This window comes from Cibotium barometz, chromosome 21 (assembly GCF_041138505.1).
Source record: "Cibotium barometz isolate CiBa-2024 chromosome 21, ASM4113850v1, whole genome shotgun sequence".
In the NCBI taxonomy this organism is placed as follows: Eukaryota; Viridiplantae; Streptophyta; class Polypodiopsida; order Cyatheales; family Cibotiaceae; genus Cibotium; species Cibotium barometz.
Genome location: NC_141066.1, coordinates 45,490,920 through 45,563,008, shown reverse-complemented (window position 1 = coordinate 45,563,008; position 72,089 = coordinate 45,490,920). Strand labels below are relative to the sequence as shown.

Sequence of the window (72,089 nt, the reverse complement as noted above, 5' to 3'; positions counted from 1 at the left end):
TTTTGCTGAGGGGTGGGGTATACTGCACTGTACATTGGTGTTTTATCCCACGACTAGCTAGAAATGCATCAAACTCTTTAGACATGTACTCTCCCCCTCCGTACATGTACGGAGGGTGCCATTAGTATAATTGGATACATTTTCAGCCATAAGCAAAAATTGTTTGAAGCACAAAAACACTTCGGACTTTTCCTTCAGTGGATATACCCATGCATGCCTTGAGTAATCATCAATGAAAGTCACGAAGTACAAGTGTTTACCAAATGACAGAGTTTGCATAGGCCCACATACATCACTATGTACAAGTTGTAATTTGCGAGTGACCCGCACAGAACCATCCTTTGAAAACGCGGAACGCTGCATTTTGCCCAGCCTTCACAAACATGTTTCAATGGTGCCTCAAGAGGGGGCAATGAAGCAACCATATCAAATTTCTACAAACGCAGCAAACTAGCAAAGTTCAGATGACCAAAACGAGCATGCCATAGTTTTGCATCTGAAACTGCCTTTTCATCAGAAACTGCATTTGCTGAATCTTCCACACACTTGTCATAAGAATTGAGCCTATACAGCCCACGAAACAAGGTGCCAGATACAATAATCGTATCACCAAAAGTCAAATCATGAATAGTACATCTGTCATCCACAAATTTGACTACAAGTCCAAGTCTAGTAAGCGCAGAGACAGACAATAGATTCTTCTTTATCCCTGGCACATACAAAGCATCTGAAAGTGTGAAAGCGCTACCATTTGCAGCAGTAAGAACATATCACGATGCGAGGTAATGTGCTTTGTAGCACCACTGTCAAAATACCATACATCAGAGTCAACAAAAACTATCAAACATGCATCATGTACAAATGGGTCATACTGGCAATACACGCTAAACGCCCATTCTGTATCCTGCACAACATTTGCAAAATCTCCATTTGTAGAAGCATCCGCTATTGTGGTTGCATTTGACTCTTTCTTCTTTGCCTCTTTAGCCTTTAGCTTAGGGCAATTCTTAATGACATGATCAGTTGCCTTACAATAGTTGCACCTAATCTTTTTCTTGCCTTTATCAAGAGCCTTCTCAGACCTATTATTGCTACCTCTGGGGTGGAAGGAGAAGAAGTTGCAGACCTACTAATAGGAGAAGAAACAGTGGAAGGGGCTACCTTACCACTTCTTCTCTGCTGGGGGCAGCAACAAATACCTGATCAACTGCATGCTGCCTAGCCCTATTTTTCCTGGACTGCGCTTCTTGCAAGAGCTTGTTGACTAAAGTATCATACTTGACAACATCACGTCTGTCCTCAGTAAACAAGTCTCCACGTGGAAGCAAAAGTCTGATATGACTCAGGTAAAGCATCAAGAACAGTCTGCACAAGAGAATGATCAGGAATAATCTCACCTGCAGAAATCAATTGTTCCTTGAGATCTTTAATCTCAGCAAGAAAAACATTCATGTCATCATCTTCCTGCATAATCTTCGATTCTAGCTCTTTACGCAAGTAAGAGATTTTTGCCTCGTTACGACCTGCATACAAACCAACTAGAATATCCCAAGCCTGTTTTGTTGTTTTAGCTGAATGAATATGTGGAGTGATGTTACGTTTGACAGAAAGTGTAATCAAGGCATGAGCCTGCGCATCTTTACCATCCCAACGAGCTTGTTCAACAGTGGGTAAAATAGTAGCAATAGTAGAGTTGCTAGAACCTGCAACATCCTCAATAGATCCTACATCCACAGAACCTAAACGTACATCCATACCCTGCACAATGTTCCACACTCCTTTTGCAACCAAAACATGCTGCATCATGTATGCCTAAAGTGGGTAGTTGTTGTCTCCATCCAATTTGTCATCAGCAAGAGCAGACAACATGCAAAATACGTCATTGTTATTATCAGCCATGGCCAGTGACTGAAACTAATGCAAAAGCTATGTGTAATGAAGCAAAGACTGAATAGAAAACAACTCATGCTATGTAGCACGGTCCACAATAGAATATGTATGCCTGTTTTACAAAAAACTGCACTGTCAAAATTTCTGCACAAAATGACGAAAACACCTGTACAAAACTTGTAATGCAAAAACGGAGCCCGAAACGACCTCAGATGCAATTTCTGAGAACACATAGCCCTACGGAAGTTCTGCAGAGTATAGGGACCTGCAAGCGCTCGTGAAAGCTCACCTCAATTAGAGAACGTGAGTCGAAGAGTGCTAGCGGCGTAGCCCTGGGAGCCGATGCCTGCTCTAATACCAAATGTTGGAATTAGGGTTGCAAGAAAGCACACAAAGCTTACAGCAGAAAAAGAAGCAAGAATGCACACAACACACAGTGTATTAGATTGTGTCAATGTACAAAGATAAGTTAGCCCTAGAATGATGGGCATATATACAAGCCAAGGGAAAAAACCTCCTAAGGAGGGAAAAAATACCCCTAAGGAGGGAAAAAATACAAGCCAAGGGAAAAAACCTCCTAAGGAGGGAAAAAATACCCCGGCGGTCCTAAGTGTGTTCACACACATCACTGCCTATATATATGGTAACAACGGTGTGAATGTTTTTTTGAACTTTTGTGTTTATCTTCTCATACGATTCTCTAGGAGCCTACTTAAGGCCATATAAAGCTTTTCTTAACCTTCTACTTTAGACTCATGTCCCTTCTCAACAAAACCACGAGGCTAAAGCTTTTCTTAACCTTCTACTTTAGACTCATGTCCCTTCTCAACAAAACGATACATAAATCTCCTCTTGTAAATCACCATTCAAGAAGGTAGGCTTGATAACCATCTGATGTACGTTCCAACCATGATGCATTGCCAAAGGCCAAAATGTGCCCCAAGTGTAAATCCTTAGCACATTCAGTTGAGTCGCTTGTGTTGGAGAGAAGCATAATTGTCAAGTCAAGTCACTCTTGTGGGATGTGGTGGGCATAAGGGTCAAGTCTCAGTCTAGGCCAAAGGAGTGAAGAAGTCAGTCCCACATCATAGACTACAATTAAGTAAAGCCTCAACTCCAAGAGTCTCTCAAGGTACATTCCTAGCACTAGAGCAAGAAGACAGAGGGAAACCTTCATGTGCTTAGCCTAGAGAATTGAACCCCTCACTTGAGAATTGCATGATAAAATCCTATGCTTGGCTTAGATACTACCCATCGCTTTGTGAGTTCCATGATAAAATCCTCTTTCCTGCTGTGAAAAAATATACAAGGCAAAAACTTTACGCTTAAGCTTATAAACCCACTTCATACCATTGGGCTTTTTACCATAAGCCAAATTTGCTAAATACCAAGTGTTGTTTTTTAGGATTGAGTCATGCTCATCCTGCATGGCCTACACCTAGTGATCATTTTCCTATGCTTCCTCAAAGGAAATAGGTTTCGTTTCATTATAAATATCGGCAATGAGAGCATGATCCATAAAAATATAAGATACGTGATGAGAACCGACATGTGTGTGCTAGGTGAAGGAGTAGCTAATTTGCTATCATGCAATATTTTACTAGCCATTTTGGCATAATCTTGGATGCTATATGGCTTCTCTTTCCTCATTCACTGCAACGTCCATAATTGCCTCATCAATAGGCTGATTTGTGTGGGCTAAAATTTGAGCTACTTTTCAAATAGTATGGGCTAATTGAGCATTCTTTCGCTCCACATATGGCTTCCTGGCATTATATAAAAGTAGGAGTGTATCAAAGATGTCATGTTGTTATGGCTCACCCTAACCCTCCTTGAAACACATCCAAAAAGAGCTTACCTGGTGAACCACAATTGCCGTGAGGATCTTTCCAATGGCCAAGGTTGTAACCCTTGAGGTCTCCAAGCTCTACAACTCCTTGAGAAGCAATTCCACCATGTCTCCCGCGAGCGTTGTCACACCGCCGCATTGCACTACTACGGGTCCTCATCCCTCCTCTCACCTCACTTCACTCACACACTCACTAGCATGCATTAGAGAGAGAGATTAGCAAGAGGATTAGCAAGAGCAAGACTCAATTGCACAATGGGAGAGTCTGTTGTATTATGAGAGAAATTCATTTATATACATGGCCATAAGTGTTCACACTCACTAGCATGCATTAGAGAGAGAGATTAGCAAGAGGATTAGCAAGAGCAAGACTCAATTGCACAATGGGAGAGTCTGTTGTATTATGAGAGAAATTCATTTATATACATGGCCATAAGTGTTCACACTCACTTAAACTATGGCCCACCGACCAGGCACTTTAGGCTCATAAGAGGCCTAATGCTATTACAATGACTACTCTCATAATATATCCATGAAGTATATCACTTATGAGAGAAATTCATTTATATACATGGCCATAAGTGTTCACACCACTTAAACTATGGCCCACCGACCAGGCACTTTAGGCTCATAAGAGGCCTAATGCTATTACAATGACTACTCTCATAATATATCCATGAAGTATATCACTTATGAGAGAAATTCATTTATATACATGGCCATAAGTGTTCACACCACTTAAACTATGGCCCACCGACCAGGCACTTTAGGCTCATAAGAGACCTAATGCTATTACAATGACTACTCTCATAATATATCCATGAAGTACATCACTTAGGACTTCATCCTAGCTTGCTACCACACGCTCTTAAAGCAGGAATCACCATAAATACTCCGTCACAACATTACAAGCGCCCGTCCAAGTTATAGATTTGGACACTATTGCTTCATATCATGAATGTATGACCCTTTGGTGTATCTATCGTGACTCCTTGTTGATGTATGATAATGGTGGTAGCTCTTGTTAATCCTAGAATTGGATTAACATTCCCTCCTTCCTGATGACGATCGTGTCCATGTGATCACGTTAAAAACCTTGGTGTGGGGAGAATGAACAAGCTTTGTCGATGGCTTTGATGTTAAATGACGTTCAATGGTCTTTGTTCCTCCGGAAGGAATAAGAAAAGATAGTTAATGAATGAAGAGGTTAGTGGTATAAGAAATTCCTACGGGGTGGGAGGTTTTTGTAAATGATTACATTTTTTATATTTTGTGAGCTTCTTTTTTTTTAGCTCACTTTGTTTTTGGCAATCATCGGCAAGGTTACATGTAATTTTTATTAGTGGGAACACTAAGAGATGTTAATAATGGGAGAGAAGAGAGACAAGGAATCGGAGGAATGTAGTTTAAATCATCAAAATGAGATGATGATTCTCAGTTCCTCATTTGATTCATTGAAGCGACATTCATTATTTGAAGTATTTGGCTTGTGTGATGATGTCCCTTTGTGTGGTAGGATTCTTGTCAAATTTTGTTGAGTATGTAGGACCTGATCCTATTTTCTTCTGTCCATGTGCTTTTTATGTTTTTATGCATATTTAAGTGCTCTTAGAAGCAGATTTTCATGAAGTACAATAATTGTGTCATATAGACTTTTATTGAACTGCTCTGTGTTGAAGTAGCCACTTGTTGGTGAGGATTGAAATAATTATGTCAACTTGCAAGTGCTCTTACAAGCAGATTTTCATGAAGTACAATAATTGTGTCATATAGACTTTTATTGAATTGCTTTGTGTTGAAGTAGCCACTTGTTAGTGAGGATTGAAAGAATTATGTCGACTTGCAAGGCTAATATAGAGATCATCACTAGATTGAGTTGTGAAGATTGTGGCGTCATTTGGAGAGGTTTGTAATTTGAAGGAAAATTCCAAGCGATGGGTTGTAATTTGAAGGAAAATTCCAAGCGATGGGTTGTACCATTGACCAGGTTTTTGCCCACCATGGCCCCCCCATCTAGAGATGTACTTGGAATTTGTTGATGGTGAGGCTTTGGTACAAATATTCTCCAGTGCATGAGTATGGGTATTTACTGCTAGATTAATTTAGCCAAAAGAATAGTAAGCGATAAGCTTAACAAATATATAGTGTCTATTGTGTGATATGGCTTAATCCATGAGTGATGAGGCTTAAATGTGAAAGTGCAGGTTCTTAAGCTGTGAGATGGAACTCCATGAATTGTAATTCTGTATATGGAATTCCATGAATTTGCAGGTGTTTTTTTTGGGTCTTCTAGATCAAGCAACAGCCTCTTGTGCGCTCATTTCTCACTACCAGAGGGGTGACAAGAGCATTGTCATTTTGTTCTTGATGTGATCCTAAGTCGCCGTATTTGATCTTGAATTTATTGTGAAAATAATGTCGAGGGCAGTAGGGAAAATTGCTGATTGTTTGCTTGAACAGACAAGCTCTTATATTGGTGTGCTGAATGCACGAGAGTGGTGGAGGGATTTGCTTGATGTTGCTTGGGATTCATTCTTGTCGAACTATAGGTGAAGTTGTTGGGGTTGAAGTTGGTCGTGAGGTTTTCTTCACATTGTTCAATTTTGGTAACCATATGATGGAATTACCATCATAGTATCCTTGTTGTTGAAGTACATGCACAGGCACCCATCTTTGATCACTATAATTTGGTTGCCGATGTACTTAGTTTTGAGGCTTTCTTCTTTGTGCAAGCTTAGGGGACTTTGTGATATGCTTGGGGACCCAAGCTTTGGTATTTCTTTGGTAGTACCCTTGTGCTTGAGAAATGTTTTTGGTACCCACACTTGTTGCATTGGTGGAGTTCTTTGAGAAAGGCACCCAAATTTGATTGGCACCTTCATAGTAGCCTTGAGCTACAAGTAGCTACTTATCCACCCACATTTTGATACTATTAAGATATCGTGATTGTGGGAATCTTGGTGGAGTTTTCTTTTGGGTTGGTGTGGAAGGTTTGGGGCCCTCCGTGACTTGGGTTGGCACTGAGGCTATAGGTTTGAGACTCATTGGCATTGTTGATGATGAGGTTAGAGTCTCTTATGGAGTGGCTGTCGATGACTAAGCCTTTGAGCATGTGGTTATCTCCATTGATGAGGTTTGTTGATGAAGATGCATAGGCTCCGAGGTCTTTCCTTTGAGTTCCTTGTTAGAGATAGATGGTTTGTTGGCTATGGGAACTTCTTCAAGAATAGCTGTTGATTGCGAGTTTTGGGTGGCATTGAACTTCGTAGTTGAGGATGGGGTTGAAGGAGTAGTTGAAGGAGTAGAGGCTTTATCCGAGTGAGTCGTTTTGGTACAGATGGTAGGTCATTGTGTAGAGGGACTTTTGTGAAAGAGGCTTGTATCCTTTTGCATTCAGTATCATAGATATCCATTAAAGTTGGATCCTCTTCCTGGAAGTATGGTATTATCAACTTTTTGTCATTGATCGACATGATGACTCTATCGCTAGCAAAGCGACAGTGGTGCTTGGGCAGCAACAGTCCATTTATGCCCCAAGATCAAATCTGCTACCAACACATACTCAACCACAAAAAACTTGCAAGTGAGGGGGTTAGTTTCAAATACATTCTATGTTCAAAGTACCCCAACCATGGCATGTTCAAGTCTTGTGTAAAGGTAATCCTTTCAAGATGTGCCATGAGTGTCAGTTGACCTAATAAATCCCATAGCTCGAGAGTCATGAGTTGGATAAAGCTGTGCTTGAGCTGTGGTGATTTTATTTAAAATTTTCAATCCAACCAAAATCCTAGGGATCTTTTCAATAAGATATATTGGAAGTTCCAGCTCTTGCAAGGTTTCTTCCTCCCATAATAATAACAATTGTACATTACATGCAGGAGTGTTCAAGGTGACTGTTTGCATGGATTCATCTAGTGAATATAATGATTCACTTATCCAAGGTCCACCAATGATGACATCATACTCAAGGGAATCTAGGGTAACATGAAATGTAAATTCCATATCGCCATCGATTGTTCGAGTGGTGTATCTAAAGTAACCTGGAACTTCAATGTTTTGTTCATTGGTTCCTTTTGCAAGCCTATTGCTTGTCGAGGTGAGTTTAGGTTGTCCCAATGACACCCAAGTGTCTATTGTCATGATGTTATGACTTGCTTGAGGGCTAATCAATGCACGTTTACACACTGAACATCACTTCCTGTAGGGAAATCCAACCATATCATGATAGAATCTTCCAAAGGAACCATGGGTGTTTCAGTTATTGTTTCAACTTCAGTCTATTTCATATTCCCATTCACTTTCATCCTCTGCTTGGGTCTCAGCTTTTTCAAGAGTACCCAATGCGTACAATGGCACACTTGGCCCTCTGACAATTCTTAATGAGGGCTGTTTGGAAACTTGCGAATCTTGACATTCCTGTTTTATGTAGTTCGTTATGTCCTTGTATAACTCACGTTGAGCCATTAAAGGTGCAAGTGTTGATGTGATGCTGGTTTATCATGAGAGAAGAGCATTCCTCCAAATGAGGTTTTGAGAGATTGTTTTAGTCTTGTAAGGGAATTATCGAATTCCTCACGTGCTTTCTCAAGCCTATAGTTCGTACAGTCTATTTCAAATGACTCTTCTATAGAGAGTATGTCTTCCTCTTGAAAGGGAAAACGGTACTATTCTAGGCTTTGAATTTTGGTTTCTCTTTTAGGATTGGCTTTATGAGGCTCAATCACAACCGGTGACCCTGTAAGACATTCAACCAGTTTCTCTTTTAGGATTGGCATTATGAGGCTCAATCACAACCGATGACCCTGTAAGACATTTAACCAAGCTAAGCATGCTCTCCTGAGCTTGCTTTTTGCGTTCTGCATACATCATGTGATCATTATTATCCATTTGGGGTGGTTGGGTGGGTTCTAGTTTTTTGCTTGGTCTATGTGGTGCATTGAGCGAAAGAGCAAGAACTTGTTTCATCCTCACTTAGTGATGTACTAGAACTTGTTTCATTCTCTGACTTTCTTTAGTTTCTCAGTTTTTCACTATGTTTACCCATGCAACAACGAGATCGAATTTTCTTTTGGGTTTTTGTACTTGTGTCGTACATATGGGTGTTGAGATTTGTGTGGTGGTCTTTGATGTGGATGCTTCTGCATCTTGTATAGCTTTTGGCTCTTTCGTGTTTATGTCCTCTTTTGGGTTTATGTCTTGTATAGACTCCTTTTTTCTTTCTTTTAACTCAACCTTGGTTTCAATAATTTTTTGTCCCTTGTTTTTCTTGGGTTTAGAAGGTTTTGTTTTCTCTTTTCTAGGTTCTGTTTTTAAAGCATGTTTTTCTACCCATGTTGAGGTATTGTCTTTTACATTCTTTTTGACTGTTTCTTGTGCCTTGGCTTGTAAGCATGTATATTGTAAAACCTTTGACCATGATACTAAAAAGTGTCTTGCTTCATCCACAATGGACTCAAAACCTCCCGTGCACCAAACAGAAATAGTCCAAAGGGTAGCAACTTCTCAGGAAGCACTTAATCAGATACTTCAGTGTTTCTATTGTCGTGGACCTCACAAGGTGGCAGACTGCACAGTTTGGAATACTTCCATGCCCATAGGCACTGACACCTTGCAAGCAACCAATGTGTGAATGATGTGGCATTGATCACATGTTCCGAGATTGCCCAAGACGAGTTTGCTTCAATGCAACTTGTCTTACAAAATACAACTCTTAACATCTTAAGTGTACAAAACGGGCAATTGGCCACAATACCCTTGAATGTGCTTACACGCTTACAAGCCAAGGCACAATACCCTTGAATGTGAGTATGCACCTCCTTGAAGGGACTCCCCTTCCTTACATATGTGTCAAAATGGAATGATTATACCCAAAATATCTCAATTTTTTTAGTAATACTCATAGTTTTTTACACGTGCTTCATTACTATATTGTGGACACCAACATAGACCCAAAGCCCAATAGGTCATGAGAATGACCATTCTTTGAGTGAGAGAGAGAAATTACATAAAAACCATTAAAATTAAGCATAAATAGAAATTTATGTAATTCTTTACTACCATTCATCAATTAACTTCAATAGCATTCAAAAACCATTCCAATTAAGCTTCTCAAGCTTGAGAGGGTTGAGAAGAGAGAAACATTGAGAATTTATAGAAATGATCAAAATTCACCATTTACCTTACAAATTGCTTGATTCTTTGTTCACGGTAGAGGCCCCCAACCAATCAATTGGTTTGGTGTGCTGATGGAGTCACCAATGGAGATTGAAGAAAGAGGAAAGCTCCAATTTCTTCAATTTAAGAGAATTTTAAAGAATAGTAAAAATTAGCATTATTTCAACATAATTTTGGCATAGTATAATTCTCCTATTTTTTTACAGACTCAAGTTCTATTTATAGGAGAGGGAGGCTCTAACCAAGACCAACTGATTTTTAGAATTTTCTAGATTTCAGTTTGGTTGAATTTGGACTAGATTTGGACCTAGTTTTGAAGGATAGGTGCCTTGTATGCACAATGAGGATTGGGATGGTTGTATTGATTGCATTCAACACAAGGCATTTCACTCCTCACTATTAGAGGCATTAAGGATGTTTAGTTTTAAAGGTTTTTATCATGTCTTATAGATTTCTGCTGTAATGTTTTAAGCAAGGCTGCATAAAATTCTGGGAATGTCAATTCCAAGATCGATCTTTCTTTTGCCATTGCTTCACTTGGTTTAGATGAGGAACATCTCGTAGCATGATCATCTTCTAGCATGTTGTCATCTAAACGTATTGCTTCTTTACAACATTGATCGAATGTTTTCGGATTGGATACAATGATCAAGTTGTGTAAGCTGTTATCCTTCAAGCCCATCATGAAACATCTCCTCAATTGAACATCGTTTAATTTTTCCCATGACTCACAACGTGAGTCCAAGAGTTTTATCTGAAGGATAAAATCTCTAATGGATTCATTTGGTTAACGCTCAATTGAATAGAGTTCTGTTACTGCACTCCATCGATCACCTTGTCTGGAAAGCCATGTATAAAGGCTGATTTCAAGGTTTTGAAGTTGGTCTCTTGATCACCCCGGCATTAATGCGATGAACCATTGACTAGCTTTTCCCTCTAAGCATAAGTTCAACGCATGTACCTTAGTGGGGCAGTTCGGATTTCCAAAGGCTTCACATCTCTGTTCAAACATTTGAATAAATTGAACAGGGTTTATTGCTCCGTCGTATTTGCCCATAATTTTGGAAATTTGAAGAGCCGTACGTTTGTATGATTCATTGAGGCCGTATGTAAGTGCTCCCCTTCCTAGACTATTCAGTATGTCCAAGGTGTGGGCATCCAGGAAAGGATTCGTACTTATAGGATTTGTGGGAATGTTAGGTAAGGGACCAAAGCCTGGTGGGATCGAAGTCATAGGGGGTGTAAAACCCGATGACATGCTTGTTATAAGCATGGCCAATGGCATGGGGAGGTGAACTGGTGGCATATATCTCAATGGCTAGAAGATGTCAGCCATTGGGTTGAGTCCTTGTGTGATCCCTGGCAATCCCTCTATCGCGGCCATTTCATAGTGCCTAAATGCTCCTTAATGAGCAATCACAGTTTTTTTTTAATACTTTCTCACAGCCCGTTATTTACAGCCTCAAGAGGCTTGGCGTACTCTTCGTTGGATTAAACGAGTGTCCGTTTGCCCTAATTAGCTTAAGTGCTATACGCACATGAACGACCTGAGATATCTTTCCAGAAAAAGCGTATGCTAGGAACTTCCCAGATGGAAGAGGAGGTCTTAAAACCTATATTCCATCACTGTCTTAAGACCAAAAAAAAAATTTCAAGAATTTTTTCCCTGTATCGCAGCACGTTTTTGAGGGTGTTTCAATAGGAATTTTGAAAACTTTGTATGAAAGAGTTGTTGTATTTTTGGAGTACTACAACTTTGTTTCCTTGAGCCGTCCGTGATTTTGTCGTCTAGACCCTCAAAAGGTAGCCCGCATATGGCTCATCGTCGTTTTCGCGCTAATTTTTATGTTTTTTTGTAGTTTTTGCGCTACTTTTGCCTCGATTTTTCTGGGTCAAATTTTGAGGCTGCTGGTTGGAGGCCAAAATGGTCAATTTTGACTTTGGTAGATTAAGTCCAAAGTCGAAGAGCTCGATGTCAGCTTTTCGATGAGCCCTAGAGCGCCTTCATTAGATATACGGTTTAGGAGATACGGGCCTCCAAACGGGGGTGTTTTCTAGAGTTTTTCTTTTTTTTATGAAATATTAAATTCTTTTTTTTTGTGAACTTTTTCACGTCCCATGCCGTTCACATCTTGCACTTTCACGTGCCAAGCCGTTCACGTGCCAAGCCGTTCACGTCCCAGCCGTTCACATCCTAGCCATTCACGTGCTAGCTGTTCATGTCCTAGCCATTCACGTCCCAATTATTCATGTCCCAAGCCATTCACGTCCTGCACTTTCACGTGTCAAACTGTTCACGTCCCAAGCCCTTCACGTGCCAACCGTTCGCGTCCCAAGCCGTTCACGTCCCAAGCCATTCACGTCCTAAGTCGTTCACGTCTCGGCCGTTCACGTCCTACACTTTCACGTCCTAAGTCGTTCACGTCTCGGCCGTTCACATCCTACACTTTCACGTCCTAAGCCGTTCACGTCTCGGCCGTTCACGTCCTACACTTTCACGTGCCAAGCCGTTCACGTCCCAAGCCGCAAGCCGTTCACGTCCAAGTCGTTCACATCCTACACTTTCACGTCCCATTAGTTCACGTCCATTGAGCTTCCGACAATTATCAGCTCGACTTAGGCACAATAAGTTCCCATCTTTACCAAATGATTATATTTTCAGTTATTTATGAATTGTTTTAAATTCTCTATTTTTCTTAAGTTTTTCATTTTTGTAGTCAATAATACATCAAGGTAAGACTTTCTTACTTTTGCATTCTATTTTACATCGTCAAGTTTTATTTAACATTTGTTATTTAAGTTTATTTTTTTAGCAACTTTTAAAAAGTTTCAAATGCACAGTTATCTATTTTTCATTACCTAGTTTTACATTAAGCTAATAAATAATATATAGATTTATGCATATGTTTGTAGACTTGATTTATTTTGCTAGTACCTTGTGAAAATCAAATTTATATTTCTTCACAATTCATGATACATTTTGAGCTAACTTATTAACATCTTGATCTTAGTGTTGCAATTTATTTTGTAGAAACAAAGTGAAATTTCATATTTATACCATTGGATTTGTGTGTTACTCATTGAACTCTAAGTCAGTCCAATAACCTCTAAGGCATGCCTAATCAGCCCTCTGAGCCATGTTTAAACCTCTATGTTATGAATAATAAAATTGACTATTTATTTTGGGTGACCTAAGTGTGGTATAAGAATCAAGAGCAAATCTAATTAATTCTTTAGAGTGTGACCTAATTTGGTTGTGAGTGAATCCAACCAGTCATGATATGTGTGAAACTTGCATATTAATTGATAAATTGATTGTGAGTGAATCCGGTCAACTCTAAGACACGTGTGACGTGTGTAAAGATTATGTGAGTTTGATTGTGAGTGAATCCGATCAACTCTAAGACACGTGTGACTCATGTAAAGATTGTGTGAGTTTGATTGTGAGTGAATCCGATCAACTCTAAGACACATGTGACTCATGTAAAGATTATGTGAGTTTGATTGTGAGTGAATCCGATCAACTCTAAGACACATGTGACTCATGTAAAGATTGTGTGAGTTTGATTATGAGTGAATCCGATCAACTCTAAGACACATGTGACTCATGTAAAGATTGTGTGAGTTTGATTATGAGTGAATCCGATCAACTCTAAAACACGTGTGATGCGTGTAAAGACTGCGTGAGTTTAATTGTGAGTGAATCCGATCAACTCTAAAACACGTGTGATGCGTGTAAAGACTGCGTGAGTTTAATTGTGAGTGAATCCGATCAACTCTAAGACACGTGTGATGCGTGTAAAGGTTGTGTGAGTTTGATTATGAGTGAATCTGATCAACTCTAAGACACATGTGACACGTGTAAAGGTTGTGTGAGTATGATTGTGAGTGAATCCAATCAACTCTAAGACATGTGAGACGCGTGTTAAGGTTGTGTGAGTTTGATTGTAAGTGAATTCGATCAACTCTAAGACATGTGTGATGTGTGTACAGACATTATGAGTGAATTTAATGCGAGAGTGGATCTGATCAATTATGTGTGATGCCATATGTGAAGTATGTAGATTGGACAAAAGGGTATGTTAGTCATAAGCTCTATCATCAAATAGGGACGCTTATGCGATTATTGCTTACACATGGGAATAGTTAATGTGTTTAATCACTTGTGTGCACTAATATTTACAACCGAGGATAGTTGTCTTCTCAACCGGGAGGACTATCACGGGAGTGAGATTTTTTGAAATTTAATCACCCATTTTTTGTAAAAGAATCTTGTAGAGCAAGCAAGGGCTAAAATAGCCTTGTAATCTATTCTTGTAAGTAATAAAAACTATAAATACTCAAGCAAGGATGCTTTTGGCACATGCTTGGGGGGTAATTTGTACCCAATCTGGGGTTTCTCTCTCACGCCTGTATTTTCTATTTTGCATGCTTCTCGAGGATTGAAGTTTTCCATCACAGGTAGAGTCTATACTCTTTCTAAGATGTATCCCACAAATATACATTTTATTGTCTTATTATCCATCTTATTGCATTGTTACTTAGGCACAAAATCGTAAGCAAGACTGCTAAAAAGACACAAATGAGCCACAAAGGGCTTCCTACCTTTCCAAGCTTCATAAGGGGTAAGTATCTAGAAGGTCTTAGTGGGGCATCTTTTTAGCATATAAGTGGCACACATAACTGTCTCCAACCAAAAAACATGAGGCAAATCTTGGCCTTAACCATATGCAATATGTCATCTCCATGAGAGATCTATTCTTTCTCTACCATATATGCATGAAACTCCTTTGACATATACTCCCCTCCTCAATCTATACAAAGGGTACCAACTTTGCATATAGATACATTTTCAGCCTTAGAGACAAAATGTCTAAAGCATGTAAAAACCTTTGACTTTGCTTTCAGCAGCAATAGATACACCCAGGTGTGCTAGGTTCCTAGAGTAGTCATCAATAAAAGTCAAAAATCATATCCCCCGATCGATGGTGTCCTCATAGGACCACATACATCATTACGTATAAGCTATAATTCCTAAACAACCCTTACTGGTCCATCTTTTGGGAATTATGCCCGTTGCATCTTGCTCCACTAGTTGGTGCTCACTTCTCTTTTGGATCCCTCTCTTTATTGTTGTCACCTCAAGGATTTCCATGTACACCCACAAGGGCAATCACTCCTCTCACTCTTACTCACTCTCACACAATGAATAAGAGACACATACACCAAGAATCATACATACACTCCTCTCACTCTTACTCACTCTCTCACACAATGAATAAGAGACACATACACCAAGAATCATACATACACTCTTAACTCTCTCTCACACCCAAGGCTAGTGCACAAGAAAGCAAGTAGACAAGAAAAACTCAATTGGCATAAAGGGGAATTATCCTTTGATTATGAGAAAAAGCTACTTATATACATATGGCCCTTATTCATACTTGGGTGCTTAAAAACTTATCGTCAGCTTGGCATTTAGTCTACTTTTCTCATAATACAACATTTTATAGTGCCATTCATGACACTTATTATAAGCCATCTCTAATGTCTAGAGAAGAGATGCTTATTTAACTCAAAATGGGGTAAGCCCCCTCCCCCCTACCTGATGTAGATTCTATCCTCACAATCTTTACTTTATAAAGGCATCTGATCTAAGGTAGATTTTGTATCTAGATCTTCGTGTTTGTAGTTTCTATAAGGTTTGACTTAGGTAGTAAAATGGTGTCCAAAATCATGTGTTGATCATGTCTTCAAAGGTTGTATGCATGTAAGATAGTATGCATCAAAGTTTGTGGTAGTAGAACATGCTGACACTCCCCTGTAGACCTTCGTTAAGATCAAGCTCCTTGTTGAATGTGTAGACATAATCATCATGTTTATCAATTAGGACTATGGGTAGCTTGAAAAACCTGATTGTGGCTATACTCCTAGGTATGGGATATTTTTTTATGGTTAGCATGTATTGGCATTGTTGGTTCAAGGTAGAAAATTTATTATGCTCGAAGAAGGGGAAGTTGAAGCAATAATGGGAATCCCTTTCTTTATAAGCTCTTAATTTTGCCTCAATTTCTTAAAGGCCTAAACATTGGGTCTATTCTAAGTACCCGTGGTGGTGATCTTCTTTAAATGGTGGCCAATTTTTAGTCTAGGTACCATCATCATTGGGCTTTATCTCGTTATATCCTCCTCTTTGTTTTGTAGGGTACTTGATCTGCCATCTTTTTGTAACAGTAATTGATCGCGTAGACAATAATTTTGAATTCTAATAGATCCGCTAGGTTTGGATTATCTAACTTTGTGTGCCTAGACATATTTTCCCATAATGTTCCTTCCCCTACCATTGGTATAGCAGACTTTGGAGCTTTGGTCTAGAGTGTTAGTGGGAAATTTAAAAATTGGGAAAGAAGCAGAAGGAGGATTATTGGTTATGGAGAATCGGTCACAATTATTGGTATAACTTCTAGGAAATCGTTAGGGTTTAGAGTGTTAGTGGGAAATTTAAAAATCGAGAAAGAAGGAGAAGGAGAATCAATTCTCGAACCCCTCTTTGGAAGCAGGGTAATAATTGCTCATTTGTTAATCTTTTTCTAAATTCACACCTAGAGTTAAGATTATTAATCGAGAGACATAATCCCTTATCGATTTATGTTCTTCATGTTTTATGTATATAGTTGAGCTATTGGGCTCCATTTGTCACCGCTCCATGCAAAACATTGTATAAACACATTTTAAAGCCTTGTGAAGTTAACTTTGCTTAAGAGATCTATACCATTGGTGCACTTTACCATCCAAAGTGAAGGAAAAGGCATGTACTTGCATTTGGTCACTCATGGGTCCACAAGTTTCACACGTTGATTCAAAAATTTTGAGATGTTGTACGGCATCACCTTCACCTATAAATTTTTGCATGAGTTTTGCCACATGTTCTTGAGGTTTGGCTTGTGAACTCTCGGAGATGGAAAAGTCATACCTAACTCCCTAGCAACCCCCTACCTATTTCTTCAGCCATTCCTTAATAGATCATTAGGTGTTATGACTGCTAAATATGGGGGTGGTCTTACAATTCATCCTTGCAAGATCTCGGACACTGCCCTCATTAAAGATGCCGTACCTCTTCCTCTTACAAGTCCACCATGGGTTGCTTCATGAGGTAACAATGTAGGATTCACAACAATGGGGGTAGCCACTAGCCCCCCGTATTGTCCTCTCTATATGCCTAAGTTCTTGTGATTAGTCGAGGCTTCACCCCCTAGGTTTGTTGTAGCTGTATATCCTCTTGAGATTCTTCAAGAATGGGTTCCAAATGTGGCATCACTTCCTCTATGGATTGAGCCCCAATTCTTGCACATCGAGCCAAGTTGTTTCATCCCTATCCAAACTGGGTCACACCCTTTCTATGTTATCCTATTGAATCAATGTGGCTTATTTTATTTCTTCAGAGGTAAGGAAGAACATCCTTCTCATTCTTTGAGCATTTGTAGTGTCACTCCAAATACAAGGTGTGAGTTCGAAGTTTAATATCAGGCCTCTAGGCTCTTGGGATGTTATCATCGGGGATGGAGGTTCTAGTTGAACACACCCCTGCTACTATAGGTGTCTCCATTTTAATACCCATTTCTTGACCTAAGTCAGTTGAAATAGAATTTATGTGTAATTATGTTGGGAACTTGAGCATACCTCTTGCTATTTTCAAAGAAGTTGCCAGATCTAGTTGGAAATGAGATTCCCCTTTCTCCAAATGGCTCCTTGGGGGGCTCCATGGAATCCTTGCTACTTGATGTTTCAATGGAGCCCTATCTCCTCAAATAGTACACACTCAAATGAGTGCTTGCATGGATGATTGAATAGATCTTGAACTGATGTGAGAGGATTCGTGTGGTGATTGGATGCACTATCGTCTTGGGAGATGTTGTCGCACCACTCGCCCTGATCTTAAGTGCATGTAGTTATATAGCAGGCAACACTCCACACAGATGGAGTCTTATCAAAACTATGGGTTCTCCACATCTTGAGGTGTTTGGACTAACAACAATCTAGATGCAAGTACCACCCCAATTGAAGGTCCAAACTGTCCTTTTATTGGCTCTCTGTAACCAACGTGATTATGTAGAGAAATAATCACAACCATGATTGTAGTAATCACAATTCATATTTTTTATCTAATGATATGTTTGGGTACTCAAAAGTAATAACCCTATCTTTTGATCTCTATTATTACCCACTCAACTAATTTTTTACAAGCATAAATGGTAATCACGAGCATGATCACGTTGTCCAATCATGGGGGGCATGACTTATTATCACAATTGTGCTCGTGGGACATGATTACATCTCCCAATCATGGGGTTCTTTGAATAAGATAATGCGGCCACTTGATTGGCTATTTGTGTCAGAAAATCCAAATGTAATCCTTACATCACTTCGACACACCGTGATTTTCATAAAAAAATCCAACATTGTGATCACGAATTACGAGCATGATTCTGTAGGAAAATAATCACGATCGTGACTATGCAAGTTTTGATTTCTAGCTTGTGGTTTGGGGGTGTAGATCTAAGTGTTTCCTACTTAGATGTTTCAAAATGGACCCCTACACATTGAATACTATGAGGAATGATGCAGTGGGATTCAATGGCTCTTATTTTTTCTAATTTTTTAATTTTTTGGGAAATGCAAAATATGAGGTAGAGCCTACATAATCACGGCGTAATTTTGTAGGTTCAGTAATGCAAAAATGAATGCAAATGAAAATTTTTTATGATTTTTCTTTGCTTTTTTAATGTCTAAAAATTAAAAAAATCAACTAAAAGTACAAAAACAGTGATTTTCCCTTCTTTTTCTCCTCTACTTGTCCGCAACAAGGAGAAGAAAAAGAACCAATTGTCTCCCCGCCAATAGCAGCACCAAAAATGTTATGGCTTGCCCAACCCCTTGCAAGAATGCTCAAATAATGAGTTATGCATACCTTAACTTGTTGTGGGGGACATTCTGATTCCCAAGCTCATATCTCTTGAAGACTCCATGCTCCACTAGTTAGTGCTCGCTTCTTCCCCTCTCCAAACCCCTCTCCTTTTTGTCACTTCAAGGAGGTCCACATACACCCAAAAGATCTCTCACTCTTACTCACTCTCACACAATGAACAAAAGAGGCTTATGCACCAAGAATAATACAAACTACTCTCAACGCTCTTTGTCACCCAAGACTAGTGCACAGTAAATCAAGTAGACAAGCAAGACTCAATTGGCACAAAAGTGGGATTGTCATTAAAAAAGTTACTTATATACAGCTGGCTCTTATTCCTACTTAGGCACCCAAAAACTTATTATAAGCTTGGTCACTAGCCAGCTTTTCTCATAATACAACATTTTATAGTGTTGTTCATGATACTTATTTATAAGCCATTTCTCATGTGTAGAGAAGAGATGCTTAGTTAACTCACAATGGGGTTAACACCCTCACATACATGTTTGATAGAAGCCTTAAGCTTTGGCAACTCTAACACCATCTCTTTCCTTTTTAAGGCGCAACAAACTACCTAAATTCAAGTGACCAAAGCAGGCATGCCATAGCTCCATGTCACTCATAGCTCCATGTCACTCATAGCATGTGTGCCAATTTCTCATACCTATGAAGAATAACTCATAGCATGTGTGGCAATAAACTGAACAAGCATTATGTGCCAACTCTTATACCATCTTTTGCCTTTTAAGGCACAAAAAAAACTACGAAAATTTAAGTGACCAAAGCGGGCATGCCATAGCTCTGCATCACTCACGTAGCACGTGTTGCAATAACTGAACAAAAATTATTTGCCTACCTCTCATACTTGTCCAACTTGTAAAGCACATGGCTTAGAGTATCAGATACCACAATGATGTCTCCATCACTCCGATCATGAACTGTACACATGTCATCAATAAATCTAACCACTAGGCATGTCGTCCTAACAATGGTAGAGACTGACAACAACAAGCCTTTTTAATACCTACCACAAACAAGCCTTTTGAGTGATTGTCCCACCATTTGTAGCAGTGAGAACAACCTTACTAGATCCTTTCACTAGATATGAGGAGTTGTTTGCATATGTGACTATGCCTCCTTGAGGAGTAAACTCAAGGGAGGAAAACAAATCATGCTGAGAGGTAATATGCTTACTAGCACCTCTATCAAAATACCATACATGCTAATCTCACTAACATGTATACATCATGGAAAAAAGGGTCATAATTATAGTGCATAATGAATCATCGTGTGCATAGTTCGCTAACTCCTTCTTTTTAGCACTTTTAGCACTTTTAGCACTTCGCTCACTCGATAGCCATCCGTGACTCTTTCTTCTTCTCCTTCTTTAGCCATTTTCTACATTCATTGATTTAATGGTATGGCTTTCGATAGTAGTTGCATTTGCCTTTCTTCTTAGGATTATCACCCCCCTTCTCGACATCCTTGCTAGAGGACTCGGTTGATTCTAGATTTGGCTTATAGTCGCCCTATTTGCTTTTACCTTTTTGACTGGTAGTGATTCCCCACACATATACTAGTTTTGGTTTTGCCGAGATGGCTCTTCTTGCAAGAGCACTACAACCAACTCTTCAAACTTAAAGGCATTGAGGTTACCCTTCATTATGAGCTGAACTATGGATGGCAAACCTTGGTATGACTCCAGTAAAACTATGAGAATAGTAGACACAAATGAATTGTCTAGATAGGCCTCATCAATGCATGCAATCAGGAAAAAATATTATCAACTACACTGAATTACCTTTAGTGATATTTTCTGTTTTGCAATGAAAACATCTATATATACACATATACATACGTCTGGACCAAATGGTTTTGGATACAGCATGTGAACTGTTGAGAGTTGGCTATGGCGCCGCGATTACCTGTTGTGGACTATGGCTATGGGAATGGCTACTCTGCTATGATGGCCTCCTGTCGCCTTTCAAGCCCAAATCTGCATACGGCTGACCGTCTTTCATTCTGTGGCAGTTTCAGAGACCATCTTCTGGCCTCTCGCCTGTACAAACCCTTGCTGCAGCAGCAGCAGAAGCAGAATGGGAAGGAGACGCCCCCTCTCATCACAGCCATCATCAAGCACAAAAAGGATTTCACTCTCGATGCAGTCATCCAGCGGCAGAAGAAGCTCAAGCTCGTCACCAAAATCAGAGACCTCCTTGTCAAGCACCCAGGTATGGTCATGTCCCTCAAAGAATTGGGGAAATACAGAAGAAATTTAGGGTTAACAGGCAAAAGAAGAGTAGTTGCCCTGCTTCAGAGATACCCTGCCATCTTTGAAGTTTTTGAAGAAGGCGTCAGTGCCTTGTACTTCCGGCTAACCCCAGAAGCAGAAGATCAGTTCCTTGAAGAGCAGGAACTCAAGGCTCAACTGGAGACTGTTCTTGTCTCCAAAATCAGAAAATTGCTCATGATGTCCATAGACAAAACCTTGCTTCTGTATAAGCTGATCCACCTCAAAAAGGACCTTGGCCTCCCTGATGATTTCAAAACCAACATGATAGAGAAGTACCCCCAGTTCTTCAAAGTGGTGGAAACTGAAGGGGGTACTGCCCTTGAGCTCACCTCCTGGGATCCCGAGCTCGCCATCTCTGCTCGGGAAAAGAAACTGCAAAGTGGGGCCCCGGCCAGTGACACCATCAGCGTCCACCACCGGAAGTATCCCAGGATCAACCTTCCAAGAGGCTACAACTTGAAGAGGAAAGACAAAGAGGTCATCAGAAGGTTTCAAGATATGTCATATATATCTCCGTATGCCGACTTTAGCTATCTGAATCCGGCATCCCGTGAAGCAGAGAAGCATTCCTGTGCAGTCGTGCATGAGCTCCTGACACTTACTGTTGAGAAGAGGACACTGATCGACCATCTCACACATTTCAGGAAAGACTACAAGTTCTCACAGAAGGTTCATGGAATGCTTATACGGCACCCAGAACTCTTCTATGTATCTCTGAAGGGAGATCGAGATTCTGTTTTCCTCCGAGAAGCTTACAATGGATCTGAGCTAATCGACAAAGATCCTCTTGTGGTTGTGAAAGAGAAGCTGGGAAAGCTCGTTGCACAAAGTGGACAGATTTCGAAGCAAGGCAGTAATGAAGATGATGGGGATGAAGAGGATGACAGCAATGTTTATAAAGAAGATGAAGGTGATGGTTGGTCTGATGATGAATTGGTGAATGATGCATTAGATGATAGTGATGAAGAACAGGAGGGAAAGGCTCCTCAAAGACAATCCACAAGACAGGCTCCCATTGAAAGAGAAAGGGAGTTACGGAGACCATTAAGCATCATTCAAAAAGAGCAAGCCATGGCTGCACTTGTAAGTGCTCCAAGAGAAAGATGGTAATTTGTACTGGAATAGACTTATTTTGTAGCCTTGATCTTATTCCTTTCAAGAGAGAGCTATGTGTATTTGGAAGTTAAATTTTGTGAAAAATGTCTCAATTTACAACTCAAGTGCAGGCTGTTGCGACCTTCATTCTTAACTCTCTTTATACCATTTCTTTCGTGAGCTTGGTTTCTAGGGATCTTGTTTCATGCCAAAGGTGGTAGCGCCACATCCTCACAAGTTTTGCAAGTATATGCATGTGACATAATGCATGTAACTAGGGGAACCAGTTGACACATGCCAAGGTCCATTCTTATGCCACCTACAAGGAAGATGAGAGGCTAAAATAATGTGATAGCAATACCCTAAGCTGTTCACGGTTGGATGGTCTACATCTCACAGTCAACCCACCAAGCGAAGTCTATGGTGATTGATGAGCTCAGTTGCAGAGGCATGATGGGCTATATTACCTTCCCAAATTGAAGAGGCTCCTACCCCACCATACACTTTTGAAGGGGATGGTATAAAGTGTTGAGAACAGTGTGGAGAGTGTAGCACGACTGGACTATGTCTGGGCTGACCTAGCAGGTGGTCTATGCTAAGGATCTAGTTTGCAAGCTTGTCAAGTCAAAGATGCTTTGAACTCGGTGTTGTATTTGTCAGTGCCTGAGTGTGTGGGGCAACATTCTTCAGCCTGTTTATCATTGTTGTATAATCATTGTTTGTAAACATTGATTCTAAATTCATGTGTCTTGAAATGATTTTGGTTCCTGATTTTTGATGTCAGTAAATCCACAATGTCCTGGGTTTTGTGGTTCCCTGGGCCTGCAGTGAAGGGTTTAGTACCGGCTAGCCTACACCCACTTTTGGATGCACTGTGTGCTCTCAAAAAAAATTCACAGTTGGGCTACATTACCTTCCCAAATTGAAGAGGCTCCTACCCCACCATACGCTTTTGAAGGGGATGGTATAAAGTGTTGAGAACAGTGCAGAGAGTGTAGCACGACTGGACTATGTCTGGGCTGACCTAGCAGGTGGTCTATGCGAAGGATCTAGTTTGCAAGCTTGTCAAGTCAAAGATGCTTTGAACTCGGTGTTGTATTTGTCAGTGCCTGAGTGTGGGGCAACATTCTTCAGCCTGTTTATCATTGTTGTATAATCATTGTTTGTAAACATTGATTCTAAATTCATGTGTCTTGAAATGATTTTGGTTCCTGTTTTTTGATGTCAGTAAATCCACAATGTCCTGGGTTTTGTGGTTCCCTGGGCCTGCGGTGAAGGGTTTAGTACCGGCTAGCCTACACCCACTTTTGGATGCACTGTGTGCTCTCAAAAAAAATTCACAGTTGGTGTGACTACTTGGAACCAAATTAAGTACAGCGTGATTTAGATGTTTGATTCTTATGATGTGGTCATTCCGCTAACCTTAGGTACAATTATACCATCTGTGTGCATAAGATATGCAGTTGATAATGTGAGGGTTTATACATCCTACATACATTGACCATCTCAAAGTTTGGACAAGGGCCAAACTAGAGATGAGCAATAAGTCCTAATGTACACCTTTGGAAGGGAGAGGAGTGAATATATTGAGATTGAGCTTCGGTTTGCACCAGGATAGGCACTTACAGAATCGGGTAGGAGTGGAATCATTCAGCGAATGAAGAGTAGTCGAGAAGGGCGACACTACCATTCAGCAAGTTGCCCTATGTATGGTGCACAGCATTACAGTTTCTAGGTATAGTGTGGCATTACATCTTCTTCTTCTAACAAAATAGTCATTTAGGGCACCCTAATGTGCCAGATACTCACTTGAAGAATATAAGAGTCAATTGTGCCTAAAGTAGGCAAGAATTACTTTATAGTAGAGCACTTGTCATGGGCAAAGTTCGAGCCACTCAATGACGAGCTGGCAAATGCTTACTTGTCACATGCAAAAGATAGGTAAGTATTTAATGGTATGAAGCCTTTCAAAAGAATGCAGGCCAACAAGCATCGAGATGTCCTGCCCAAGTGTGCACTCCTTAGAGAAAATTTCTACCAAAGTTCATATGCTTATGTGGTAACAATAGAAGAATGGGCAAAAGTGCATTCTTCATCCAATATCTTCTTCAAGAATTGTATATCAATAAGGTTAAAGATTTGCCAATGAGTGGGCCAACCAATGCCAAGCAACATGATGCCATTCAACCTCAATTCTTTCCCAAGAACCATTTCAAAATTAGGAACTTGTGGTACTAGCCTACAAAGCTTGGTAGCCTATGATCCACCTTTGGGCTGGATCAAGCCCAAGAATGCATTCAAGACCATTGTTTAGCTCATTATGGTAACTTGGTTCACTTGTTTAGATCTCATACGGCTATTACTAGTCCACATTATATTACTCCACCTACCTTTTTTAAAGACTATATTACTCTCCACAAATTTGACAACTTTAGTTTTTTTGAAGTCAAGTAGCTTTAGCATGACAACATATTTCAATGCTTTGAAAATTTCTATCCAATTCTTCATCCCATTTAAACACACGAGGGTTTGTTCTTTTCACTAACCACTACTTTTTAATCTTTGGCATAGTTCAAGATGTGGAAATCAACCCTTCCGTTGCCTTGCTCTCACCAAGTCTTACCCCTTCAAAGGCCCTTTAAAGGATATTATGTGACCTAGGTAAAGCAACCATTAGGCTTTTCTTAGCATTTAGTTTTTCTTGTCACATAATCTCTTAAGACTATATATAGTTGCTCCTCATGTTCTACCAGTTTCTTCTACCATTGTCTTAATATAGACCAAAAAAAAATCATCCAAGAAGACCTGACATAAACTTTCCCAAATATAGATGAAAATTATTTCTTGTAATTTGTGAAAAGGTTGTTGGCAACATTGATGAGACCAAAAGGCAAAACCAACCTTGCGTTTTTGTCATGTATCCTAATCTAATGATATCTAATTCGTGGATCGATCTTTGTAAAATACTTTTTCCTACAGAGTCTATCAATAAGATCATCCATCTTGTAAAATGGATATTTAGTTCTTTACCATAACGTTTTAAGTCAAGAGCTTACCTTAGCCTTGCCGATGTATATATTGTTGGGCCTTGCCTTAGAGCCACAGTTGCAACTGTCCTCAATCCATTGTTGTATTGGAATGCTCATTTGCCAATAGAATGAAGGAACTCTCTCTATGCCTAAAACAGAGGCAAAAAGAGATAGCCTCCACAATGGTGGAAACCTACAAGCAAACCTATTCAAGTAAGCATACATCTAGCATGCATAAATCTAATAACATACAAGTAAGCAAGAGTAGAAAAGAGAAAAGCTCACAAGTATTCTATTGAAGGGAATGACTGTCTATTTGCAACTTGTAAAAAATGACTTATATACAAGTGACTAGTTTTCACACTAGGTCGACCAAACTTAAAAATGGTACGGCCTCTATCACTAGTCTTAAGCAAGTATGTACACAAAGTCCTTAAACTTTTCTATTTGACATTAAGCACAAGGTTTGGCCACTTTATATGGTCCAGCATTGTCTTACAAAAGGTATGTGCTCGTTTGATTGGGTAAGATGGCAAAGCTCCTTACGATAGGTCTTAACAGTAGGTTGGGTGGGTGAAACTATATTAACCTACAGAGTGGTTAATATACCTCCCTTCCCCTAATGATGATCATGTCCTTGCATCACCAAAGTCGATGTTGAAGCTGCTGCCAAGGTGGAAAGGTGTGGATGGTTCATAATACACCACACGAAGTTGGCATGCGAGGTTAAATGGTATGGTTTGAGACTGATCCTCCCCAGCCAAATGTAAGGTATATTGGTGAGAATATTCGAGTAGCCTTGGTGGTAGGCAGCTTGTCCAAGGTAGCATGAAAGGTATAGGCAATGTAGAAGTTCTTCATATACAAGGCCTCCTTCAATTGTGGAAATGGCTAGGACCCTTCAAAATTAGGTAGTTGGTAGAAGAGCAATCCACACCCTATGATTGGCAAAATGAGTGTGCCAAGAGATCACTATGGAAGGATTTGCATAGGTAGATGGTAATCCACATCTTCTTCGCACGTGATATGGTATTATACCCGAAGCTCATATCGTGATGCCTAGAGATTGGGCTTCTTCATGGGAAAATGTTTCGGCCACAGGGCAAGGTTGTGTTGGCGTTGAATTGAGTCGAAGCAGAGGTTGCATACATTGACGCTCTTTGGAGGTACCTACAAGGTCGAGGGTTCTCATGGCCACACCATGGTTCCCCAATCCTAGAGATGTACTTGGAGGCTTGGTGTTGGTTGGATGATGGTAGTTGTAGCCTATAGTTACATGTGTTTGTGTGCGCAATGAGATGCAAGATATGGAAAAAAAATGTGATGCCTATAGTGAAATATATAGGTGATGTGCATGGGTAATGGGCGAGGTGTGTTCCTGTGTGTGTACTCCTCTAGCGTGAAGATTTCTCCAACTCAACTACTTCCTTTGACACTCTTTGTTGCTGTCTTTGTCATTTTCTTGGGAATTCAAGATTATAAGAAGATCAAACAAGAGGTCTTTCTTTGAGTTTCAAGAATGATATGAGCTCCTTGGGAGGTCTTGGGAGGTATGTTTGTTGGCAAGCTAGATTATTTACATGCACTACAAAAGCTTGTGTATTTTGTGAATACCATGAAACACAAGTTGCAAAAGAAGGTGGTACAACATGATTTCCAACATTATGAGGATGTAGTGAAGTATGCATTAAGGAAGGAGAAGACATGCACTCTAAGGATAGATATAAGAAACGTTGAACAAAAAATGGAAACTACTCAGGTGGTACATACCCCTACTGCTCAAAGAGAGTATTTGAACATGAATACTCATAGTGATAGTGTAGGGGAGGTGGATGAGGATTGATAGTGTGCTAAGCAAGAATGTTTTTCCATTTAGGGATGTTGTATTATCTTTGGATATTCTAGATGATGATGTAAGTGGATGCAAGAAAGAGGTACCTGAAAGTGCTACATGAAAGTGTTAAACTACATATGTTTGAATTAGTAAATGGCCATGTTAAATTGGATGTTTTTGAATTAGTAAATGGCCATGTTAAATTGGATGTTTTTGAATGTGAATATTATATAAAAGATGAATGTGTTGACAATATTGTATGCCTTATAGATGAGGACATAGTTAAGAATGCAGGTTGTCCAAACCTGCATTCCAAACCCAGAAGAGGAAATAGGTTCAGAATGTAGGTTATGCAAACCCAGAAGAGGAAACAAGTTTAGAATGCTGAGGACATAATTAAGAATACAGGTTGTGCAAACCCAAAAGAGAAAACAACAAATGAATGCTTTCCTCCAATGTTGGATCGAATTAGTTCAGGCTTCTTTGATGAGGAAAAATACAACATAGGTGGTAATTCCTAGAGAGTCCCTTGTAGGGCTAAGTCTAGGTGGTAATTCCTAGAGAGTCCCTTGTAGGGCTAAGTCAGGTGGTCCCTTTTGAGCCGCAGAACCTTGTGGTTGTGGAAGGAAATTCCTCAAGTGTACTAAACAATGGATCGTGTTTGAAAGGAGTGCATGTTTGTTTTTCTCTTGGGTCAAAAAGCAGTGTAGGCTCTTGGCTCAGTTTGATCTTGATGATATGGTCTTGGATGAAGTCTTAAATGATTTTAAAGTTTTATGTGCTCATGAGAATTCTTGGAAAGTCTCTAGCTACCTTGATGAGCAAGTACATGTATTACCAAATTTTATCTTGTGCGTGAGGATGCATATAAGAAAGTCATGTCATTAGTAGTAGAATCTGTAAGTGGCCATGTTGTTGTTCTTGACTAATCAAATACGGTCAAGATGGATGAAGATGTTGTAACTCTTTCCAAGGAGGTCGCAATAAGTGATAAGTGTGTGATAGTGTATTGGTAGCACCACAAGTGGATGGGAGTACATAGGTGAATGCCCAAAAAACTTCAAACTAGGGAGATAGATACCTTATATGTAGGTGAATGCCCAAAAACTTACCTTCTTTTATAGCAAAAATTTTGATATTGATGGTAACAATAGTGCACCACAAGTGGATGGAAGTACACAAGTGAATGCCCAAAAACTTCAAAGTAGGGAGGAAGATACCTTCTTTGTTGCAATAAAATTTTTGATATTGATGGTAACGATAGTGCATTGATTTTAAGCTTTATTTATTGTTCATGTGATGCAGTGTAAGGTGCCTAGCAGTGGTGGGGGATGGCATCCATGATGCATTGTGAAAGGTCTACTTACAATATTGACTCAAAGGGATGGGAATGATGGTGGTCAAAGGTTATCCAAGTTTCAAGAGTCAAGGTGCAGTAAAGGAGAACAAAATCTAGATTGATGAGTGCACATAAATGTCAACCCCTCAAAAAAAAATTGGGGGAAGGGATGTGAAATGAAAAAACAATATCTTTCATTTTAAACTTTTATATATATTTTAGTGGTTTTACAATGAAAATAAAGTCGAAGCTTGCTTGTGGCACCTACAAATGATGGCGGGCATAGCTTTGGGCTTTTGCATTTAAATATTTTGTATTTCCTAAGTTTTATTTCATGTACTGATGATGTGCACATTATTATAAATACCACAAGTATGCTGTATAAATAATTTGGTATAGTTGTTTAGTCTAGTGATGTGGGAAGCATAGCAGTTCATTGCTTCTCTTAAAAATAAGTCTACTTTCTCTTAATCACTTTGTGGGATTGCCATTTCCCATGTATCTAATTAATCTTTGACATCTTTCTACCTTCTCTTTATCTAAGATGTTTTGTTCAAATTTCCCATTTCGTAGAGATGAACCATGCTAACACTCATCCTATATCTTTGTTCACATAATCTTGAGTCAGAAGACTTTCTTCCAAACAAAGAATTACCCTCTTATTTGGATTAACCGAAACCCTTGGTTTTATTCTCCCCATCCTTCCATCTTTCCTTGTATGAATTGTAATCTCACCTTTGATGTCTTTATCTTCATCTTACTTTAGAGAGAGGGAGGGAGGTGAGAACGTGGTGTAGTCTCATGATGCGGGTGAAACCCCCAACTTTGCGTCACACCACCTCTTCAATGTTTCCATTGCAAGGGCCCACATCATGTTACCGAGTGTTATCATAAAACCCATCACCAACAAGTACTACAACTCCATCCATTAATCTAGTGCCAAACCCCAATGGCATTCCATGCAGAGGCACGTGTTACAAGTGTGGATTCGAACATGCTTTCAATGATTATCCGAATAGAGTGATAATCACCCTAGTGGCAGGAGCATCAACCACTTTGGCAAGCCTTAACTTGTTAAAGTGTACAAGGAGGACTTATTTATACAATCCCCCTTAGAGAAATTTTTCACACGTACACACACACACATGTACACACAAAAGAGTTACATGTGTCACATGAAAACACAGGTCCATGTTATATGTGGCATGGAGGGTGTGCTACATCATCACCCAAAAAATTACACACATGTGTGACATGGTAGCGGCGTTTGCTCACGTATCATAAAAGATCTTGAAAAAAAGTATGTTTACGTGTGCCACATGGTGAGTAGGTTCACGACTTATAAAAAATCTTGAAAAAAATACATTCATGTGTGCTACATGGTAACATAGATTCACATGTATCATGTGTCACAAAAATCTTTTAAAAAATTTACATTCGCGTGGTGCCAGGTGGCGACATAGGCTCACATGTGCTATGTGTCAAAATAATAAAATCAATCTTGAAAAATTACGTTCATGTGGTGCCAATTGGCAACATAAGCTCACTTGTGCTATGTGTCAAAATAATCAATCTTGAAAAAATAAATTTGCATTCATGTGTGTCACATGGCACACGTGAGCCTACATCGTTCTTTTTTAAAATCGTTCAAGTGTGCCATGTGTGGCAACAGGCTCACATCTTGTGCCACATGTGTCAAAAGATCTTTTTTTAATAATTTATTTTTTTTAAGAGGTGAAAGAGAAAAGGAGAGAGAGATAAAGAGAAAGAGAAGAAGAGGAGAAAGAGTTAGAGAAACACACACACAGAGAGAGAGAGAGAGAGAGAGAGAGAGAGAGAGAGAGAGAGAGAGAGAGAGAGAGAGAGAGAGAGAAGAGAAGAGAAGAAGAGAGAAAGACAAAAAGAGAGAGAGAGAGAGAGAGAGAGAGAGAGAGAGAAAGAGAGAGAGAGAGAGAGAGAGAGAGAGAGAGAGAGAGAGAGAGAGAATAAGAGAAGAAGAGAGAAAGATCAGGAGAGAAAGAGAGCAAGGGAAAATAAGAGAAGAAGAGAGAAATAGCAGGAGAAAGAGAAAGAAAGAGAGAGAGAGAGAGAGAGAGAGAGAGAGAGAGAGAGAGAGAGAGAGAGAGGGGAAAAGAGGGTGCATAAAAACCTCCCTTGAGAAAAGAACCAGGAATAGAACCTAACAAGGGAGAAGAGTTGGCCATGCAATCAAAGCCAACAAAATCCCAAGAAATAACCGTCAGAGGAGGGCACATGAAAATCTCTCCCCCCCAAGAAGAGAACCTAATAGGAGAGAAGAGTTGGCTTCCTAACTAGGGAGAAGAGCCAACTACGCAACTAAACCTGATAGCCCAAAAAATAATTGGGCTTTGCGTCTCCCTATGAAGGTGAAAAACATGCATACAACCATCTTAATTAAACGAGGTAGAGATGTCGAGAGGTCATTGCAAAGATGCATCCCATGGTCTGACATTTTCCGGTAAGCCTACCAACCACTGCTCACAATTTATCATAGATACATTTACCAACATAGATGCCATACTAGATATCCTACATTCTTCCTTTCATAGCTTTTAGTAAGAATCGTCAAGAGCACGAATAACATTTAGAAAAAATGTTCTCACTTCTTCGAGAGAATCAACTCTATATCAATACTGATAAGAGTAAGAATCGTCAAGAGCACGAATAACATTTAGAAAAAATGTTCTCACTTCTTCGAGAGAATCAACTCTATATCAATACTGATAAGAGTAATTTCTTTCAAGGGAAAATTGAATACTTAGGACATATTGTATCTATTGATGACATATTGTATCTATTGATGGTATTTGAGAAGACCCTAAAAAGATTGAAAGCATTGTTAATTAGCCTAAACCTTATGATATTCACAAACTTTGATCTTTTCTCGGCTCGTATAGCTACTATAGGAAGTTCGTTAGAAATTTTACATATATCACACATCCTTTAACTAAACTTCTTAAGAAAGCTAGACACTTTAACTGCACTAGTAGACAAGACCATTCTTTTTCTAAGCTTAAGAAAGCTTTGACTTTTGCACTAGTTCTTACACTACCAGATGTTCAATGACCATTCTTTGTAGTAGTTAACTGATATAAGTGGGCAAAGTTTTAGGATTGTTCTCATGCAAGATGAACATCCCATTGCCTACAAGAGTCGTAAAATCTTAAACTAACAGAAAGAAATTATAGTATATATGACAAGGAATTAGTTGTTGTTGCTCATGCTTTGGGACTTTGGAAACATTATTTAATGGGATTTTAATTTTTAATCAAAACTGGCCAAAATAGAGCATTCGTCATTTGCTGACCCAAACTTTGATTTCTGACCATCATATTAAATGGGATTCATTTATCAAGATTTTCCAACCCCTGATCCATGGAAGGAAAATGTTCTATAGCAGATGCTTTAAGTAGACATCCTAGTGTCTACAATATCTCTGTGATTAAAAGTGAACCCTTGAGTCCTATAAACATGACCCTAATTTCTATGAAGTTTGGATCAAGCTTAGAGACAATAATTGGAACCCTATTGGTGATTACTAGTGTCATGATGTTTACCTCTTCTTTTAGAAGAGATTGTGTTACACAACCTTTCAGACAGTTTGTATTGGAGGAAATGCATCAATCACCATACATGGGCCATCAAGGTGCTTATGCTACCTGACAATTAGTGTCTAGATTATTCTTTTGGCCTCTTAAACAAGATATAGCAATAGTAAAATTTGTGTGGTTGAATGCTCTATTTATCAAAAAATTTAAAGGTATAAAGCGAAGACCTAAGGAATTCTCACACCTTTACCAATCCCTAATGATACTTGGGAACATATATCAATGGACTTCATTATGAGGTTGCCTACTACATCCAGTCATAATGACATGATTTGGACTATAGCGGATCATCTAAGTAAGAAAGCTTATTTCTCACCTTGTAAGAAAACATTGACTTCTTAGCGAGCCGATCAAACAAATCTTTGTGCACCATGTATAAGAATATGGCATAGTGGAAAGAGATAGCAAGACAAAGCACAATAGACAATGCAATAGATACACAATGGAAAGAATTTAAAATTCTGATTATACCAAAGAGGTAAAAGTGATGGTGCTGTCCACCCGTGCACTCTCAAGTAGAGCTTAGATAGATTGTGGATGGAGTATGTACGAGGTATAGAAGGGGGTGGATACTCACAAGCATTGGATGCCTTAGCTCATGGGCAACCATGTCCATATATAGTACTGTAGGCAATGTGGTAGATGCGTATACAACGAGGGTGGTTACACTGCATAGACATGGTCACCACCTGTGCATCAAGAATGAGGCCCACCGACCACCGCCCACTAGTGATGGACCTAGTATTCGAGGAAATATTCTAGGGAATATTCCTCATGCCGTCGCCTTGGGGGCTCCCGCCCTCAAACCGGCACGAGGGGGGCTGACCCCCCCAGCCGAGGCAATGCCCCAGACCCTAGCTAACGCTCGTACCCCTAACCATCTCCTAACCATCATTGAGTGCAAAAAATCAATACGTTTAGATGACAACATGCTAGAAGATGATCATGCTATGAGGTGTTCCTCATCTAAACCAAGTGAAGCAATGGTAAAAGAAAGATCGATCTCGGAATTGACATTCCCCGAATTTTATGCAGCCTTACTTAAAACCTTACAGTAAACATCTCTAAGAGAGGATGAAAACCTTCAAAACCAAACATCCTTAATGCCTCTAAAACCTTCAAAACCAGACATCCTTAATGCTAGGCATGTAAAATGGCATGAGTCAAGTATGGGGTGTCCTAAATTCTTCCATTCTCATGGACAACCCAACCTCATTCACACCCGTCTTATCGGCTAGCCTCGATACATAATATCAAAACTTAATTACCTATCTTAAAGCATGTGTAAAAGGAGTTAAAGAAATTAGACAAATAAATATGGAAGAAAGTAGTGTGTTGGTTTTCATTGGAAGATTCTACACTGGCTTATCTTTCATCCCATGTTAATGCACAACACCTGCAATATCCACACAGGCTCTAACCACCATTAGGAAGGGGAAATATTAACTACTCTATAGGTTAACATGGTTTCACCCACCCACCAACCTACCATAAGGTGCTTTGCCATCTTACCCACTCAAGCAAACACTTATCTTTTGTAAGACGATGCTACAACATATAAAGCGGTTGTACCTTAAGCTTAATGTCAATAGGGAAAGTGTAAAGACTTTGTGTACATACTTGCGTAAGATTAGTTATAAAGGTCATACCATTTTTAAGTTTATAGCCGTGGCCTAGTGTGGAAACTAATCACTTGTAATATAAGTCATTTTTTAATAAGTTTATAGCCATGGCCTAGTGTGGAAACTAATCACTTGCAATATGTCATTTTTTTAAATAAGTAATACACAATCATTACCTTACAATAGAATATTTGTGAGCTCTTCTCTTCCCTCCTTTTGCTTGCATGTATACTATTGAATCTTGCTTGCTTGATAAACCCATGCTAGATAGGCTTTTTTGGGCTTCTTCTTCCTCCACCTTTTGTGAGGGAACCACACAAGGCTAAGGTAAGGTCTTGACATGAATAACCTCCATCTTGGTCCAATGCAAGAGACTCATGATGGTGGACTAAGGTATCTAGGGTCTGCCTTTGCCTCTCTACATAGCTTTATCTATGTGGTAGCATAGTTCAATCAGATGTAGCGGAGTGAGGACACGAGATGGACAAGCTAACGCACCCACATCGAGAAGTTGCAATTAGGCTAAAGGCCCAACCACACATACTTCAGCAAGGCTAAGGTAAGCTCTTGACTTGAAACAACCTCCATCTTGGCAGAATGAAAGAAACTCATGATGGTGGACTAACTAGGATCTGCCTCTACCTCTCTACATAGCTTATCTATGTGGTGGCACAACAGAATCCCCGACATTGCCGGTCTAGGAAATCAATGATCCAATACAATGGCCCAAATCCCTTCCTAAGGAGGCATTACAACCTCACTTGTATCTTAAAGTACACTTGCTATTAACAGAATCGACGGATCATGTTCGTTTTGTGAGCCCTCTGCTTGCTTGGTCTCCACTCTCAGTCAATGTAACTAGACTCTAATATGACCAATTGCAATCCTCGAGACATGTGATGTGTGTCTATGAAGACAACCACGCTTTTGAATGAAGCCATTCTCTACTATAAGCCTCATAAAGTTGTCCTAATAAAACATCATCTTTGTAGGAAGCTGCATAGGATCTAGCCATGTGACATAGATCTCCAATTTGAAGAGGACATCTTGAATAAGTTAGTTAATGTCTTAACAAGTAAGAGATAGCAGTGGCGCATCCAAGCTAGTGGAATGGGGACAAGGGATCCATATGAATCCCATGTGAGAGTAACCACTACACATCTCTCACCTGTGCTAGTCACCTAGATGACTCCATTACCAAACAATGGAGCATTTATCTCCAAGGTGTAGTAAGATAAATGATTCAAATGCTTGGATGAATTTTCATTGAAGTGAGCGCCTTTAAATAGACCCATACAAGATGCTAATGTTGGATGACTTACACATTTAGGGCTAGGGTTTACAACAACAAAGCTTACACAGAGAGCTTACACAGAGAGTGATAGTCTTAGGAGAGAGAGTGAGAAGCATACAACTCAATATAGATTGAATGCACTATAATTGACTGTATATTATCATTTCTAACAATTAGTCTAGATCGGCAAAGGTCACTGGTGCTTCTAGATAAGTTTGACAATGGTTTCACACACGATTTTTTAATTTTATTTTTTTGATGCTACTAGAGTCACATGTCCAGGTTCATGCCTCACGTTTGAAGGCTCACATCTTCAGCCTCTAGACTCACGTTTGAAGGCTAGGTAGGCTCATTTCATACAAGGAAAGTACATGAGACGAGTTAATATAATAAAAGACATGAGCCTATAGACATTAGTCTAGAGGCAAGAACTTACATACACAGCTTCTTGTAACAAACGGGAACCTATAGACATTAGTCTAGAGGCAAGAACTTACATACGTGAACTTGCATACACAGCTTCTTGTAACAAACGAGAACCTATAGACACGAGTCCAAATACATGAACTCGCATACACAGCTTATAAACGTGAAGATGTGAGTCCAAACACATGAACCTATAGACGTGAACCTGCATACGTGAGCCTAGAGACGTGACCCTACATATGTGAACCTAGACACATGAACCTACATATGTGAACCTGCAGACGTCTAGAAATTGAACCTATGACAGGTTTAGTGTGTAATTATTACGTAATTATTAGATAATAAGTGCACTTAATTCCCCAATATATGTGAAGGACAAGAATTTTCCTTGGAATTAGCTAGTATTGATTTATGATGACAAGAAAATCTTCCAAGGATAAGGGTTGGTGTGTCCATACGAGTCTTTATGGCAGTAATAATTGGTCCCTACTACATTAGGTATACCTACCTCTAGACTCATATCTCCAGGCTCATGTCTACAAGTTCATGTGTCCAACAACTCACATCTCTAGCCTCACGTCTGAAGGCTCAAGTGTCTAGACACGTCTTTTTGTGTGGGACTGTGGGCTCACGTCCCCCCCTATAATGTGATTAATGGTCTTGATCTCTGAATTAATGGTTGTGATGAAAGTAATTAAATTTTTTTGATTATTTTTCATGCTTCTAATCCACCAATTCCAACAATGCATGAATAAATTATGAAAATAATAAAATACATAAATAAAAATTGATAATTCAACCCAATAGAGATCAATGCTCATGTTTTTGAGTAAATTCCTCGTTTAATCACAATTGCTAAGCTAATCCTTCGATCAAAGCAATGAAAATCTAAGCCTCTTGGAATCCAATTTTATATAAATCACCAAAGAACCAAGGTTTTGTCGTCTTAGATCAAAATAGATTGCCCTAATACAAAATAAACTTCAAGTCAAAATCAAACACACAAACAAACACATCTAATAACTCCAAAACCGTATGTTTTTAATAGTGTGACATCCTAATCAATACCATGTAATATTGGGTAGTACCAATAGCATGGAATGGACAAAAAAACAAAGCTAAAAGCCCTAGGCTAGTCCCCAGTAGTGGCACCAAATATGTTCAAGTCAACAGTTTACCTTAGCCTTGTTGAAGCATGTCTCATTAGGTCTTGCCTTCGAGTCACAAATGCAACTTCCCATTATGGATGCAGTAGCTTGCCTGTTGCATGTTGGCATCCACAAGATCACCCATGGAGCTATCGAGGATGAAATATCATCATCATAGTGGAGTGTGTGTGTGTGTGTGTGTGTGTGTGAGAGAGAGAGAGAGAGAGAGAGAGAGAGAGGCAATAGAGCTCAAGTATGAGAGAGAGAGATTACACAACTTGAATGGTACTCATTGTGAGAATGAAAGACCCAAGTATACTTTTTTAGGCACCAAGACCTTATCTTTTGACCCTAAATAAGAGGGTGTTCACACCTAGTGTGTTTACACCACGAAGTAAACTTGAATAGACTCTAGAATAACTTCGAAATATCCAACAGACCCCCTTTCGAAGTGATGGTGGAGTTGCATGCATTACCTTTTTTAATAGGCCCACACCAACACAAGCAAAGGCACAAGATGTGTTCCCTGCTTGATACCCAGAGGCCAGTATAAGCATGACTGAGAGGCCAGTGTGAGCATAGCACAAAAGGCTCAAAGGCTCAACAAGAATGGCTCAAAGACTCAACAAGCATAGCTCAGAGGCTTCACAAGCATGGTCTTGGGAAAGACGCAGAGGCCAGGTCCTACCCGGGGGACAAAGACAGCCTACATACCAAAACAACCCCTCACCTAAAGCAAGAGAAAAAAGGATATAATGGAGAGGAGTCTTTTATAGATACAAGGCATTACAAAATCCCAAAGGATCCAAAATAAATAACTCCAATTTTGAGGGACAACCCAGGCAGAGAACCCTTGACTCATCCATAAAACTGAAATGAACTTAGAAATAGAGAGAATCCCCCCTCAATGACCAAAATGCTGATAAAGACCTTATTGATGTCGATTTAGTCTTTGATCTTCTTCATGTCGATGTAGATCTTGATATAGATGTAGCTCTTGGTCTTTTTCATCCTTGCTTTCATTGTGTAATGAAATCCATGTGGGCAAAGATGGACCATATTCTCAATGTGTTCATGAAGCCTGACATAATGATGATGTATATCTCTTTCAAATGATAATGCGTTAAATCTTCTTAAGGGAGTCTTAGCCTAATCATTGTCTTGCCCTTGTACAATTGATTTATGAGCATGATAGATGAGTTACATAAAGCATTCAAGCTCAAAAATCCCATCGTCCAAACAATGCTAATATAGATTTATACCCAATTTTGGATTAACAAACTGACTAGTCAAATCAAGAGGCAAATCTAATTTGATACTTTGCAGAGGTTTAGCAACAATTTAATGTGATATATACACCACTATTTGCCCTAAAAACCTCACATGATTAGCACTAACCAAGATATTAGTGAAAGTAATTTTTCTAATAACTATGCAGAGGATGCCCTAATTTGTAGAGCACCGTCGGAGGGGCAAATCAAGGGGCTTTTTCAAGATGAAGCTTTGGCAAGCTGTAGCAAGTCCCCAACGGTAGGGTTGAACTTAATCATTGAGAGAAAAAAATGTTTATAGTGCAGAAGAAGAGGTCGACTTGGAGCTTTCAATTGGAAGCCTTCCACATGTTTTCTTCAAGAAAGGCACTTGCAGTGCTAGGCCTAGAGGTATTTCAAGCCCATATAAATAAGATTAATACTTATAATCATGTATTAATATTACAATTGCCAAAAGCATTCTTTCTGAAGTGCACAGTGACATTGGCTATTATATGCTTTTTTTTTTGAATTCTTACATTGCAGGTAGATTTGCAATGCTCAAAAACCCTTAAAGCATAATGGAATTAGGCCGATTTATCTTTGTTGAAGCACTTCATCAAATTTTTCAAAAAACACAAGCGTCTTTTAATCGGCCTGTTGTTGTGGCGATGTCATGGCGATGTCATGCATGGTTCATTTGATTGAAACACCTGGCGTCTACACCCTCGAGCTGGGAAGAGGCCCTAATACTTGGCTTGCTCAATGGTTAGGTGTATGAAGTGAGATCAGCCCTCCAATGGTGGTTGTGGGTAGTGAGGGAGATGATGAAAAAGTGATTAGTCACTAATCATGCTGAATTTAATTGATAAGCTAAATCTAATCAAACTGAAGGAGAGTGGAGTAGATAATAAGCAAAGCATAAACACTGAGAATCATGGCTTCGATACCATGTTGACATCCACATGATCACACATGGAGTTATGGAGGATGAAATATCATCATAGTGGAGAGAGAGAGAGAGAGAGAGAGAGAGAGAGAGAGAGAGAGAGAGAGAGAAGCAATAGAGCTCAAGCATGAGAGAGATTGCACAACTTGAATGGTACTCATTGTGAGAATGAACATGGTGCTTTTATAGGCACCATGGCCTTATCTAAAAACCCCTTATCTGTGAATTTTTCATGAATAAATTGATCCCTTTTTCTTTAAAGACTTACGAAAATTTAATTTTAAAAACCCCTTCTATAAATTTACCATAAAATTTTGATTTTAAAAAACCTTCATTTGAACTCACATGCTATACTTACATATTTTTAGATGAACCCCCCAATACCACTAAGGACACTTGACTAGACTCCAAGATATCCAACATTGCGTCCTCACTTTGTTGTCACATCGGAATGTTCCTTGCTAAAACGAGGTGAAGGGAAAGATCTCTATGCCTTGATGGAGGCAATGACTGCTTTTCACACTAGGCTAACCAAACTTTAAAATGGTCCAACCTCTATTACTAGTCTTAAGCACCTATGTATACTAAGTCCTCAACCTTTCCCTATTTAAGCTCGGGGTTAAGGCCCTTTGTATGTTCCAACACCATCATACAAAATATATGCGCCCGTCCGCACGGATAAGATGACAAAGCACCTTACAGTAGTAGGTCAAGCTAGTGAAGCCATGTTAACCAAATTAGTGGGTAACAAAGAAAGAGAGAGAAAGGACGAGAGAGAGAGAGAGAGAGAGAGAGGAGAGAGAGAGAGAGAGAGAGAGAACATGAAAACTTTCCCCTAGAAGAGAACCTAACCGGAGAGCCACCAAGAATCAACGAGCTCCGCATCTCCCTCCAAAGCATAAAACCTTCCTCCAACCTAAAATCAAGCAAGGTAAAGATGCCCCAGGTACGATTGGCATTGTCCAGCAATTCAAAATTTCACCTCGAAGTCATGCAAGCTGTATCATGCTTCACTTTTTTCTATGGCCATCACCATGCTTCAAGAAAATGGGCCAAATCACCACTAGCTTTTCAAAAAGAGGCTTAAGCAGTGTCAAGATTCCTTCGGCCATGTCTGACAAGCCACCCAAACCTCGTAGTTTACCAATGTATATGACATACTGGATTCTTTCATTCTCATGGACAACCCGACCTTATTCACACTTGCCTTATCAGCCAGCCTCATTACATAATATCAAACGTAATTCCCTATCTCAAACCATGTGTAAGAGGAGTCGAAGAAATTAGACAAATGAATGTCAAAGAAAGTAGTGTGTTAGTTTTCACTGGAAGCTTCTACACTGACAAGCTTAAGTGCCAAGATCCATTCGGCCATGTCCGACAAGCCACCTAAACCTCGCAGTTTACCAACATATATGCCATACTGGATTCTTCCATTCTCATGGACAACCCAACCTTATTCACACTTGCCTTATCGGCGACCCTCGTTACATAATATCAAACTTAATTCCCTATCTCGAACCATGTGTAAGAGGAGTCGAAGAAATTAAACAAATGAATGTCAAATAAAGTAGTGTGTTACTTTTCACTGGAAGCTTCTACAACACTGACACACCTTTCGTCCCATGCCAATGCACGACACCTACAATATCCACACCGGTTGTGCATCACCACCATTAGGAAGGGGATATGTTAACCACTCCATAGGTTAACATGGTTTTACCCACATGACCTACCATAAGGCGCTTTGTCGTCTTACCCACTCAAGCGGACACTTATCCTTTGCAAGACACGCTAGGACATATAAAGTGGCCTTACCTTAAGCTTAATGTCAATGGGGAAAGTCTCAGGACTTCATGTACATGCTTGCTTAAAATTCGTTATAGAGGTCGAACCATTTTTAAGTTTAGCCGCATGCCTAGTGTGGAAACTAGTCACTTGTATATAAGTCATTTTTTACAATAAGAAAAACTCAATCATTCCCTTGTAATAGAATACTTGTGAGCTCTTCTCTTCCCTCTTCTTGCTTACATGTATGGTATGGAATCTTGCTTGCTTGATAGAAGCATGCCAGATAGGTTTGTTTGTAGGTTTCCCCCAATATAAGCTTCTTCTTCTTCCTCCACCTTTTGTGACTGAGAACCACCACAAATGGCATTCTCTCTTTGCCTACATCTAGAAATTGAGAGGCATTGAGACAATTGCCTTCATCCCAATGGCAAGGAAACGGAGTGAGGACACGACGGACGAGCTAACACACCCACCTCAAGAAGTTGCATTTTTAGCTCTAAGGCAAGACCCAACAACACATGCTTTGGCAAGGCTAAGGTAAGGTCTTGACATGAAAAACCTCCATCTTGGTCTAATGAACGAAACTCATGATGGTGGACTAAGGTATCTAGGGTCCACCTTTCCCTCTCTACATAGATCTATCTATGTATCAGATGTAACGGAGTGAGAACACAACGGATGAGTTGACGCACCCGCATCGGGGGAAGTTGCAATTATAGCTCCAAGGCAAGGCCCAACAAAAAATACTTTAACAAGGCCAAGGTAAGCTCTTGACTTGAAAAAACCTCCATTTTGGTAGAATAAAAGAAACTTATGATGGTGAACTAGCTAGGATCCACCTCTACCTCTCTACATCGCTTATCTATGTGGTGGCACAACTCAATCGGATAAATTCCCCGACATCACCAGTGTAGGAAATCAATGATCAAATATAACGGCCCAAATCCCTTCCCAAGGAGGCATTTCCACCTCCCTCATATCTCAAAGTACACTCAGCCTCTAAGGAACAGAATCAACGGATCATGTTCATTGTGGTAAAGCCCTCCATATCTCAGAGTACACTTGGCCTCTAAGGAACAGAATCAACGGATCATGTTCATTGTGGTAAAGCCCTCCGCTTGCTTGGTCTCCACTCTTAGGCAATTTGACTAGACTCTTATATGGCCGATTGCAATCCTCAAGACATGTGATGTGTGTTTATGAAGGCAATCACGAATTTGAATGAAGCCGTTCAAAATAAGCCTTATAAAGTGGTCCCGATAAAACATCATCTTCATAGGAAGCTGCATAGGATCCGTCCATGTGACATGGATCTCCAACTTAAAGAGGACAGCTTGAATAAGTCAGTTAATATCTTGGCAAGTGAGAGATAATAGTGGTGCATCCAAGCTATAGTAGAATGGGGACAAGCAATCCATAACCCTAGCATACCAAACCTTAACATCTCTCATTCCCACTAGTCGCCTAGACGACTCCATTGCCAACCAATGGAGCATTTGTCTCCAGAGTGTAGTAGATGTGGTCTATGAAGATCACTGTCTCAAAGACGGCATCAACTGCCAAGGGAGGTGCTCCAAACTCTACAAGAATAATGGATTGGGACACTAAGGATTTACTCTGAATCATCCATGAAAATGTGACTTTGTCTCTATCTATCCACCTCCAATCATCCTCGTCCCCAAGGTTTGGTCCTCAACAGGAGACCCCATACATCAAAGTAGGTGTGATGAGTGTGTCAAAAAGCCACCCCTTAGTGATAGGGTCCTAAAAGTAAGCATGGAAGCAATGTCACTCTAATCGAGCCAAATCTGTGTGCCCTCTCATTAACCAAATCTGGATTGTTGGTCATAATGTGAAGTAGGGTTCAGAAAAGGTAACACTCAAATATACATAAGATGAAACAATGTCTACCTAATTCTTTGCATATGTGAAGCTCGAGCTCAAATGGGTTTTGGGGGGTGGGAGGAGGGAGCTCAAACTTTTCAATAGGAGCATTTTCAACAGTTCCTTCAAAGGAGCAATTGTGGCTTGATGATTGTTTGCATGGACCTTGCTTTCAGCCCGAAAGCACACCAAACATGTAACAAATTATTGCAAATTTGCAATCTTGAAATTGGACTAGAGATGTTGATAGAGTGTGCCTAGAACCGAAGCAAAGGAAGCACTAGAATGTGTTGAATTGAGAGTGCGAGAGAGAGAGAGAGAGAGAGAGAGAGATGAAGCCAAAAGGTTGATTACACTGCGATGAATACAATTCTGAGCAAGAGACCTTGTAGGCTCATAAGTGAAGGATACAAAAGGAGGCAGCAAGTGTGTCAACACATGAACCACACACAACAATTAATGAACACATAAATAGGAGAGACCAACCCACCTATATATAGGTATGGGACTGGTTGACTAATCATGAAAAAAAATGATGAGTTGTGTGGTTATTTGTAAAAGGTAAAGTCAAAGGTCAAAAACATAGCACATGGGAAGCACAAGAGGACACATGGCATGTGAGCATTTATACACATGGATGACACAAAAATGTACACATCTTGTGAGTTGGAAGCTCCATGAGAGCTATAAAAGAATGTATTTGGAGCAAGCTAATGCAATGAGATTATGTGACATTTTGTGAGCATACCATTTTGTTGTTAACATCTTGTTTACTTTCTTAATCATCTCATTAGTCCCATTAATCATGTCTACAATTACTTGCTATGAGTCACCCTAGATCCATGATTTTTAACAAAACAAACTCTAAGAAACCGAAGATGAGCCAAGGAAACCTGAGACACTTGCTTGGTGAATAAATATGTTGCATTCTCTACTGAAGGATAATACTCCAAATGCAAATCTCCCACCAAAACCCGTTCACAAACATAGTAATACTAGATCTCAATGTGTTTCGTACGAGCATGAAACACAAGGTTCTTGGCGATGGCGATGCAACTCTAATCGTCACACCAAAGAAGAGTAGATCCGGTAGGAGAAAAGCCAAGTTCTCCCAATAATCTCCACAACCAAATCACCTCACATGCATAGTAAATACTAGATCTCATTGTGTTTCGTACGAGCATGAAACACAAGGTTCTTGGCGATGGCGATGCAACTCTAATCGTCACACCAAAGAAGAGTAGATCCGGTAGGAGAAAAGCCAAGTTCTCCCAATAATCTCCACAGCCAAATCACCTCATATGCAACATAGCAAGCTACTTGATACTCTACCTCAAAGGAAAGCACCACGGTAGGCTGCCTTTTATTGGTCCATGAAATGGCTCTCGACCTAAGTGAGAACACAACCAATGGACTAACGTCGAGTATCTTGCTAAATCTAAGTTGATTAAACCTGTAATATTTACAACAAAAGTCAGAACAATTGCCTTAGTCCCCATCCATTGCCTTTCAACATGACTTTTCTAGAAAACCGTATAGTCCCCTAATCTAAACCAATAGAAATCTTGTATAACGCGATATCTATATTGACCCATAGACTAAGTTCCCAACCTTGGGTCTCTCCTCCCTTGTCTCGAAGGAGCAGTAGGCTTTCTACCAAGATCAAAGACAAGCTATGATTTGGTCCATTTAGCTGAGTGCAGTTAATGAAAGCAGTACATCCCATTATAGTGTACAACTGAGACCAAAAGAGGGGTGAACCTGAAATACGAGCTCAGTGCATGATTCCCTTGCAGCACAGATGCACCCAATTTGGATTTACATGGCATCTTACAGAGCATACCAACCGTATCATTTGCTTCAGTTTTCTTGCTGCTATTCTGTCAGCCCTGCTTCAGGTTCAGCCCGTGCATCATATCTGAACACAGACTCTCGAGTCCCTTAAATGAAGGAAGAGAATATATCATGTGATTGAAACTTTGACAAACTTTAGCCAGCATCAAACACGTGGTCTTCAAATGTCCTCAAAGATCCAGTCTCCTGATCAGATCTTTCATACTTGAAAATTCGCAGCCTGCCTTCCTGCAAAAGTTCATGACATAAAAATTTGACCTAGTGAGATGTCATATGCATGCCTCCCCTCCTTCAATGCATGTACTCAGCTGCACAGAAGAACAGGAGAAGACGGTGATGGCCGAGCTCTTCCATATCAGTATTCAGACCTACAAGAGCACAGAATGGGACAGCCAGGGGCCAGGAAGCATGAGCCAGAAAAATAAATGCACTCTTTTAACAACATACCTTTGTACCATAAGCAAGTCCACCCCCAACTATTGGGTGAAAACAAGCAACATTCACTTCATCTTCAGCACTTGGGAGCACTTTCACCAGCTCCATATCAGAAACTCTGTATATCTGGAGTCATAAACACAATCAAGTCGTGTACAGAGTCAAATCTGAGATCTCATGCAATAAGTTTTGCCAGTCTCTGCAAAGCATTGTGTCTAAGTTGATATACAGAACCCTAACAGGGAGACCAGCCCAATCTTCAGACACAAGTGCAGAGTGCTCAGGCACAGCATGAACATGAAATTAACACCACACCTCCAAGATGGTGAAGATGGGAACGGTTGTTGTCCCATTAACAACAATACTTCGCAAAAGAGAGCTATGCCGCCGACCGTATGCCAACAGGATATGGTCAGAGGTAGGTGAAAACTGCACAAACAAAGATGACATTAATATCATCCCATAACCCCAAAAGATCCATTCAAACACAAGTCAGATCCCTGAAAGACATGGCATAGGATTCTATCAACAAACCTGAATAGAAGTGAGACAGTGAGCGGCCCTAATTGCTCTTGATGCAAGTACCTTCCCAAACCTACATATATGCAGACAACATCAGTAATGAATACACTAAAAAGGTTCAGGATTGAGCCAGACTGTTTCTGCCATTAAAACAAAGATGTATGGGTACAGACTGAGGAAAGACGGGGTGCTAAAACAGTCAATTAAGTACTGAAACCAGCTTACGTTGCCTCTTCCAGGGAATATATTCGAAGCTCATAAATAACCTGCTGAGCAGAAATGGGATGCCGTGTTGGAGAGGTGGCTGCTGAGGCTGCCTCATTAAGAGGGGGTCTCAAATATACTGATGGATCGGAGTCAGCAAGAGGTAGGACACATGCCACACAAGCAGCTAAAAAACGCCCACAAGGTGAAAAGTGAGCTCCCATTTCACTGCCATGAAAAGATATTGTCAGTGTCAAACTAATGGTTAACCCAAGACTCTTAACTAACTTCACACTCAAAAGAAAACTACCTGCATAGCACTGCATGTGGGATTGTCAGACGGCAGGTCTCTGGATCGAGCATTGCACTTGGGTGCTTCATATCATGTGGCCAAATTCTAAGCTTAACTGTACACGGCAACTCTGCAGCAGCTGCAGCTGCTGCCATCGTAACTTGGGGAGATGTTTCTGCTGCAATCATGCCCAAATTAGGATCCCTACTTGCAAAACCATGGAGAATTCCCACATGTACAGAACTGGCTCCATCGTGACCTGATGCCGCTGGTCCTCTATGAGCAGCTCCTCGGGCATGACTTCCTCTAGAGTTTCCTGACCTCCCAGAGTTTCTGGCAGTAGCAATGCCAGCAATTGGAGCAAGCACCGCACCATTATTCCCATGCTGCTGTTGCTGGGGAGGCTGAAACCCTCTTGCCTCAAAAGGCATGCTGGGAACCATAAGTATGCCATGCTGAGGACCATGTAAGGTGGGCTGAACTAGTCCTGCCTGTGTTTGACCCATGACCCAGCCCTGCAAAAATGGCAACTCCCAATCTGGTGACTCACCAACTTGGAAGGGGGGCTGCAAAACAGGGGGCACGCTATCTCCAACCAGCACCTGAACATTAAAGTTGCTCCAGACTCCAGAGCTAGGCCACGTATTTGTTGCATCAATCTGTCCTTCTGGCACATTTGATGGCAGGGTTACTCCCAGCAACGAGTCCCTAGTTTCGGTTCTTGGCAACATTCTGGGCAGGCTGTAGGTATTTTCAGCACCTGCTAGAGGATTTCTGATACCAGGTCCATCAGCCAATGCTGGCCCTTCTGCAGCCCTAAGAAGCATATCTACACCAGACTCCATATTGCTACCACCCTCTAGCATGTAAGGAATGTGATTTGTAACTTCACTTGGTGATATTTCACCTAAAAGGGATGGTAAATCATTTTGAGATGGTCTAGGAGAAACATCCATCGGTACAGCTTCAGAATTGATCCCAGTCAGCTCTAAAGCCTCTCCATCAGGTAAAAACGTGTTTGCATCTGGTATAGGTGCGCGATGCACACCATTAAATTCCATCATCATGTTGTCCACCTGTACAGTTCCGATGTCATTATCACGAACCCAAGCCGCAGGCCAGATCCATGTAGGTGCAGGCAGTTCTGGACTTGAGACAGAGTTCCCAGACTGCCTCAAATCAACAAAAGGCTGCTGGAGTGGAGTAAGTAAAAAAAATGGCAGGTCGAGGATATTGAAGATACCCAGGTGAAGTGGCAAGAGTCATGGGGCAATCAGGTGCATCCAAGCCATTTACCTGCCAAGAGGTACGATAAATGTAAAAAAGAGCCACAGATAAGCCTAATACAGAGCAACATGAAGAGCATAACACCTACCTCAGCAGTAAGCAACAGAGGAGCTGCATGAGGGTGAAAATGTACAGCACGAAGAGAACGCCGTGTTCTGAGTACAATGGCAGGTGAAGCTGCATCTTCTTCCTGCCTGCTGTATTGCCATATGTAAAGCTGCAGCAACCAAATCCATAAAGAACCATCAAACCAAACCCATGAAGTATGGAACTCATCAAAAAGGAGATAAGAACACACAAACTAGAATATTATCTATCACTAGTATATTATGGTTTATGAGTACCTTATGACCTGAAGCAACAGCTAGTAGATCCCCTTGAGCATGAAATGCAATTGAAGCAATGGGCCTATCTGCAGGAAAAAAGAAAAGCATCCAACCTAAATACCTGAAATATTTCACTGCATTTAACAAGAGTTAAAAGTAATCAAGTAATAGCCCACAACCAATAAACATTGTTTATAATATTCCAGCAAGCAAGACATTCCTCTACAAAGTTATACATGGATTGAGGCTTACAAAAATCATGTGACGCAATGCACTCTGCAGAGTTTGCATCCCATATCTTCACTTCATTATCAAGGCTTCCACTTGCCAGTATGTCTGATCGGCTTGGATGAAAGCGCACCTATGCCATTAAAACATCTCGTGAGCTTTAGTTCTGAAATGAAGGTAGCAGTTTTGACAGAACCAGCTTTAAAAAATAGGATCCCTTCATGAGGTAAAAAGAAGAAGAAGTCCATTTTGGCAATGAAAAACCGCAGCCGCTGCCGTGATCTGGTTAACACAAGCAGGCAATTGACTAAAAACATGTTTTATTTTGTTCTAAGCATATGAGATTCCTACAAATCAGTTGGTGCCAGGCCTACACATAAGCCAGGTAAGAGAACTACGATATGTGTTGCGTGGCTGTCAACAAGCTGCTATGAGATGGTGCAAGGAGATCACCTGACCCATAGGAGTATGACAAAAACAGAACTGCATGGATCGGAGAACGAAAACACAGAAACGACTTGTCTGTGCATCGAAAACAGCCTGAATCTAGGAAACGGGTCTTTAGCATTATCTAGTACAAATGGAGCACCCCCACCCCCCCCCCCCCAAAACCCCGTGCACATGCACAAACCGAACTAAACGGTTTGTGTGAAAGAAGCACCATTTGATTCAAAAAAGGCTTCATTGTTTTGATTTTGACAGTAAGATGCAACCTATGTTGGTGGTCACACTTTTACACAAACACATGAAAGGTAAAATTGTAAATAGAAACGTGGGGAAAAGGTAGAGAGAAATAGAGGAGAAATTTAAAGTGGGTCATAATTTGGAGGAGACGGCAAGGAAATTTGGGGAAAGTCAAAACTTAGTAGGAAAAGTTTCCCGCAGGGCCCGCCGGAGGGGGGGGGGGAGAGAGAGAGAGAGAGAGAGAGAGATTTGGATATTCTTGAGATGAGATTAGGAACTGGGGAGCAAGAGCACGGGGAAGGCCATTTAGAAAGCAAAACGTTTAAGGCCTGCAAGACATGTATGAAAGAGCTTATCATTACCACCCAAGGGGTTCGTCGATGACCACACAGCGTCTTTGAACATAATCCCGATTTACAGCATATGATTTTGACGGTATGATCACCACTGCAATAAAATCATGATATTGCTCTCTAAGCATGAGTGGATATACATAAAGCAAGAGTCTTAATTGCTATTCCAATCAAAAAGCTTACTGAGTTGATGCAAGTATGTTTCCATCGGGACTGAATGCAGCAGCTATTGTAGAGCGAGGAGCAGGCTGCAAAGGGCAGTACTTTGCTGTACAATGTCTCAACGACTCTGCCTCCAACCTGAAAGTTGTAACTTCTGTTAAAAGAAAGCTCAAGCAATGATATATAGCTAAGTGATTCAAAGGAGAAGCAGCAACCAAAAGCTACACCATGAAGCATCTTACATAAGGACATCGGTTCTGCCAAAGATAGATGTATTACCATGCTATGAGTGCATGTTTTGCACTGGTTGCCTCATGCCTTAGACCAGACGTGTTGATGCTACACCTGGCTGATCCTTTCCATAACTTTCTGAAAGGCTGCCTCACAGCAGGAGACACTTCTCTCCATGACAACAGCCTTGTCACATTATCCACACTGCATTAGCAAATACACGTATAAGAAGATAAACAAAATAAAACTTGTGTGCCCTTATGATTTATGATAGAACCAAATAATCCAAAGAAGGAAAAGGTTGAAGTTCAGAATACTTCTCCTCACAAAGTGGCCAGCTGGAGGAGAAGCGCCTCTTCCCCTTATGATCATTTGATTCCGGCCCTTAAATGAGGTGAGTTTGTGTTTAGCCCTTTGTGGTTGTATCTAGCCCTTCGCGGCTGTTTTTCTATAACTAATTTAAGGATCTTTTTCCCCCAAAAAAAAAAGAAAAAATCTTTATCATGTTTTTACCCCAATCTTGTGTGGGGTGTTCTTGGCCTGCACCTCACATGTTTGCTCAGGGAATCAGCTGTGTGGGATGCAGGAAGCTCTAAGGTCCAAGTCTCCCATGTTTCTCCCCAGTCAAAAGTGGGAACATATAAAATGTTGGTTCCTTCTCACTAGATTGTACTCGCTTGATAACACACAGGTAATTTTTGGTTCAAAGTCTAGTATAGGTTTGATGGCATGAGCATAAATCAAAACAACAAAAGAAAAAAAGCATTCAAAATGAGAGATAATACGATTGAACAGACTTACAGGTGCCTTTTGCCAGCATAAGGATGATACCGTGAAGATGATGAGGCCTGTGAAGTTGATGAAGTTGTCCCTGGAGAACACTCTGTTGTAATTTTCCTAGTACTTGAACTTGTCATGACACCTAGTGTTGTCCAATGGCGTTGGATGTCACAAAAGAACACAATAAGTGTGGCTTTTAATTCTGACTCGAGGTGACCTTACAGGCCTAAGTGTTTTGCACGACACATCTCTATAAGCCAAGATAATCTTCTGATGGTACCTCAAAAGCTTGAATTAATGCCTCAATCATCAAGCAGGATAGCTGCTTTCTAGAACTCCACAAATCCTAGAATCAAGTTTCAGAAATGTGACCCAGCTAATCATTTGAGCCAAATCTCATAACAGACTGTCAAGTCCTGTCAAAGACAAAGAGCAAGTTGCCTAGATATCAAAAACCATTATCACTCTCAATTTTGTAAAGAATGGAGTCTCATAGCAGGCACACAAAAGACCGTACAGGCAATATCCTTCCATCCATTCAAGCCAACACCTTGAGACTATCTAGATCAAGCAACTGCCAGATCAGACCAAAATAGATTGACAAACCAGGTGGGACATGCCTAGTGCCGTACTTGGTCTTGGTTTGTGTCTTCTTGCTATATCGCCATGATACAGCTTGAAATTGAGAAAGACAACAACTGAAAGGCTTCAGAATAAGCTGGATGCAAATGACTTTCATGATCACCTTGATGCTAACATCAGAAAAAGACAGACCAGGCACAGATTTGGGTTAAAATAATGACTGCATACTTAACGACTCTCAAGTCTTGACTAAATGGAGCCTCATAGTGGGCACACAAAAGAGTGGAAGGGAATTGTGCTTCCCCAATTCAACCCAATGCCCCAAAAAATATATTCAACTCTGGTTTATGCATCTCTCATATCAGAAATTTCACCAAATGAAAACTAATCAAACCAGGTAATGCTTCCCTAGTCCTAGGTTACCTGGTCCTAAAGCAACTTGATTCATGTATCTACCTCAACTACCTACACTACTATATATTTATGTACAAGAAAATGAGATACAACGGTGTAAATCCCTGATCTCAGCCCAAACACTGCTGTAGATCACCCTCAGATCAGCCCCAGTGTAGAGAAACGGTTGCCACGTGCTCCAATCAACTATCATATGTGCTGTCGGCTTGTAGAAAGGGTCCATGACTGCTGTCCACACCTGGCCAATTGCTCCTGACCAATCCAACTACCACATGGAATCTGCCAGACCAGTCACCTACTGCCCGCCACATATTTGCTGCTGACTGGCACCTGGGTGCTGCTGCACCATGCCTGTTGGCTGCTGCTAGGTGCCACGTGAGCCCACAAAATACAGAGGTGCATCACATGACTCACATGCCATATATGTTTTGGGCGGAGGCAGTTCCAAAGACAATCTACATCGTCAACCGATCTCCAGCAAAAGTAGTGAACAGAGAGCCTCCAGAAGCAGCTTTTACAGGAATAAAGCTTCAATTTCTCATTTGAAAGTTGTTGGATCTGACACTCATGTTCATGTTTCAAATGACAAATCTGGAGCCAAAGTCCAAGATGTTTGCCTTCATTGAATACAACTTGCAGACAAAAGACTATAGGCCCTATAATCCATATGAAGAGATTACAGGTTTGCTAATCAATTCTAACAATACTGATGATTACTTAATAAAGCTCTAAACACTAATAACTAATGAGAGAATATGGCACGATAAACACAATGAACACGCTTCAACTAAATGATGAAACACTCACAATACTTCTGCTTGAGTCCTTCGGCTAGCCTTAATTCATCTTCGTAGAAAGCTTCTTCATTTGCGTCTTACGATGAAGCTTCATTAGAATAAGCATCCATCCTCGATGCTTCACCTGGAAGGTCCCTCATCATATTCGCTCTCCAAACCTCAAGGTAGAGGACATAATGCTCACAACTTCTCTTTACAGATTCTTGGAAGTCATTATCAATTTGAGTGTAACTCAAATCATTCCTTATTTGGCTTTGGAAATCCCATACCACATTAAACTTCCCTTTTGATACCTTAATTCGAAATCGAACTCTTTTAGCATCTCAACTTTGCGAGTTTTGCTAGCATCAAGGTCTTGCTTATCAGAAATCCATTTGGTACTTTAAGTGTAGCACCATACCAATAATGTGAAAGAACACGAAGCGGGGAGCACCAAGCGAAATAGAGGCGCAACACGCAGAAGACGGCCATCAACCGGTCAGGTCCCCCCCCCCCACCCAAACATCCCATGAGACCACCAATAAAGATGGGGGATAAGGGGTGACCAAGGAGCATTTTGCCCTATATAGAGGGGTTAAGTTGACCCCAACCCACTATATGGGATAATAGACTGCCACATGACAGCGTGAGAAGCGGAGAGCAAGAATCCATTCCAACACTCCCCTGGATGTGAAGCCCGAAGCCGAGCAACAGGAACCGACGAGGCTCTGATACCATGAAAGAACGCGGAGCGCGGAGCACCAAGCGAAATAGAGGCGCAGCACATGGAAGACGGCCATCAACCGGCCGGGTCCCCCCCACTCAAACATCGCATGAGACCATCAATAAAGGTGGGGGTTAAGGGGAGACCAAGGGGCATCTTGCCCTATATAGGGTTAAGTTGATGTCAAATCCCCATAGGATCTCCTCGTGGAACGCTCCTAGTACATGACTCAAAACCTGCAAACAAACAAACAAGAAGGGGGACTCACCTCCCAACCACGACAGCCGTGGGCAAGCCCACAAGACTTGGTTGTCCCCACCGAGCCACGAGCTGAGCTAACTAGATGGACGTACCGACCAATCTCTACCTCGTGACGTCCCATACCGCCACGAAGCTACCCTCGCGGGCCTCGAGACTGCTACCGGCCTCGGCTGCATGAAGCAGGTGCACGTCTGCACTAGATCCAGGCTCCAGACCATAGAGCTCTCACAAATCATGCGAGACTCTATATGACTAATGACTAACCTTGGCCACCCTTTTATAGGCTCTTGGCCGGTCATCGGGCGTCCACACTTGGGTGCCCGCCCGTTAGTCTATCCCTAACTCAGCTCGCCAATCAACCTGCCTAGCTCCAAGCTTCCCCAAACCTCGAAACTAGTCTTGTGTGCGTGTAGTACACGGTAGATACACACTCTGCACATGACATACTCCCCTTCCTCTAAGAGCTCACTCCTGAGCTCACTAAAAAGCCAAGGTAATCTCTCTGAAGAGTAGTTAATGTCTCCCATGTAGCGTCCTCCTCAACACAATCCTTCCACTTGATCTTGTATCCCGTGATACGCGTATTACGCAATCTTCGTTCACAAAATCCAAAAATCTTTTCAGGTTCGTGTGGAACAAATGTCATGTCCTCGATATCTATGATTTCTTGAGGAGTAACTAACTCGTCTGTTCCACCCAGTACTTCCTTAAGTGTACTGACATGAAATACAAGATGAACTTTCACATGAGAAGGCAAATCCAATTCATATGCAACCAAGGTAGGATCAAAACGTACGTATGGATCCAATCCGTACCGTACGGATCGATCCGTACGTTTTTTTTGGGTTTCGCCTGTGATAAACATTTCGCCGTTTTGTCCTTCTGTGCGGCGTGCCTGCGTCTAGTGTCTGCGTCTTGCGTCTGGACTCTAGAGGTGAGTTTATCCTATTCATTCTCTTATGGGGATTGGCCTCCCATTTACATAGATTTTATACTATAGTACACACACAGTTGAGTCGTTGACACGAGTCGTTGACACTCCGCGTTCTCTTTGGTTTTATGTTGAATAGGTGGATCCAACACGTGTCAAGCTGGTCCCAGATCCTACCACAATTGATGAGGCAGAGCAACGGTCGAGAGATGAGCAGGACAAGATTCTTTGCCTCCTGCATAGAGAGCTGGCGAGTGTAGACAGGTGGGTGACGAGATCGAGAGCCCGGGCTTATAAAATTCAGCTACATGAGGGACCTGCACATGCGGAGAGTTCTGGCCGGAGAGGGAAGCTGCCTATTCAGACTCCTCGAACACGTGTGAATGAGGCTGTTCGCCTCATTCACTCTACCCAGCAAGATGATGCAGAGGCAGGGACATCTGAGGCAGCCCACCCACTTGTGCCCATGATGACAGGGCCTGAGTATGATGACGAGGGCAATGTCATCACGGAGGGTTATATGCTTGATTCTCCAGGGTCATCATCCTCATCGGATGATGAGTTTTGATTTGGATTACCTTAGTTTTGATTTGGTGTTGTATGGACATGGCACATTTTGTCATTATTCATAGACTCATTTTCAAATTTCATCATTTTTTGATGTAAATTGTGAGTTGTCACGACTCACTTGTCACAATGTGACTTGTCTTAAGTAATAAGTATTAAGTATTAAGTACGATTAACTTATTAAGTATGATTGACGACTTGTGCTTCTAATTTCTCACTTTTGAATTAGTAGGTTTGTGACCTTGTTGTATCTCTATTTCGAAAGTTTTATATGTCAATGTGGACATGGACTGAAATTTTATGTAGGTGGCTGCAATTTCTGAGATTTTATGTATTTTTACCAATGGTACGTATTTTTTACGTACCTTAAATTTTTTTTTCCATACCAAACAACGTACAGTACGTACAGATCCGTACAGTACATAATGTTTGGTACCACCTTGTATGCAACTGAACCAATCCGTCATATAATACGAAATGGTCCATAGTATCTAGGGAATAATTTCGGAGATCGACCTGTCCGTAAAGTCTCGGAATCTTTCGGAACTCGCAAATACACCATCGTTCCTTCAGAGAACTCTCTTGGTGAACGATGTCTATTAGAATAAAATCTGACTCGATCTTGAGCACTTCTAATAGGTTCCTTCGCAACTTGTAACATTTCTTGCATATCTTGCAAAAAATTACGTACTGCATGATGCATAAGTCTTGAGAATCCCACTGTAACAGGTGATCTAGGTTGAAACCCATACATAAGCATGAATAGCAAACCATTCCGAATCATCCACTGGCCTCCTGCAACCTGAATGGTAGGCTGCTCAGTCATCGAGCCTTGGTCAATCAATGAGCTCCCGTCTTGGATCTTCTGCCAAAATGGACCAAAATAACTATCAGTCCTGCAAAGCCCTCTCAATGACTGAAATAAGTCAGTAGAAATCTCGGTGAACGACAAAGTATTCACCTATCTAATTCGACTAAGCGCATCTGCAACACTATTCATGGACCCTTTTCGATAACGAATCTCAAAATCAAAATCTTACATTAACTCAGCCCAACGAGCTTTCCTTCCTCTCAAATCATCCGCATCACACACATACTTGATTGACTGATGATCAGTCAATACCACAAACTTAGAGCCATATAAATAATGTCTCCAAACCTTGAGAGCGTGAATCACAGCATAAAGCTCCTTCTCAAGGGTTGGCCAAAGAGATTGAGTGTCGTCTAGCTTTTTACTTTCAAAAGCAACAGATCTACCATCTTGAAATAAAGCAGCCTCGATGCCATAGTCACTGGCATCAGTTTCGAGAACATAAGGTCGACTAGGATCGGGTAATGCTAAGATAGGTGCTTCCTTGACTTTATCTTTCAAAAGTCGGAAGGCCATATCTAGATCGTTATTCCAAGTGATAGGCTGATTTGACTTACGTCCACGACCTCTCAACAAGTCGGTCATCGGTAGTGTGAGCTGAGAGTATTCCCGCCCAGATTTCTGAAGAAAAACAACAAAACCAAGAAAAGAACGAAGTTGTTTCACTATTCATGATATAGGCCAGTCCAGAACCTTCTGAACTCGGTCATAGTCAATGCTCAATCCATCTCTAGTGATCTTGTGTCCCAAGTAAATGATATCTGTCATAAAAAACTCACATTTACTTAACTTAGCATATAGTCGATTCTGTCTTAAAATAGATAAGACAATCGTAGGTGTCTAACATGATCCTCAAGAGTACGACTATATATCAAAATATCATCCAGAAACACAACCACAAATTTTCCCAAATGTTCACGAAAAAGATCGTTCATCATTTGCTGGAAAGTGGCTAGAGCATAAGTTAACCCAAAAGGTAATACGAGAAACTCGTAATGGCCATACCTAGTCCGAAAGGCGGTTCTTTCGACATGCCTTTCATAAATACGTATCTGGTGATAGCCAGTACGTAAATCTATCTTCGTGAAATATTTCGCTCCTGCTAACCGGTCAATCAAGTCATCTGATCTAAGGAGAGCATAACAGTTCTTAATTGTCAGCTTGTTCAATCTCCTGTAATCTACACACATTCTCCAGGTGTTGTCCTTCTTTCTCCTAAGCAACACAGGTGCACCCCAAGGTGATTTACTTGGACGGATCTGGCCCATCCTCAAATAATCTTCGAGTTGTTTAGCAAACTTATCTTCCTCAACTTGGCTCATCCTGTAAGGTAGAATACTAACAGGATGAGCACCATGGATCAAGTCAATACGATGATCTACTGCCCTTTCAGGTGGTAAGCCCGATGGCAGTTCCTAAGGAAATACATCTTGAAACGAATCAAGTATCTTCTGTAATTCTTTGCTTTCAAATACACTTAATTCATTGACATCCATAGAAGGTATGAGAAATGAAGAAAGTGGAATCAATACACAATGGAAAGCGGTATACAAAGAAGAATCCATTATATTTCCAAAATCAACTGTATTTACAAGAGGTCTCTGAGAGGGATATATACAATCACCTAAAATACTATACTGGGTGTTCCTATGTTGAAAAGAAAAAATATGACTAGACCAATCTATTTGGACTTGAAGAGTCTTAAACCACTCAATCCCTAATAACAAGTCTACATGTTCTAGGTGCATAATATAGCATTCCACAGTATCTTTGTAGTCCTGAATCCGGATTGGTAGCATCTCCACCTTTCGATCCCATACTTGCTGACCCGCAGGTAGGCGTACCTCATAGGTATGATCGCTGGGTGTCGTATCAAGACCCAATTTCTGCACAAGTTTGTAATTAACAAAGTTGTGTGAGCTGCTAGAGTCTAGAAGAATGTGGATTCTATGGCCATTCACTTCTCCATAAACTCGGAGAAGATCATGCAAGCCAAAAACTTTAGAGTTGAACAAACAATCAGAACAGGTACTAGGACGAGAAAGTACAGTAACTGACGTACCTGTCAAAGATAACTGGTTAGCTGCCTTTGGCTTGGGTCCTGCCACCCTTTTTCTTCGAGCACTCGTTACGCATGTATCCTTTTTTTTCGCAGATGAAGCAACGCCTCTCCTTCTTGAGCTTCAAAGCTTTAAGGAGACGTTTCTTCTTCGCTGGTGTCGAACTTGAATTCTTCGAAGGTTGGTCCGAAGACTTTTCTTCAGTCGTGTTAGCCATTGGTGCGGAGAACTTTCTTTTGTGCTTGTTTCCCTTCTCGGTAACGGGTTTAGACTTCAAAGAGACCATTGTATCATCATAGATACGAGCGGAATGAATGGCCTCGTCCAAAGTTTTGCATTTGTTATTTTTAACTTGTAAACGGTATGAGTCGGGTAAACCGGCTACAAAGAATCCCAAAAGAGTTGTGGGATCCATCTTTGTAGCTTTCATCTACAAGTCCTTAAATTTCTAGAGGTAGATCTCATAAGTGAGGTGCTGCGAGATCATGGCCAAAGCAGTAAACCGAGCAACAAAATCATAATCATCCTCTTTCTTGAGGAATTCTTTCTTGAAGACATCTTCGAATTGTGCCCAAGTCGTTGGCTTAGGGTTGAGTTCCTTCCACCAAAGCAAAGCTTTGCCTGAGAGGAAACCTACTGCTAGCTGGATCTTTTTTCCATCGTCATATGGATGGAACTGAAAATGGACTTGCCACTTACGTAGCCAAGTGTCCACTATCTCCTTGGTACGCTGCTTTTGCTCGCCCCCGAACTGTTCCAGAGTGATGTTGGGGCCTAAAGCAGAGGCTAAGATATCCATACCCGAAAGAGTAGATAGAGTAGTGGTCAAAAGAGAGAGAATGTTCTGCAAAGCCTGCATCTGCGCAGCGATTTGTGCTTGACGTTCCGAAGAAGAAGCTTCGAGAGCAATTTTAAACTCTTGGAAATCTAATTTTGAGACATAATCGTCGAAAAGATCGGCATCGGTATCTTCCGTAGCCGGCAGGCCTTCACGTTCGATAAGGGGCTTCAACTCGAATTCTTGGGTCGACATCTTGAAGAGGGCAAGGGGAGAGAAAATTCGATCTTGCACAAGAAAAGTGCTAAAGAACTTGAGAGCTTGAGAGCTTGAGAACTTAAGATGTGTGGCAAGAAGCCCGCTTAAGGGGTTTATATAAGCTTCCCCAAAAGCACTCTCTCACAAAAAACAGCCGCCATGCTTTTTTTTGTTTTCTCTCTCTCTCTAAACTGTTCAAACAGTTGCACAACAATAGCCCTTCTTCTTGCTAAGCAAACAACCCTTTCTAGACCACCATCTCCATCATCACGGGTCTCTTTGATGAAAAAGCAACATACTAATCTAAAAAACAGAAGTATGCATAGATAAAAAACAGCAAGCTTCTTGAACTCAAACCTTTTCTTCGACCTCATCTCCTCTACCTACCGACTTGCTCGTTCACGAGGCATGCTCTGATACCACTGTCAAATCCCCATGGGATCTCCTCGTGGAACGCTCCTGGTACATGACTCAAAACCTGCAACAAACAAACAAACAAGAAGGGGGTGCAGGCATGACTCACCTCCCAACCACGACAGTCGTGGGCATGCCCACAAGACTTGGTTGTCCCCACCGAGCCACAAGCTGAGCTAACTAGATGGACGTACCGACCAATCTCTACCTCGTGACGTCCCATACCGCCACAAAGCTACCCTCGCGGGCCTCGAGACTGCTGCCGGCCTCGGCTGCATGACGCAGGTGCACATCTGCACTAGATCCAGGCTCCAGACCATAGAGCTCTCACAAATCATGCGAGACTCTATATGACTAATGACTAACCTTGGCCACCCTTTTATAGGCTCTTGGCCGGTCATCGGGCGTCCACACTTGGGTGCCCGCCCGTTAGTCTATCCCTAACTCAGCTACTTCTTTGCACCATAAACCTCCTCCTCATATGCTCAATAATCTTCCTATGAACAATTCAACTCTTGCTTTCAAAAGAAACCATTCTTTCTTTAGTTAAAAGACCATTCCAATAGCATTCTTATTCACATAAGCTTGGACCACAAAATACTTAGTTTGAGCCTTATATTTCCAGCATAGGAGCTATAGCTAGTAGCACGTTAAACTCTTCAAAATTTTGCTTCTAAAGTCCTTTTCAAAGCTTTGCTTCTAAAGTTCCTCCTCGGTGTAAACTTTTCCTTTCCCTTTCCTTTAAAGGGATTTGCTTCAGTGTGGTCACTTCAATCTTCTCAAGATCTTTGCCGATTCCAAACTAGGATACCCTAGATACTTCACTTATCTTTAAAAAAGGTCAAACTTAAGACTCCTTGACAAAAAGGGAATACCCCCTCATTAATTGAAACACCCTATCAAGATGTTGAATCTGCACCTTCATAGATCTTGATATGCAAAATCAAAGATCTATCCAGGAAAATAATTAACCCAAATTTCCTTAAACACAGAAGAAATAAACATCATGTTCGCTTTAGACCTAAATCTTTTCTTCCTTTAAATCTTCTTTGGAAGTTCAAAGGCTATGTATAGCATTGATGTCACGTGCATCCCGCACTTGGATGCCACATAGACATATCTGAACAGGAAGGTGCAGGACCTGGGGTGGAAAACGAGTCCCATGTGAGCCCAATCCGAAACGAGTCAGCCAAGGTTCCACTCCATTCGTCCAAGGTCAGGTGTGCATTGTCATGCACATGCGTCCAAGGTCAAGTGTGCATTGTCCTACACATGAAACAGTGCCAGTCCGTGCTGAGAGTCTCCCTCTAGAATGATGTCAGTTACTCTGTGTGTTTGGTCTGTGACCAGATGCCAGACATATGTGTATTGCATGTAGGTTGCATGTAGAAGGGGGCATCCCTCAGGGCTACCCCAGAAAGGAGTATTATATCCCATGTTTGGGCAAGGGGTAGACCTTAGGCCACCCCAAGGGGTCCATGGCCTTTGCCCACCAACCAAGGAAGCTCGGGCCCTGTCGGCTAAGGTCCAATCCAGCCAGCCGACATGCACTAGGGGCTAGTCCAGCCAGCCGACATGCATTTGGGCCAGCCCAGCCAGTAGGCTAGCCCATAGGGCAGCCAGGACTATAGGCAGCCAGAGCATAGAGCTGCACAAACAGCCTAGACAAAAGCGATGGAAAAGCTAGCGGCCGGGTTGGTGTGAACATGTGGGATTATTCAGCATTAAATGCTATTTTGCAAGTCGTGGAGAGAGAAAGCAGCCAGCCGACCAACATCATTAAGGGACATATAAACCCAAGGCATAATTCAGTCCAGCCCATCTCATATTTCACAAGGTGAATCACCTTCCTTGAAAATCACCTCTCGCCTGTGTTTGTCACCAACCTTTTTCTGCTTAGCTTGAGATCTTTCTATGGCTGTCCGAACCTGTGCAAACGCAATATCCAAATCACGGACATACTCATCTGCTGCAAAGATTTCATCTTTTGTTCGTAAGATAGGTGGAAGCACCACCTTGCCATAGACTATCTCAAATAGAGCCTTATTAGTTGAAGAATGCACTATGTTATTGTATGCAAACTCAACCAATGGCAAATACTTTTCCCAGTCTGACTTTTGCTCAGATACATAACACTTGAGCAAGTCAAGTACAGCTGAATTTGCTATTTCACTCTAACCATCTGTTTGAGGATGATAGGCTGATGAAAAACTCAACTTTGTGCCCATATTATCAAACAATGCCCGCCAAAATAAACTGGTAGTCCGAGGATCTCTATCCCCCACAATAGACTTGGGCATGCCATGATGTTTGAAAATCTGAGCTAAGAACAACTTTGCCATGTGCTCTGGCTTGATTGTTTTCCTCACAAGAATAAAGTGTGACTATTTGCTAAAACGATCTATAATAGTCCATATAGCATCATTTCCATGTGCCGACTTCGACAGATCCATAATGAAATCTATAGCAATGCTTTTCCATGGTTCCTATGGAATAGGTAGTGCTGAAGCAAACCAGGTGTCTTGTGTCTATCAAACTTGACTTTCTGACACACTATGCACTCTCGCACATAAGCTTCAATATCCCTACATAGAGCTGGTCAAAAGAAATATCTTTCCAAAGCCTGTGTAGTAGCCAAAATACCACAATGAGACCAGCATACGGCGAAGCATGACACTCTTCCATAACCTTTTGGCGTAATTCACACACTACACAAATATGATTCTGCATCATTAGAAACCCATCTCTAATCGAATAAGATGGGACAGCAGTACCATGATTCAAATCGACCCAAATAAGCTGAAAATTTGTGTCCAAAGCATACATATCTGGCATCCCTGATAAGTCCTGATGGTAGGCGGTAGTTACGGCTGCACTTATGGCCTGCGTGACAAAGCATCCACCACCAAATTCTTCTTGCCCGGGGTATGCAGCTCCCTAAGTTTATCAAGAATATCATCGATTTGAGGAATCGAAAACCTGTTCTTGATAGTAATCTTGTTAAGGGCCCTATAATCAACAAAAATCTTGTATGTTCTATCCTTTTTCTGCACAAGTAAAACTGGAGAACAATAAGGCAAAGAACTTGACCTTATCAACCCCTTCTCGAGTAGATCATTTACTTGAGTCATAATTTTCTCCTGTTGGGCAGCACTCACCCTATAAGGAGGTCGGTTAGGAGGAGAGCTCCCAAGGATTATGTTCTGTCCTGGTAGTGAATCAACAAAACAATCAGCATATTCACTTAAGAAATCAATCTTATCTTGATCTACGGGAGTTACAACATCATGCTCAACATTATCACATACAAAGACCAAGTAAGAACAAGCTAATTTCTTTATTGCCTTTGAAATAGATATATGGTTACAATGGATATGGTACTTCTAGTAGTACCTGCATCAATACAAACTTCCCTACCCCTATGAGTAAACATAACTTTCTTTTCTTTGGGCAAAATCTTGGGATCCAAACGATAATGCCAAGGCATCCCAAGTATCACATCACATCCCGTAAGTAGTGCCACGAGGAAGTCTTCATGATCCAAATATCCGTGTATCTATATGCGAAGCTTCCCAATGATGGGAGTGACCTTAACTTCCTTGCCCTCAAAGGCAGCATCTGCATGAAAGTCCATGCCCAATTCCTCAGGCTTTAACCCGAGAGCAACATCCATCTGTATGAATATGAAGTTATCTGTTGACGCATTATCAAAAAGGAATAAAGCTGTTTAGTCCTTTAACTTGCCCCAAGCTTTGCATAAAATTCTGCTCTTTGGTTCATGTGCAGTGTTACCTTGAACATCGGTATGGGAACATGTGCAGCATTTATTAGTGTTTTTTCTGTATTTTATCAGTCGTGGAGCACTTTTATGACAGCTGACTGCTTATTAGCCAGCGGACTGTTGTCCAGAAGGGGTATAAATACCCAACCCGCAAATCATTCTCTTCATCTCATCATTTTCCAAGTGCTGAAGCCCAGATCAAGCTAACGCAGAAGGGGTGAAGGATTGCAGGTCAAGGGCAGAGATTCCTCTCAGCCAAGAAAGGTTCAGTCAATCTTTTATTTCAGTATTTTATATCATTCTAATAAAAGCAAATACACCATACGTGGTGGGGGCCCTACAGAGGGTATTCGGGACCCAATACTCTCTCTCTCTCTCTCTCTCTCTCTCTCTCTCTCTCTCTCTCTCTCTCTCTGCACATCTATATTCAGTTTTGTGCGTTAATTTTCGTCGCGACAAGTTTGCTGATTTCTGAGCATTAAAGTTACCGATCTCCCCCGAAGCTTCCGCATGTTACAGTGCTATCAGAGCCTACTTCAAGTGTAAAGATTTTGGGCTAGCACTAGGCGCATGGATCTAGGGGTGCTGGGCACGGTATGCCTGCTGTACTGGAGGTCGGGCAGCCTGTATGGGCTGCCCCATACTTGCCCTACAACCCTCCTAGGGCTGGATAACCAGTCGGCTACCCCCTATGTTTTTCCCTTTGGACAACAAGCAAGTGGACACGGGCACGGGATGGACACGTGTGAACATGCATCAGTTAGATGTGAAAAGGAAACCCATGTTGGTGGCCAGCCCAAGTGTGAACGGGGACAAAAAGGGAATCTTTAAAAGTTATAAGGTTTTTGAAACCTTTGATGATCAAAATATTATTGTAAAGGATGCGTTTTCTTAAAAACTTTGCTTTTTGGCGTTTTTATGAAAAACGCATCCTTTCTTTATATAAGGGAAGGTGGCGGAGATTCGAGGAGTAGGGTGGTGAGGCCGTATGGGAGATCGCCGTATGACCCTTCACAGGTGGTGAAGCTGCGCAGGAGCCAAGCGCCGCTACATGGGTATATAGGAGCCGCCGCCGGGTACAGGTGCCGCAACTGCCACCGCTGTTGCCGGGTACCGCCATGTACAGAGCCGCTGCCGTCGCCGGGTACAGCCGCGTCGCCGTCGGGTACAGCCGCCGCCGCCGCCGCCGCCGCCAAGTACTACCACCGCCATTGCCGCCGCCAAGTACCGCCGCCGCTACCGCCACTGGATACTGCCGCCGCCGTCGGGTGCTACTGCCGGAAGTTGCTACTGCTAGGCGCTGACAAGGTGCTGATGCACATGGCCTACAGCAGGGCGCGGCTGCGCATGGGCAGCCAAGCCGGTGATTAGGTGGTTGAGCATGGTCTACTACCAAGTAAAAAGCGACCAAGCGACTACATCTATGGGCAACCAGCAATGGCTACAGCTAGGTAGGCATCAAGCAGGAATTTCTCTGCAGATAGTTGGGCAACCAGACGAGTGTCAGACGGGAGGTCCTCTACACCAGGTGGCTGCATGTGTGGAAGTAGTCAGCATGGGTCTCTCTCTCTCTCTCTCTCTCTCTCTCTCTCTCTCTCTCTCTCTCTCTCTCTCTCTGTAAACCGGCCTCTGATAAAGCAAAGGGCGGTGGAACAAACATTTGCACATAAAACACTTCAACACCATTGAGGACCTAGAAAAAGGAAAACAAACAGGGGGAGCTAGAGTGCTCCTGCAAATAGTACACGAACACCGATTGGCCCCAAATCGCAGTGGCGCCCCTTGCGGTATTTCTTTAATTGATTTTAAGAGCTTTGATTACAATATAAGGCTGGTAATTCAGCCGTCCCAGTAGAACTCCTGAAGCCTGCAAAGAACCTGCATCTGGCTTCTTGTCCACACGGCATCCACAAATAAATCCAGCCATTGTTCACATCGAAAAACTCTCACATTGAGTCTGCATATAGAAGCTTTCTCCCATGATCAGGGCTGCCACAACCATCCATAGCCTCTCACACTATGAATAGCATCACACCCTGACACATCCAGTGCTTCTGCATCACAACACAGACTCCCAAACTGTCTCTCAAAAGAGTATCACAGCACAGCATAACATACAGTCCTCGACACACCTGTACAAACCCTCTCTACCATCCAAGGGTACTATCCATCTCTGTCATGGATTCCCTGTCCCTTGTCCTACCAGTAGCAAGGCTGTACCAAACATGTGTCCACTCCTGTACCTTCTGCCTGCATGTGATCTATCTCCTGGAGAAACCCAAAAACATGTTTCCTCATCGTGAAACCTACGACCTGTTTCCACATGAAACCCTTAGGCCTGTTCCCCTTTGAAACTTATGTCCTGTTTCCATACATCAAGTTGCCTGTTCCCTCGTGAAACATCTGGCAACATAGAGATGCCCATAGCTGTAGTTCCCACTGTTCCTTTCTAGCAAGAGAAAACAATCTGCTCCATGAGCACGCAGCCATGCGAGCTTGCTTCACTTCCATGCCAAGAAACATAACCAAATAACCTTGTACTTGCAGCCAAAGACCCAAGCACATAGCTGAATTTGCAACCAAACAAAAACAGCCCATAATCAGTCCATAAACTGACCCAAAACAACCTTGTTGCAAGAGGGATTAGCACCATGTGCACCTCTGTAGTCCTGGCCACCTAAGCACCAAGCGAGAGAGAGAAAGAGAGAGAAAAAGCGCTGCAGTCTGCCTGCTTTCCACGAGCCAAAGAGCACACGCATGGCCTAGCTTTCTATGTGCCATCTGTACCCTGGAGATGTGCTGCCTGCGGCTGTACAAGACTGAACTGTCCCGCCTATACCTGCTGGACAGAACTGTCCTTATCTGCCTGTATGTACCTGTTCGTACAAGTTTACACCTGCACAGTAGGCGCCTGCACCTGCAGCACCCGTACCAGCCTGTACCGGCCTTCTCACAGCTGCTGTACTGTACGGCTATTCTCCACGCAGTCAACCGGCCTGCTTTCTCCTCTCTTCCACGCAGCCAACTTCTACGCAGACACTCCAAAAAGCACATGCGCATCCTCTAGGGAAAGGCGCCTCTTTTGCCTGCTAGCCCTCCTTTTACCCCAAAAAGCACACGTGGCCCCAAAATAGCTTATGGGCCACGTTTTCTTCATAAAAGGCATTAAAAAATGACTTTAAAGGTTTTTAAAACCTTTTAAGTTAAAATTCCTTTGCCCCCTTTCACACATGGGGTTATCCACACATGGGCTTCCATCTTCACTCCCACCTGATGCCATTCACACTGTCCACCATGTCCCCGTGCACATCTGCATCTTGTCCAGAGAAAAACACAGGGTCATGACATACCCCCCTCTTGAAAAATGGCAAGCGTCCTCGATTGCACTCAATGGCACAGTAAAGCATCTCATGAGCAAAGACTCCCATATGGCAAAAACAATGGCCTTCCAATGCATCTGGATGATAGAACAATCATCCTGCACAATAAGCCACACTGTCCTCTTGCTTGTTCCTTCAGAACCTACAGCAAAAGTCTAAAACCAAATGGAAACACGTTAACTGTGTTAGCCAAAAACAAAACCATGCATCATTCTACATATGGCACACATATGCATGACACACATGCATTCGCAAACAATATGCTCCTCAAAATGCTCTACCTACTCCAAAGTAACAGTCTAAGGGCTGCTCGCAAGCCTTACGCCCATGGGCATCCCGCAGGACCCACGACTGAAGGTAAAACATGAGCATATGAAAGCACTCAATGCATCCAAACACTACATCTACCAAGTACTTTCCCACATATGTCTCATGGCCATCCCGCAGGAGTTACACCCCATGAACATAATAAAGCACTTGATGTATCATACCAACATACATGCAGCACATGACACAATGCAGAGTATTTCCCAATGTATTCTCAGTGGTACCAGGATCCAATGGCACCAGAATACAAAAATACCTCTACGTCAAAAAGTGTATGCATACATGCACAAACAGAGTTCGATCCATATTTCCATGAACCAAACCAACTCTAGGACTGCTCGCAAGACTTATGTCCTCCATAGAGTTATCCATAGTTGCAGTTAGAGTTCCAGGTGCGCGCGACTGTGAACCTTACTCAACCACCATCTCATGTGTCTAGAACACAAGATCATAGAAGTCCCATAAGCAGATGTACTGTCAGCCTCAGTACCTTCGGGTGAATACAAAGATGTCACCAAGCGACTCCTAGATAACAAATGAGCCTGTCTGTAACAACAAGGGAGCGGAGGTGCTACCCCCCTTTTGAGCATCAGGCAATGCTCCAGACCTATGCTCTGCTGAACCTGAATGAGCCGTAACAAGAGTCGACTACAACTCATAGGCATCAAGATAAAGCTGCAACTCCTGAGGTGAATCTGCTAAGTCACCCTCCTCCATCCACTTCGCATCCATCAGTGAACCTCCTCCATCCACTTCGTATCCATCAGTGAACAGCTCTTGAACTTCACAGGATAGCGACGGGAAACCTTACCCTGTACCTTTCTTTCCTTATGTGCCAGTATCTGCTCGGGAATAAGAACCTCGTCAAGTTCCTCTGCTTCCGTCTGAGCCTCATCTGATACATCCTCAGGCACCCAAAACCTGCTTGCACTCCACCCAAGTGGTAAGCACAAGTCCTCGATGAAGCATAGTAGATCACCACAAACTGTCTTCCGAACCCATGAAGCCTCTATGAAGATACGACCAGTGACTAACTGTCGAATGTTTTGCACCATAATACTTCAACTGCTTCTTGTTCCTGGCCGACTACTTCTTGTCCTTGGTGTCTTTTCTCCTGAACTTCATCTTCAGCTCTTGCTCTTCACCTCATATAGGCAAAGACACACAATCCTGCACTGTGTCCTGCACTTCCTTTTCACTTTCCTCATGTTGAAGCTTTTGATGTGACTCTCATGAGACAACCACGAGCTCGCCCCCTTAGGAAAGTTGGCGATTGTCCCGACCAAAGCAACCACGGACTCGCCTCCTTGAGAAAGTCGACGATGTGTCCCGGCAACGGAACCTTGTAAACCGGCCTCTGATAAAGCAAAGGGCGGTGGAACAAACATTTGCACATAAAACACTTCAACACCATTGAGGACCTAGAAAAAGGAAAACAAACAGGGGGAGCTAGAGTGCTCCTGCAAATAGTACACGAACACCGATTGGCCCCAAATCGCAGTGGCGCCCCTTGCGGTATTTCTTTAATTGATTTTAAGAGCTTTGATTACAATATAAGGCTGGTAATTCAGCCGTCCCAGTAGAACTCCTGAAGCCTGCAAAGAACCTGCATCTGGCTTCTTGTCCACACGGCATCCACAAATAAATCCAGCCATTGTTCACATCGAAAAACTCACATTGAGTCTGCATATAGAAGCTTTCTCCCATGATCAGGGCTGCCACAACCATCCATAGCCTCTCACACTATGAATAGCATCACACCCTGACACATCCAGTGCTTCTGCATCACAACACAGACTCCCAAACTGTCTCTCAAAAGAGTATCACAGCACAGCATAACATACAGTCCTCGACACACCTGTACAAACCCTCTCTACCATCCAAGGGTACTATCCATCTCTGTCATGGATTCCCTGTCCCTTGTCCTACCAGTAGCAAGGCTGTACCAAACATGTGTCCACTCCTGTACCTTCTGCCTGCATGTGATCTATCTCCTGGAGAAACCCAAAAACATGTTTCCTCATCGTGAAACCTACGACCTGTTTCCACATGAAACCCTTAGGCCTGTTCCCCTTTGAAACTTATGTCCTGTTTCCATACATCAAGTTGCCTGTTCCCTCGTGAAACATCTGGCAACATAGAGATGCCCATAGCTGTAGTTCCCACTGTTCCTTTCTAGCAAGAGAAAACAATCTGCTCCATGAGCACGCAGCCATGCGAGCTTGCTTCACTTCCATGCCAAGAAACATAACCAAATAACCTTGTACTTGCAGCCAAAGACCCAAGCACATAGCTGAATTCGCAACCAAACAAAAACAGCCCATAATCAGTCCATAAACTGACCCAAAACAACCTTGTTGCAAGAGGGATTAGCACCATGTGCACCTCTGTAGTCCTGGCCACCTGAGCACCAAGCGAGAGAGAGAAAGAGAGAGAAAAAGCGCTGCAGTCTGCCTGCTTTCCACGAGCCAAAAAGCACACGCATGGCCTAGCTTTCTATGTGCCATCTGTACCCTGGAGATGTGCTGCCTGCGGCTGTACAAGACTGAACTGTCCCGCCTATACCTGCTGGACAGAACTGTCCTTATCTGCCTGTATGTACCTGTTCGTACAAGTTTACACCTGCACAGTAGGCGCCTGCACCTGCAGCACCCGTACCAGCCTGTACCAGCCTTCTCACAGCTGCTGTACTGTACGGCTATTCTCCACGCAGTCAACCGGCCTGCTTTCTCCTCTCTTCCACGCAGCCAACTTCTACGCAGACACTCCAAAAAGCACATGCGCATCCTCTAGGGAAAGGCGCCTCTTTTGCCTGCTAGCCCTCCTTTTACCCCAAAAAGCACACGTGGCCCCAAAATAGCTTATGGGCCACGTTTTCTTCATAAAAGGCATTAAAAAATGACTTTAAAGGTTTTTAAAACCTTTTAAGTTAAAATTCCTTTGCCCCCTTTCACACATGGGGTTATCCACACATGGGCTTCCATCTTCACTCCCACCTGATGCCATTCACACTGTCCACCATGTCCCCGTGCACATCTGCATCTTGTCCAGAGAAAAACACAGGGTCATGACACTCTCTCTCTCTTGAAGGTGAACTGAAGGAGGCACCGAGGGGCTAACAACCAAGGGGTTTTTGGCATCGTGATTGGATGGTGCACATGTGGATTTATCTGTCATGGAAACAGGACATTGGTCTTTCGAGAAGAAACAAGACTTTTGTATCGAGGATACAGGCCTATGGTTTATGGATACAGGTCTAAGGTTTATCAGATACAGGTCTCTGGTTTCGTATGGAAAGCATGTCTCTGGATTCATGTGAAGTTGTGAACAGGCTCAGCTCTGGTTGTCTCGAGGTTACACGCGAGTTGTGACTGTAGGAAGGACACAAGGTTTGGGACAGCCCTACTGCTTTTAGGGAAAGGGTTTGTGGGATCCATGACGGAGAAGACCTTTTCAAGCAGGGAGGTGTTGTCCAGGTGTGCCTTCTCTATAGAATGCTTTGTTGTACTAAGCGAGAGTTTTTATTGGGAAAGTCCTGGGTGAAAAGCTAAAAGGGATCCTATTGGTAAAGGATTCGACAAGTTGTACTTTGTACTCAAATTTTGTTCAAGTAAAGAAATACCGCAAGGGGCGCCACTGCGTTTTGGGGCCAATCGATGTCCTTGTACTATTTGCAGGAGCATTCTAGCTCCCTTGTTTGTTTTCCTTTTTCACGTTCCCATGGGTGATGAAAAGTTTTGTGTGCGAGTGTTTGTTCCACCGCCCGTCAGATTTCTAAAGACCGGTTTCACCAGGGCCTTCCTGGCCCTTATGGGGATTGTCTTGTACTTTCCCCATGCCCACAAGAGTTCCTGGGGTAGCCCTATGGGCTGGCCCCTTTTTCCTAACTGCAAACCCTAACTGTCTACACAGTGTTCTGGCATCCGGTATCATACCAGATACACAAAGTCACTAACATCATTCCAAAGGGAGACTCACAGCGCGGACCGGCACTGTTTCATGTGCAGGACAATGCACACCTGACCTCGGACGACTGGGATGGAACCCTAGCTGACTTGTCCCAGACTGGGCTCACATGGGGCCAGTTTACCATCCCAAGTCCTGCACCTTCTGTACAGATATGTCTACGTGGCATCCAAGTGCGGGATGCACGTGACATGATGAGCTCCGACGAGCTTAGAAGAAACGCTTGGCATGGATCCAAGAAGAACTTCTTGCAGGAGGGAACCACCTAGGGCCAAAGTGCAGCCCAAAACCGAGGGTGTGGTCTATCGAGGAAGAGCCTTCAAGGCGAGAGGAACTTCTAGAGGATGTTCTCACAGAAAAGGAGATTCCAATAGAGGTACCATTACTCGACAAACCAAAAACCGCACCCGAGGTAGATCTCCCAAATCCCGTTTGGAGAAGGATGAGGTCACCTTGACGCCGAGAAGATGGGTCTTGTTTGGACGAGAATGAGGTCAGCCTGAAGTTCCCCAAGAACTACAGAAGAGTCTCTCTGAATCCGATAAGGAGAAGGATGAGGCTACGTAGATCCAATGGAAATGGAGTGAAGTCTACACTTGGACCTGAGCGAAATAAGAGCAAAGGTGTATGGACTACCCCAATGCTCCAAGTTCAGCAAGAGGGGATGTCACTTGCATCAATTAATCCCGATGCTCATGGACATGTTTATCCTCGCTAGCATGTATACAGGCAGATTTTGCAGCCCTACACGCACCCAACAGTGCCCGGATCACGTGCCCATCGATGGGACGAGACACCTTTGGAGCATGGTTTGTCCTATTCTGAACTAAAGGAGGTAAAAAGAAGACAACAATGCCCAATCGCAAAGGCGGAAACCTCAGCCTAGCCTCGTGAAGTGGTTCGGAAAACTCAATGGTTGCCCAAAAGCACCTCAAGGTGAACTGGTGGGTAAGAACATTTATGCATGCTAAAGCAGAACAAAGCAGGAAAGTTAAAGACCACATTTTATTCTTCAGTTTGCCATGTGTCGTTTTCCCTTGCAAGTATGAGGGTACACTACAGCGGACAATCCACAGCAAAAGCATGCAAAAGGCAAGAGAGTTTTTAGTTTCCTTCTTGTTGTGATAACTTCTAGGGTAAAACACAGGAAGCATCATTTAATAAAATAAGAGATCAAGCTGATGTACGCATGTCATATAGATTTGAGAGAAGATTAGATACTAGAACAAAAACGCAGCAGAAAACAGCCGGACCGCTTTAGGGTAGAATACAGCATCAAATGGTGCAGGCATGGAAAGGCCTACCAAGATCCCATATATAGGCGAGCAGCTTGTAGAAAGATCTCCTTTGTTCTGTGAGGAGTGTTGTGCTACGGCAAAGTTCTTCAGATCAACCCGATCCTTCTGCTTGTATATGTAGTCTCTCTTTGAAATTTCTGAGCAATTAAGGCTTCGTCAGCGCTCTCCCTCTGATTTCCTCGGCTCTCTCTAACGTATCTGTAGATTTCCTCCGACCCCTCTGTAGTTTTTGTGAAGTTAAGATCTCTTTGATACTCTGTCTCGCGCACCCTTTCAACCCTTCAACGTGGTTTCTGTGCAATTAGGGTCTCTCTCTCTCGCTCGCTCTCTCTCTCTCTCTCTCTCAGGGTTCTCTCGAGTCTCACGGCTGCTCGAGAGGGGAGATGGGAGTCAAAGAGGCGGCATTTCACGCGCACAGAAGATATGAGATTGCCCTGGCCCCTCACTTCGTGCATGCCCTAGCTCAACTGCTGAGTCAACCTAAGGTGCGTGAGGCCACAAAATTTTGAACAAATATATATGTATATGTATATACTAGTATTGCACGGGCGCATTGGTGAGGCCGACCAAGGTTTGAGAAAAGAACTATTCCCTCTCTCTCTCTCTCTCTCTCTCACACACATGCACATGCACATGCACATGCACATGACCCTCTCCCTCTCTCTGTCACGTACACACACATATACACACCTTCTCTCTCTCTCTCTCTCTCTCTCTCTCACACACACACATGCACACACTCCCTCTCTCTTCTTACTCTCCCACACATAGAAGCGCTCTCCCTCTCTCTCTCTCTCTCTCTCACTTACACACACACACTCTCTCTCTCTTTCTCTCTCATGCACACATACACATGTAAATATATATTATATATAATAT

At 41.8% G+C, this 72,089-nt stretch overlaps 2 pseudogenes across 2 annotated transcripts; one reads left to right on the top strand and one right to left on the bottom strand.

Moving 5' to 3' along the window:
• The first annotated feature begins 20,742 nt into the window (after positions 1–20,742).
• Positions 20,743–22,389, top strand: LOC147627225 (protein WHAT'S THIS FACTOR 1 homolog, chloroplastic pseudogene; annotated as a pseudogene). The gene has a single exon (XR_015268465.1). The product of XR_015268465.1 is annotated as a protein WHAT'S THIS FACTOR 1 homolog, chloroplastic pseudogene (transcript).
• A 21,504-nt stretch (positions 22,390–43,893) lies between these two features.
• On the bottom strand, positions 43,894–71,717 carry LOC147627224 (uncharacterized; annotated as a pseudogene). Its single transcript, XR_015268466.1, has 14 exons — positions 71,217–71,717; positions 49,844–50,238; positions 49,091–49,246; positions 48,833–48,949; positions 48,659–48,743; positions 47,637–47,745; positions 47,403–47,470; positions 47,147–47,275; positions 45,790–47,067; positions 45,501–45,707; positions 45,288–45,348; positions 45,069–45,182; positions 44,766–44,879; positions 43,894–44,546 (listed from the first exon to the last, which is right to left on the bottom strand). The product of XR_015268466.1 is annotated as an uncharacterized LOC147627224 (transcript).
• Between the last annotated feature and the right edge of the window lie 372 nt (positions 71,718–72,089).